This window comes from Hyperolius riggenbachi, chromosome 6, assembly GCF_040937935.1.
Source record: "Hyperolius riggenbachi isolate aHypRig1 chromosome 6, aHypRig1.pri, whole genome shotgun sequence".
In the NCBI taxonomy this organism is placed as follows: Eukaryota; Metazoa; Chordata; class Amphibia; order Anura; family Hyperoliidae; genus Hyperolius; species Hyperolius riggenbachi.
Window position 1 is genome coordinate 387,155,926 of NC_090651.1, and position 72,089 is coordinate 387,228,014.

Genomic DNA, 72,089 nt, shown 5'->3' on the forward strand with positions numbered 1-72,089 from the left:
CAATACCAATGAAATGACATTTTACCAATGATAATTCAATTTGTCTGTATTATGTACTTCCAATTTGTTTCTTACTTTGTACAACACCACGGAATATGTTGGTGCCCTATATATAATAATGATAATAATAACAATAATAATAATAAAAACAATAATTATAATCAATCATTCTCACAGGAAATTTGTTGAAAATTCATGTTCGAACTTCGTGAACTGAAAATTTGATGTTCAGGCCATCACTAGTCGTGAGTAGGAAAACCTGTGCAGTGATCATTTCAGGTGAACCAATCTTATCTCCTGATATGTAGTGACCCCCGAGGAGGCGGGTTCTCTCTACATCACTGCACATCTTGCCTAGTGATTTCACCCGCAGGGACCCCCGAGGAGGCGGGTTCTCTCCACATCACTGCACATCTTGCCTAGTGATTGCCCCCGCAGTGACCCCTGAGGAGGCGGGTTCTCTCTACATCACTGCACATCTTGCCTAGTGATTGCACCCGCAGTGACTCCCGAGGAGGCGGGTTCTCTCTACATCACTGCACATCTTGCCTAGTGATTGCACCCGCAGTGACCCCCGAGGAGGCGGGTTCTCTCCACATCACTGCACATCTTGCCTAGTGATTGCACCCGCAGTGACCCCCGAGGAGGCGGGTTCTCTCTACATCACTGCACATCTTGCCTAGTGATTGCACCCGCAGTGACCCCCGAGGAGGCGGGTTCTCTCTACATCACTGCACATCTTGCCTAGTGATTGCACCCGCAGTGTCCCCCGAGGAGGCGGGTTCTCTCTACATCACTGCACATCTTGCCTAGTGATTGCACCCGCAGTGACCCCCGAGGAGGCGGGTTCTCTCTACATCACTGCACATCTTGCCTAGTGATTGCCCCCGCAGTGACCCCCGAGGCAGCGGGTTCTCTCTACATCACTGCACATCTTGCCTAGTGATTGCACCCGCAGTGACCCTCGAGGAGGCGGGTTCTCTCTACATCACTGCACATCTTGCCTAGTGATTGCACCCGCAGTGACCCCCGAGGAGGCGGGTTCTCTACACATCACTGCACATCTTGCCTAGTGATTGCACCCGCAGTGACCCCCGAGGAGGCGGGTTCTCTCTACATCACTGCACATCTTGCCTAGTGATTGCACCCGCAGTGACCCCCGAGGAGGCGGGTTCTCTCTACATCACTGTGCATCTTGCCTAGTGATTGCACCCGCAGTGACCCCCGAGGAGGCGGGTTCTCTCTACATCACTGCACATCTTGCCTAGTGATTGCACCCATTGTGACCCCGAGGAGGCGGGTTCTCTCTACATCACTGCACATCTTGCCTAGTGATTGCACCCACAGAGACCCCCGAGGAGGTGAGTTCTCTCTACATCACTGCACATCTTGCCTAGTGATTGCACTCGCAGTGGAGGACTAAACCAAAATACATTGATCTGCAATCCTCTGGCTTCTAAATTCAAGCTTCAGGAATCCACCAGTGTAAAGTAACATGGCACGGGGTCCACGGGAATCTTACAAATAACCAATATTTAAAAAATGGCAAATTAAAGAGGGAATTTTATTATTATTGCTTGTAGATTTTAAGCCTTCGGGCAGGGTCCTCCTCCTTGTGTCTCCTACCTGTTCATGCACCTCCATTACTGTGCACCCATCCTATGGATCTGAGTGTCCCTAACTTGCCTAATCGCCATGCTCTCATCCAGTGACTGACTAAGCATTACCTTGTACTCATACTGTGCTGTGTGATCTCCATGCTCCCATCCAGTGACTGACTAAGCATTACCTTGTACTCATACTGTGCTGTGTGATCTCCATGCTCCATCCAGTGACTAAGCATTACCTTGTACTCATACTGGGCTGTGTGATCTCCATGCTCCATCCAGTGACTAAGCATTACCCTGTACTCATACTGTGCTGTGTGATCTCCATGCTCCATCCAGTGACTGAGCATTACCTGGTACTCATACTGTGCTGTGTGATCTCCATGCTCCATCCAGTGACTAAGCATTACCTTGTACTCATACTGTGCTGTGTGATCTCCATGCTCCATCCAGTGACTAAGCATTACCTTGTACTCATACTGTGCTGTGTGATCTCCATGCTCCATCCAGTGACTAAGCAATACCTTGTACTCATACTGTGCTGTGTGATCTCCATGCTCCCCTCCAGTGACTAAGCATTACCTTGTACTCATACTGTGCTGTGTGATCTCCATGCTCCATCCAGTGACTAAGCATTACCTTGTACTCATACTGTGCTATGTGATCTCCATGCTCCCTCCAGTGACTAAGCATTACCTTGTACTCATACTGTGCTGTGTGATCTCCATGCTCCATCCAGTGACTAAGCATTACCTTGTATTCATACTGTGCTGTGTGATCTCCATGCTCCATCCAGTGACTAAGCATTACCTTGTACTCATACTGTGCTGTGTGATCTCCATGCTCCCCTCCAGTGACTAAGCATTACCTTGTACTCATACTGTGCTGTGTGATCTTTATGCTCCATCCAGTGACTAAGCATTACCTTGTACTCATACTGTGCTGTGTGATCTCCATGCTCCATTCAGTGACTAAGCATTACCTTGTACTCATACTGTGCTGTGTGATCTGGTCTTTCTTGTATTCCTGTATTGTCATATTGCTGTATGTCATCCCTAAATATTGTCTGTAACCTAAACTAATGTCCAGCGCTGCATAATATGTTGGCGCTATATAGATACAATAAATAAATGAATTTGTAAAATAGGTGCTACTAAATTATACAAATTCTGCACACCAAATTATTTTACAGTGGATGCTTCATTGACATTGTGTGTCTAGGAATAAATATATATATATATATATATATTTAAATTTATGATCTGCTAACAATCTGTATAAATATTTTACCATGTAAAATTGTCTACTACAGTGAGAGAAGTACTTTTTTGCTTAGTGAACTGGTTGCTTGTTCCCCTGACTCAGTAGGCTGCAAAACCAAAACATTCTTACATACACGTATTTATGTGTAAATGTCTAAGTGTAGAAATATATCCACACTTGAAGCATTAACAATTACCCCTGTAAAATCTTGCTTTTGAGTAATGTAAAAACAACAAAAAACAAACAAAAAGAAAAACCTACATAAGATAAACCTACGTAAATCACCAGAAATACGGTTAAGAAAATGTAACACAAAAAAGTGGTACTAAAAATGTAAAGCTTGCATCTAAAGAAACAGTAAAAACCTTACCAGGTACTAAAATGTGTCCTGAGATATCTGAACATTTGTCATCGACTCCTGGACAGATTGATGTTACATCCGTCTCACAAGTGCCCAACGTGTTCGTTGCAAAGCAAGATGGACACCGAGGACCCAGGTGATCATTGATGTCAATTGGCACTGTAGAAATAGAACATATTAGTAGATGGAAGCGCAGATCTTTCATAAAGGGGTTTGGGGGAGATTTGATGGCGCAGCGAGCTGGGAACACAAAGTGAACACTCACGTCCTGCGAGCTCCAAAGGTCCAAGTCCTGCCAGACTTCTCTGCCTGCAGTGCCACTCTTGCTCTAGAACAGGGGTAGGGAACCTTGGCTCTCCAGCTGTTAAGGAACTACAAGTCCCACAATGCATTGCAGGAGTCTGTCAGTCACAGTCATGATTAGTGAAGACAAATGCATTCTGGGTTTTGTAGTTTTATCACAGCTGGAGAGCCAATGTTCCCTACCGCTGCTCTAGAATAGAGATGGCCCAAGCTGTTCGCTGGCGAATGGTTGCCAGCAAACTTCTGTGGTTCGCGATCGCGGAGAACCGCAAACTTTTGCGGAAGTTTGATTTGGCCCCATAGTGCATCATTAGGGTCAACTTTGACCCTCTACACCACAGTCAGCAGGCACATTGTAGCCAATCAGGCTACACTCCCTCCTAGAGCCCAACCCCCCTTATAAAAGGCATGCAGCGTCAGGCATTGGACTCACTCATGTGCCTGCAGTAATTAGGGAAGGGAGAGCTGCTGCAGAGAGAGACATAGGGAAAGCTTAGTTAGGCTCTTGTAGGCTTGTTAGCTTGCTCCTTGCTGATTCTTATTGCTAAAAAAGAGCACCCCTGCCTGTCCTAAGACTCAGTCGGTCCCCACACAGCATCTCTGCCTGCACGCCATGTGACTGCCTGCCCTAAGACTCAGTCGGTCCCCACACAGCATCTCTGCCCGCAGGCCGCTTGACTGCCTTCTCCGCCACCACCAACAGGGTCCAGGACTCCAGGCGGATTCCTGAATTTTTAAGGCCCCTGCTAGCAGCGGCCGCTATAATAATTTTTCTGGTGCGTGTACATGCCTGCCTAATTTTTCTGGCTGCACTAAAGCTGCAACAACAAAACAAAAGGCATGTGTCAATTCCCCTTCGTGATCACTACCTTGCCACGGTGAAGGGGCTTGCGTATCACAATGAAGCAATGACTGCCGGCTATATGAGTGTCTCGGGTGGGGGGGACACACCCAAGATAATAAGGTAGTGGACAGACCAAATTTGATCAGCTGGACAGTCACTGTTGTTCTATCATTGAGCTATCTCAGCCCGGCGACTATATGGGCTTGAACACCGCCACGGCCTACACTCTGGCCATAGTGCGCACCAGTCCAGCACGGCCATCACTACACAAACAGCTGTTTGCGGTGCGTTACACAGTGAGTTTGGTGTGTCAGTGTGAAGCAGTACTCTAATTACACTCCCTGATTGATGTATACACATGCAAGATGTTTTAAAGCACTTTAAGGCCTGCAATTTAGCATGCAATGTGATTTCTGCCCTTAAAACGCTGCCCCTGAATTGGATTGCTCAGAGGACCTATTTCCCTAGCCATTGATGCACCAGAGTGCCATTTGTGCATTCTTGGCATCAGAAAAGGGAGAGAAGCAAGGCAGACACTCTGATGCTGTACGTGATGATGACACAGAGGCACTAAGCTTAGACCTGCATGAGTTGTGTACTCCTTGTTATAGCCTGATGAAGTGGGATATGCCCACAAAATGCACTTGTCGTGTTGCACTTGTCTGGAGTATGTAAATAAATTGTTTTTTGTGGAAAAAACTCAACAGTATCTTGTGTCTACCTCGGGGTGGCAAGTCCACTGCTGCCTCCTTCATTTTAAAAGTTTTTAGCTCCTTCTATACTACTGGCGCCTCTGTACAACTGTACATTAATCGTATCCACCCCTGGTGGGCAGGATTTGGCCCCTTTCTTCCAATCTACAGAGAGGGACATCTTATTCTTGAATGGGGACAGGTCTAACACTCCCCACCTGCCTATATGGTGCTAAGGATCCTTTGAACTTCCTGGCAGTAAAACCTTAAACAAACTAGGAACAGTGACAGACAGGTTGAGATAAGTACTTCAGAAAATAGCATTGCTCTCTGAATAAATCAGGAGAAGAGCTCAGAGAAACTCTTTTACATAGATAACAACTGAAGATTCTTAACTCTTCCTGTATTGGAAACCATATGAGACTATATTCTTTGCTACCAATGTTCCATTTATTAGCTGTACTACACATACAAATCATTCTCTCATAAGTTTATTTCCCCTTCAGATCCCCTTTAAGGTCACAAGCTGGTGTGAATATTGTATGCAGGCCAAGAAATGTCTGGATCTAGCTGATGAGGATAATATAACAAGGAACACTCTTCCCAGAACTTACTGTTGTAGCCATCAGAGTTACACAGATCTCCTGTACAGCATTCCGTGAAAAGCGATACACGATTTTCATTTGTGGCAAATGCGTTAGAAGCTGCTTTGCAAGGCAAGTTCTCCGCACATCGCTTTAAAACCGAGTGAGTTTGTTGACCTGTAAAAACAAAAGTGATATCAAACAATAGTAGTAACAACAACTATAACAATAATAACAACTATTATTATTTTTATTTATATAGCGCCAACATCTTCCATGATGCTGCCCCATTCACGGTGTTAATAGCAAAGCCCGGCACATGCTAGAAACACCAAATTTGCAGGGAGGACAGTGGGGACAATAATTTTTTTTTTTCAAAAAGACCTTATAGTTTTTGAGAAAATCGATTTTTTTTTTTAAGTTGAGTGTGGGAAATATGGTAATAGTCGCTGAATTTAGCGTTTACGTGCTAGAAACACCAAATTTGCAGGGTTTGTTAAGGAGGAACGAGGGAACAAAACAAAAAATATCTAAAAGACCTTATAGGTTTGGAGAAAAACAATTTTAAAGTTACGATTGGAAAAAGTATACATTTAAATGCGTAAATAACAGATAATGTATAAGCCGAGCGGTAGTGTCAATTTACATATATCAAAAGAAAGAGCAGTGATTTTCCTGACGGGGCTTTCAGGGGGTCCGTAGGCAGTTGTGTACAGACTCCCTGGAAACCAGGAGCTATACCAGCCCTCATGGTCCATGCAAGCCTGCCCCTCTCCCCCAGAGCCATTGTCCAATCCATAGACAAGGGGCTCTTCCCCACCTCCAGTGCCCTAGGAGGAGGTGGGAGCCAACAATGCCTTGGGTGGTTCATGGTAGCATCTGGGAGTCCCCTTCAAGATGGAGATCCCCGTGCAAAATGAGTATAGGGGTAGAAAGTGGTCGGTCTCCATCTTAAAGGGGACCCCCAGATGCCACCATGACCCTCCGCCCCCAGAGCGTCATCGGCCTCTGCCTTCTCCTGGGCAACAGAGGTGGGGAAGAGCCCCTTGTTCATGGATTGGACAAGGGCTCCAGGGGAGAGGGAGAGGCTTGGTTGCCCCTCTCCCCCCCCGGAACCCCCCATACCATAGTCCATAGCTACATGGCTGGGGCTCCACATTCTGGCTATCCCAGCCTGCATGGGGGTCAAGGGGTTAAAGAGATTTGCAGCAGCCACAGCACTCACCTCCCTGGCATCCAGCGCTGCAGTTCTCCCTCCGTATTCCGGATGGCGCTGTAGCCTTATAGTGAGATCGCCACCTGGTGTCATGATGACAGCCGGCGATCTCACTAGGGGAATGCAGAGCCTCGGAGGACAGGAAGAAGAATGTGGATCCCCAGGGAGGTGAGTGAAAATGCCCGCTGCGCACCATTGCTCTGCATAGACCTTGTGTCGGTGACCACAAGTCTAGCTCGGGGCTACCGATCTGAGCTGCGGCTTTCAAACTCCAAGCCTGACTTGGGGTTAATGCCAGGGAGGTTAATTTAAAATGAGGATTAGACATACCGGAAATGATCAGTCGTTCAGAGACGGTCATACAGGCGCTGCCTTCTGGGCATAAAACTTCTTCACCTTCACAGTCGTCTGCATCCCGGGCGCGGCAAGCATGGCACTTGTATTGTACACCTAGCACTAAAAATACAACAAATGCACAGTTATATTACTACAATTACCTGATCGAATAGACTGGTGAAGAGAAAACACTATAAGGACACCTGAAGGGGGAGGAATATGGAGGCTGCCATATTAATTTACTGTTATTATTATTGTTATTAATGTATATAGCATCAGCATCTTCCTTGGCACTGTACAGCAGTATACAGGGTATAACAATACAAAATAGACAAAACAACAGTTAATACAATACAAAAGTGGATAACAGCTGATGCAGTGAACAAATTAACTACATATTTTGACACGGGTGGGAGGTATGTACACCCATTACACAACATTGTGAGACAAAGGTGGAGGCGAGCCCTGGCCAAAAGGCCTTACAGTCTAAAGGTTTAAGGTATAGGACAGTAGTTAAAGGGAAGCTGTGTATAAGGTGGTAGAATGGTGGTTAGTGGGCAGGGTGTACGAGGTAGGAGAGTATGCTTGCCTGAAGAGATGAGTTTTAAGATTGCGCCTAAAAAGAGTAAAGTGTGGGTGAGTGGCAGATGTGTTGAGGGAGAATGTTCCAGAAGAGGGGAGAGGATCAAGAGAAGTCTTGTAAGCGGGAGTGGGAAGAGGTGATCAGGGAAGGAGACAGAAGGATATTGTTAGTAGAGCGGCTGTTGGCTGAAGGTGTAATGGTTAAGGGCTCTGCCTCTGACACAGGAGACCAGGGTTCGAATCTCGGCTCTGCCTGTTCAGTAAGCCAGCACTAATTCAGTAGGAGACCTTTGGCAAGTCTCCCTTACACTGCTACTGCCAATAGAGCGCGCCCTAGTGGCTGCTGCTCTGCTCTGGCGCTTTGAGTCCGCAAGGAGAAAAGCGCAATATAAATGTTATTTGTCTTGTCTTGTCTTGTGTATCTCACTAATATTATAAATGCAAAAGTTTGGATGTTTGGAAGTTTGTTACTCGATCACGCAACAATGGCTGAACGGATTTGAGTGAAATTTGGCACACACATAGTACATTACCTGGAATAAAGTATAGGATACGTTTTAGCCCAATAACCACAAATTTCACTGTGAAAATGTAAACTGCAGCCATTCTTACACTGTTAATGGCAGGTTTCTCAAACTTTGCACAGTTGGTCCCTGGGTGATTTGGATTAATATTCAGAAAAGTGGGTGGAGCCTACAAAAGCCAATCAAAATTCACCTATTGATTTTCAAGTGGAATGTTTAATTGCTGCCATTCTTGCACTATTAATGGCACAAGCCTCAAAGCTGGTACAGTTGGTCATTGGGTGACAGGGGTTCAAATTCAGAAAAGGGGGTGGAGCCTCAAACAGCCAATCAGATTTGTTTCATTTAAATGCAAATTTTTGATGCCAAAGACAGCAAAGCTCCCAAACTTGGTCATTGAGTAATTGAGTGATTGTGTGTTAGGGTTAGAAAAAGTGGGCACAGCCAACACCAGCCAAATACATACCCAAGCAATGCCGGGTCATCAGCTAGTCTGGAAATAAGTTGATTTAGATAGGAAGGAGCTAGGTTGTAGGTAGCTTTGTAGGCAAGAGTAAGGATTGTAAATGGTATCCTTGGATTTTAAATTGTATCCTTTGTGTAACTGGCAGCCAGTGAAGGGAGTGACAGAGGGGGATAGGGCTGGAGAAGCAGAAGGAGAGGTGGATGAGGTGTGATTGGCAGCCAGTGAAGGGAGTGACAGAGGGGGATTGGGCTGGAGAAGCAGGAGGAGAGGTGGATGAGGTGTGACTGGCAGCCAGTAAAGGGAGTGACAGAGGGGGATAGGGCTGTAGAAGCAGGAGGAGAGGTGGATGAGGTGTGATTGGCAGCCAGTGAAGGGAGTGACAGAGGGGGATAGGGCTGGAGAAGTGGGAGGAGAGGTGGATGAGGTGTGATTGGCAGCCAGTGAAGGGAGTGACAGAGGGGGATAGGGCTGTAGAAGCAGGAGGAGAGGTGGATGAGGTGTGATTGGCAGCCAGTGAGGGGAGTGACAGAGGGGGATAGGGCTGGAGAAGCAGGAGGAGAGGTGGATGAGGTGTGATTGGCAGCCAGTGAAGGGAGTGACAGAGGGGATAGGGCTGGAGAAGTGGGAGGAGAGGTGGATGAGATGTGATTGGCAGCCATTGAAGGGAGTGACAGAGGGGGATAGGGCTGGAGAAGCAGGAGGAGAGGTGGATGAGGTGTGATTGGCAGCCAGTGAGGGGAGTGACAGAGGGGGATAGGGCTGTAGAAGCAGGAGGAGAGGTGGATGAGGTGTGACTGGCAGCCAGTGAGGGGAGTGACAGAGGGGGATAGGGCTGTAGAAGCAGGAGGAGAGGTGGATGAGGTGTGATTGGCAGCCAGTGAAGGGAGTGACAGAGGGGGATTGGGCTGGAGAAGCAGGAGGAGAGGTGGATGAGGTGTGACTGGCAGCCAGTGAAGGGAGTGACAGAGGGGGGTTGGGCTGGAGAAGTGGGAGGAGAGGTGGATGAGGTGTGATTGGCAGTCAGTGAAGGGAGTGACAGAGGGGGATAGGGCTGTAGAAGCAGGAGGAGAGGTGGATGAGGTGTGATTGGCAGCCAGTGAAGGGAGTGATAGAGGGGGATAGGGCTGGAGAAGTGGGAGGAGAGGTGGATGAGGTCTGATTGGCAGCCAGTGAAGGGAGTGACAGAGGGGGATTGGGCTGGAGAAGTGGGAGGAGAGGTGGATGAGGTGTGATTGGCAGCCAGTTAAGGGAGTGACAGAGGGGGATTGGGCTGTAGAAGCAGGAGGAGAGGTGGATGAGGTGTGATTGGCAGCCAGTGAGGGGAGTGACAGAGGGGGATTGGGCTGTAGAAGCAGGAGGAGAGGAGAATGAGGTGTGATTGGCAGCCAGTGAAGGGAGTGACAGAGGGGGATAGGGCTGTAGAAGCAGGAGGAGAGGTGGATGAGGTGTGATTGGCAGCCAGTGAGGGGAGTGACAGAGGGGGATTGGGCTGTAGAAGCAGGAGGAGAGGAGGATGAGGTGTGATTGGCAGCCAGTGAGGGGAGTGACAGAGGGGGATAGGGCTGTAGAAGCAGGAGGAGAGGTGGATGAGTCGTGCAGCAAAGTATATGATGGGCTGTAAGCAGTTGGCAGGGAGGCTGCAGAGCAGAGAGTTGCCATAGTCTAGTCGGGAAATAATCAGGGCATGCACCAGACGTTTGGTAGTGTCCTGTGTGAGAAAAGGTTGGATGCTGGGGATGTTTTTTAGGTGGAGGTAACAAGAGGAGGACAGTTTGTCCTGTTAAACAATACCAGTTGCCTGGCAGCCCTGCTGATCAATGTGGCTGCAGTAGAGTCTGAATCACACACCAGAAACAATCATACTGGTAAACAGTCACACTTCAATCAGAATCCTCTGATTTACATGCTAGTTCAGGGGCGATGGCTGAAAGTATTAGAGGCAGAGGATTAGCAGGACAGCCAGGCTTCCAATATTGATTAAAAGGGCATATTCCTTTCCCTTTAGGGGTCCTTTAAGAAATGGAAATGGTTCACTTATGCTCCATCCACTGAAAGTCCTTCATCTCTCCATTCAGTGACCCACCAGCTCTGTAATATTTTATATAAACAAATCAATTGCAACGATGTGTTGTGATGTGGCCAATCATACAATCCCTCTCTGCCTATATTCTGTATTGCTGTAGGAAATTCTCATAGTAATGCATTTACATGTAGTGGGAAAGATCAATGATTATCTAAAGCTAAACCATTTTTTTTACTTAGGGTTTGCTAACTCAATTTGAAATCACTTCACATCACAAAGTGTTACTGTGCGGAAAAAAAAGCAGTAACATATAGTAAAATGCAGTAAATTATTAAGGACTAGCGCTGGACGCCCGGCGTTGCCCGGGTATGTATTTGGCTAGTGTTGGCTCCGCCCACTTTTCCTAACCCTAACACACAATTACCTAATGACCAAGTATGTGAGCTTTGCGGTCTTTGGCATCAATACTTTGCAATGAAATAAAATTAATCTGATTGGATGTGGCTCCACCCCTTTTCTGAATTTGAAACCCAATCACCCAATGGCCAACTGTACCAGGTACAGGTGATTAACAGAGAAAGAATGGCAGCAATTAAATATTCCCCTTAAAAATCAATAGTTGGATTTTGATTGTCTTTTATAGGCTCCACCCACTTCTGAATATCAATCCCAGTCACCCAGTGACCAGCTGTGCAAAGTTTGAGATCCCTACCATTAACAGTGTAAGAATGGCTGCAGTTTACATTTGCGCAATTAAATTTGTATTTTTCTCCACCCACTTATTTCCTAACATTGTTCAGGTATGTATTTGGCTGGTGTTGGCTCCGCCTACTATTTCTAACCCTAACACACAATTACTCAATAACCAAGTTTGTGAGCTTTGCGGTCTTTGGCATCAATAATTTTGCATTGAGATTAAACAAATCTGATTGGCTGTTTGTGGCTCCACCCCTTTGTCTGAATTTGAACCCCAGTCACCCAATGACCAACTGTACCAGGTTTAAGGCTTGTGCCATTAACAGTGCAAGAATGGTAGCAATTACATATTCCCCTTGAAAATCAATAGGTGAATTTTGATTGGCTTTTGTAGGCTCCACCCACTTCTCTGAATATTAATCCCAGTCACCCAGTGACCAATTGTGCAAAGTTTGAGAACCCTACCATTAAAAGTGTAAGAATTGCTGCAGTTTACATCCTCTCAGTGAAATTTGCATTTGTCTCCGCCTACTGATGACCCGGCATTGCCCGATTATGTATTTTTCAGGTGCTGGCTGCGCCCACTTTTCCTCACCCTAACACACAATTAATCAATTACTCAATGACCAAGTTTGTGAGCTTTGCGGTCTTTGGCATCAATAACCTGCATTAAAATGAAACAAATCATATTGGCTGTGTGTGGCTCCACCCTGTTTTATGAATTTAAACCCCAGTCACCCAATGATCAACTGTACCAGGTTTGAGGCTTGTGCCATTAACAGTGCAAGAATGGCAGCAATAAAATATTCCCCTGAAAAATAAATAGGTAATTTTTGATTGCCTTTTGTAGGCTGCACCCACTTTTCTGAATAATAACCCCAGTCACCCAGTAACCAACTGTGCAAAGTTTGAGAACCCTGCCATTAACAGCGTAAGAATGGCTTCTGTTTAAATTTTCCCAGTAAAATTTGTATTTGTCTCCGCCCACTTATGACCCGTGTTGCCCGCTTATGTATTTGGCTGGTTTTTGCTGTGCCCACTTTTCTAACCCTAACGCACAATTAACCAATTACTCAATTACCAAATTTGTGAGCTTTGCAGTCTTTGGCATCAATAATTTGCATTGGAATGAAACAAATCTAATTGGTTGTTTGTGGCTCCACCCACTTTCTGATATTGAACCCTAGTCACCCAATGATCAACTGTACCAGGTTTGAGGCTTGTGCCATTAACAGTGCAAGAATGGCAGCAATGTAAATATTCCCCTCGAAAATCAATAGGTTAATTTTGATTGGCTTTTATAGACTCCACCCACTTTTCTGAGTATTAATCTCAGTCACCCAGTAACCAACTGTGCAAAGTTTGAGAACCCTACCATTAACAGTGAAAGAATGGCTGCAGTTTACATTTTCCCAGTAAAATTTGTATTTGTCTCCGCCCACTTATGACCCGGCGTTGCCCGCTTATGTATTTGGCTGTGTTGGCTGTGCCTACTTTTCTAACCCTAATACACAATTAATCAATTACCAAGTTTGTGATCTTTGCAGTGTTTGGCATCAATAATTTGCATTGAAATAAAACTAATCTAATTGGCTGTTTGTGGCTCCACCCCCTTTCTGAAATTGAACCCTAGTCACCCAATGATCAACTGTATCAGGTTTGAGGCTTGTGCCATTAACAGTGCAAGAATGGCAGCAATGTAAATATTCCCCTTGAAAATCAATAGGTTAATTTTGTTTGTTTTTTATAGACTCCACCCACCTTTCTGAATATTAATCTCAGTCACCCAGTGACCAAGTGCGCAAAGTTTGAGAACCCTGCCATTAACAGTGTGAAGGGCTGCAGTTTACATTTTCCCAGTGAAATTTGTATTTGTCTCCGCCCCCTTTTTGGTTATGGGAATAAAAAGTATACTATACTTTATTCCAGGTAGTGTACTATGTGTGTGCCAAATTTCATTCAAATCCGTTCAGCCATTGTTGCGTGATCGAGTAACAAACATCCAAACATCCAAACATCCGAACATCCGAACTTTCAAATTTATTATATTAGTAGGATTAGTAGGATACTCAATGCCATGGTCATTTTCCTGGGTTCAGCCTCATAAAAACTTCCTATCGTGAAATATTGCTGTATATTAAATCTAGCCCCTCCCTCCCAGTTATGATTAGCCTAGGTCGGCTGATTAGCTATGCAGAATCCCTCCAAAAACTATCTGGGAGATAAGGTATGTTTTGTACTGGCTTTGGAAATCTCAGTAACCAAACATTCCGTAGAGATGCCCCTGACAGAACAAAAGTTGTTGTCACCTGTGATAAATGTTAAAATCTAAATCAGGCAAACACTGATTAAATCATGTATCCTACTAATATAATAAATGGGAAAGTTTGGATGTTCGGATGTTTGGATATTTGGATGTTTGTTACTCGATCACGCAAAAACGGCTCAACGGATTTGAATGAAATTTGGCACACACATAGTACATTACCTGGAATAAAGTATAGGATACTTTTTATTCCCATATCCAAAAAGAGACAAATACAAATTTCACTGGAAAATGTAATGTAGTGTATTATTTCACTAGAACATGAAGACACAGCGAGGGATTGTAACATGTTCTATATTGTTTCTCTCACCTGCAGTGTGGACAATGCTGAGGATCAGGAAGGCAAGGATAGAATTCATGGCTGTGGATCTTAGATGTCGGCTTCAGTTGGTGGTTCAGATGATCGGCTGGTCTTCTTGCCTCAGTGTCCTGATCTGTGAGATAATTTATGGAAGCAAAGCTGGTATTTATACTTTTTAAAATGCCACGTCTGTACCAAGACATAATCTCTTACTTATATTTTGAGGAACAGATCACTCCAGGTCAGGACACGAGGATCTGTAAACAGAGAACGTCCTTGGGAAAAAGATCAATAGCATTTGGAAAATTCTTCTCATCTTAGAACATATAACACGTAAATAATCTCATCCTGGTTCACAATAACTGATCACATATTTTTCCATGACCTCTGTCAGTCCCCTATCTATAATACTAATCCATGGTTGTAAGTATGCACGGACCTGGAAGCTGAGAGATCACCATGACAGCAGTCATCTTTTAAATTACAAGGATTTTGACCAGTATTGAAGGTTGAGACAGCACCCATGTATAGGAGATGGTGAGCCCAGGCAGTCGGCTCTCCACACCACCAGAGCCGTCAATGTAGAAAACAAGTCGTGCAGGCACCACCGATGTAGATAAAGCTTATTTTAATGATCACATCAGATAAGGCAGAGGATACAACAACAGACCGCTGTTTCGAGCAATCTAGCTCATTATCAAGTTGTCAAAACACTGCATAAGCTCATCAAACATCACATACACTTATATAGTATCTATGGACCAATGAGAGTGCAGCACCAGAGCCCTCCAACCAGAGACCACCATGTCAGAGGTGGACCTGATGGAAGACTGAATAGAGAGGAAAAAAACCTCCCCTTTTGGTATTAAAAACATCAATACACCATATACATACATCCCATATATATCCCACTTATGAGGATCAATAGCGCCAATCATACCTCTACTCATGTTAATGTCGTTGTCAAAACCATCACTCGTAGCCAGCTAAAAAGCCAAAAGGAAGAGATTCAGCCAATCAGCAGGCAATACCTCCTAAAGTTCCGCCTCTCCGCTACGTAGTATACGGACGGGAACAGCACATAACTGCACCAAAGCCGCCGACCAATCAGCGGCAAGACGCCCCTTCGTGACGTATGCCGAACTATATCGGCATGAATATACGTCACGCGTACTGAGCCAATGGGAGTACCCGCCTATCGGCATTAGTTGAAACCCTGAGAGCGTGGCATATGCGGCATATACCGCAGAAACCTGATGTTAAGCCACTCAAAAGAGAGCTGGAAAGACTTAAGAAGCACAAGATTGACTTGGATCTTCATGCTCGCACTTTGATGGAATATTGTCGAAACAGAAGAATTCCTCGATCAATTAGGGCCCAGGTGGCCCCACAATTATTTACTAAGGACACTAACTTCTGTTCCGTATGGGAGCGTATATTCAACAAGGCTTCCTTCGATGCGATGCTACACACTATCAACAGGATCCACCATGAGCTTCCAGCTCTAGAGGTTAAGATTGTAGAGACTTTGAGACAACTGAGATCTCTTCTTCCCGATGATGAGTATATTAGTTACACTGATACCTTGGAGAATAAATTACAATTCTACACAAAATCAGTGGAAGAAATAAAAAGATCTAAATATAATCGTGATGTGTCCGATTATCAGTCTGGATATGTTTACTTGTGGCAGAGGATGGTTCCAGCAAATTCGAGACGACCTAGGGGGAGTCCAAGAGGCCCTAGGGGTGGCAGACCTGGCTCGGGAAGCTCAGGCCCCAATTCTTCTGAGAGCGATTTTTTATTTATTTCTACTTCAACATGTAGATAACAAAAGTTGAATTGCAATCAAAATGTTCCTTGATATAAAAAATAGTCCCCTTAGAGGGATGTCTAAAAACATCACCCCTAATAATATAACTACAGAGGTGGCAGCTCAGACATGGATATGTACCTTTCTTGCCCTCTCTCAGCTTACTCATAGAGGGCCTAGTATGGACCAACTTGTCCCGAATCGTTGGGGCTTTTTTGTATGAAAAAAGGGGAGGGTAGCGAAACTCTGGAAAGCGAGGGAAAGCTTCCTTCAGGAGATGCCAATGTTTACAAATAACTTTCTTTATCTTAGGACTGCATGTATTGAACATTGATACAAAAGGGAGACAAGGGCCTCCACTTTTGGATCTCCTTGGCCCTCTCGTCTCCCGTAAAGTATGTGCAGGATAACCTCAAATAGATTCAAATTTTTTTCTCATTCTACCCAATTGCTGATGCTGGCCCTGTTCGCCTGAAACAATTCTAGATACTCTTTTAAACTGACTTCCTGGTATGGAATCTTTTATTTGTTGTGGGTGAAAACTGGAGTAATGTAGTATCGAATTCCTGTCTGTCCACTTCGTATAAAGATCTGTACCTAACCGTTTGCCATCTCTGAACACTATGGTGTCCAGAAAGGAGACCCTGACTAAATCTACATGGGCCGTCAATCTGATCGTGGGAAAGCGATCCTTCAACACAGAGAGAAACTCATCAAGGATCGAACGCGGCCCCACCCACAAGCAAAAAACATCATCGATGTACCTCCACCAGCACTTAGCGTGCTGGCGGAAAAGCACATCGGAATAAATAAACGTTTCTTCAAACAGACCAATAAAAAGATTTGCATAGGACGGAGCCACGTTCGACCCCATTGCCGTTCCCCTCTGCTGTATATAGAAGTTCTCTTCAAATTTGAAATAGTTGAAATATAGTACAATTTTCAACAAATCCACAAGAAAACCACGTTGTTCTTTGGTAAGATCCAACTGTGTCATCACATACCAGGCCACAGCCTCTACACCTCCATCATGTGGGATGGAGGTGTAGAGGCTCTCCACATCCAACGTAACCAGCAAGGTGTTTTCATCAAGATCATCAATGTTATGTAATTTCTCTAGGAAACTGAACGTATTCTTAACATGAGAGTCCAGTTGGACTACCATGGGTTGGAGCATTTTATCCAGAAACTGTGCTATCGGGACGAAAATTGAGTCCACGCCGGATACTATAGGTCGACCCGGCAGGAACTCAAGATTCTTATGTATCTTGGGTAATGTGTAAAAGCTAGGGGTGACAGGGTGATCTTTAATCAAAAATTTGGACAATTTTTCGTCAATAATCGCACTCTCAAATGCTGCTTCAACCAGTGCTTTAATGCGAACCTGTATACCAGACAGTGGATCCCTCTCAACCCTTCTATACACATCACTCTGCCCCAATTGTCCAAGTATCTCATTTCGATAGTACTAGGCATCCAAAACAACAACCGCCCCGCCTTTATCTGCGGGACGGATCACTATATCAGTTCTGGACTGTAAATCATGTAATGCTCTCAATTCCCCTTTAGTAAGGTTATACCTGACTTTGTCCTGTATAGATTCCTGTTCGACGATCTTAATGTCCTCTTCCACCTTAGAGACAAACAGATCCACCAACGCATTGGTCGGGGGCATGAATGCACTTTTAGAGCGTAGTCCCGTAGAGGACAATGTCAACTTATCAGTACTGTCCGCCTGATCATTCGTGGGATTAGTAGGCAAGGTGCTGAAAAAGGCCTTCAATTTGATATTCCTAAAGAATCTATAGAGTTCCTGTTCCAGGAGAAAGAAATTTGGACAGTTTGTAGGGCTAAAGGACAATCCATAATTAAGGACCTTTTCCTCAAGACTTGATAAACTATGGCCCGATATATTAACCACTAGGGTTGGGACAGCTGATCCTTCCTCTGGCGTAAGCCAAGGTCATCTGGTTGCTCCGACTCTGATGACCTCTTTTGTTGGAGCCTCTGTTGCTGGCGGTGATATCGCTTCCCGCCTCTACGTTTCCTCCTCCTACTGGGGAGGGGTCCCTCGACTCTGATAAAAAATCGCTCTCAGAGGAATTGGGGCCTGAGTTTCCCGAGCCAGGTCTGCCACCCCTAGGGCCTCTTGGACGCCCCCTAGGTTGTCTCGAATTTGCTGGAACCATCCTCTGCCACGAGTAAACATATCCAGACTGATAATCGGACACATCATGATTATATTTCGATCTTTTTATTTCTTCCACTGATTTTGTGTAGAATTGTAATTTATTCTCCAAGGTATCAGTGTAACTAATATACTCATCATCGGGAAGAAGAGATCTCAGTTGTCTCAAAGTCTCTACAATCTTAACCTCTAGAGCTGGAAGCTCATGGTGGATCCTGTTGATAGTGTGTAGCATCGCATCGAAGGAAGCCTTGTTGAATATACGCTCCCATACGGAACAGAAGTTAGTGTCCTTAGTAAATAATTGTGGGGCCACCTGGGCCCTAATTGATCGAGGAATTCTTCTGTTTCGACAATATTCCATCAAAGTGCGAGCATGAAGATCCAAGTCAATCTTGTGCTTCTTAAGTCTTTCCAGCTCTCTTTTGAGTGGCTTAACATCAGGTTTCTGCGGTATATGCCGCATATGCCACGCTCTCAGGGTTTAAACTAATGCCGATAGGTGGGTACTCCCATTGGCTCAGTACGCGTGACGTATATTCATGCCGATATAGTTCCGCATACGTCACGAAGGGGCGTCTTGCCGCTGATTGGTCGGCGGCTTTGGTGCAGTTATGTGCTGTTCCCGTCCGTATACTACGTAGCGGAGAGGCGGAACTTTAGGAGGTATTGCCTGCTGATTGGCTGAATCTCTTCCTTTTGGCTTTTTAGCTGGCTACGAGTGATGGTTTTGACAACGACATTAACATGAGTAGAGGTATGATTGGCGCTATTGATCCTCATAAGTGGGATATATATGGGATGTATGTATATGGTGTATTGATGTTTTTAATACCAAAAGGGGAGGTTTTTTTCCTCTCTATTCAGTCTTCCATCAGGTCCACCTCTGACATGGTGGTCTCTGGTTGGAGGGCTCTGGTGCTGCACTCTCATTGGTCCATAGATACTATATAAGTGTATGTGATGTTTGATGAGCTTATGCAGTGTTTTGACAACTTGATAATGAGCTAGATTGCTCGAAACAGCGGTCTGTTGTTGTATCCTCTGCCTTATCTGATGTGATCAATAAAATAAGCTTTATCTACATCGGTGGTGCCTGCACGACTTGTTTTCTACATTGACGGCTCTGGTGGTGTGGAGAGCCGACTGCCTGGGCTCACCATCTCCTATACATGGGTGCTGTCTCAACCTTCAATACTGGTCAAAATCCTTGTAATTTAAAAGATGACCGCTGTCATGGTGATCTCTCAGCTTCCAGGTCCGTGCATACTTACAACCATGAATTAGTATTATAGATAGGGGACTGACAGAGGTCATGGAAAAATATGTGATCAGTTATTGTGAACCAGGATGAGATTATTTACGTGTTATATGTTCTAAGATGAGAAGAATTTTCCAAATGCTATTGATCTTTTTCCCAAGGACGTTCTCTGTTTACAGATCCTCGTGTCCTGACCTGGAGTGATCTGTTCCTCAAAATATAAGTAAGAGATTATGTCTTGGTACAGACGTGGCATTTTAAAAAGTATAAATACCAGCTTTGCTTCCATAAATTATCTCACAGATCAGGACACTGAGGCAAGAAGACCAGCCGATCATCTGAACCACCAACTGAAGCCGACATCTGAGATCCACAGCCATGAATTCTATCCTTGCCTTCCTGATCCTCAGCATTGTCCACACTGCAGGTGAGAGAAACAATATAGAAAATGTTACAATCCCTGGCTGTGTCTTCATGTTCTAGTGAAATAATACACTACATTACATTTTCCAGTGAAATTTGTATTTGTCTCTTTTTGGATATGGGAATAAAAAGTATCCTATACTTTATTCCAGGTAATGTACTATGTGTGTGCCAAATTTCATTCAAATCCGTTCAGCCGTTTTTGCGTGATCGAGTAACAAACATCCAAACATCCGAACATCCAAACTTTCCCATTTATTATATTAGTAGGATACATGATTTAATCAGTGTTTGCCTGATTTAGATTTTAACATTTATCACAGGTGACAACAACTTTTGTTCTGTCAGGGGCATCTCTACGGAATGTTTGGTTACTGAGATTTCCAAAGCCAGTACAAAACATACCTTATCTCTGTGAGGAATCGCGGAAGAGCCGCCGCCATGAGCCAGCGGCGGGCGGCTCTTTCCGCAGCACACGGAGAGGCAGCCGCCTCTTCACATCATGAGGCGGCTGCCTCCATGCAGCAGGTGGGGCAACGCGGCGAAACCGCCGCGTTGGACGCGGCGGTTCGCGCACATGTCCCCGCAGCAGAGACACCGCTGAGCGGGGCTGCGGTGGCTGGGACCCGTAGTCCCACAGAGTTTAGAGTGACGCGCGCGCGCGCGCACTCAAGCAGGCCTTATGTCACCCGGGAGAGAGTCAGCTGATCAGGCAGGTCAGCTGACTCTTTACTCCGCTCCCCATTGGTCCAGCAATCTGGGAGGTGCAGGGGATGCTTAGGTGCATATATACTGCCGGCTGTTCACTCTTGCTTCGTCTGGCGTTGCGATCACACATGTGGGAGCACCCAGCGGAGCAGTGCTTTTCAGCGCTGCTAGATTTGGGCGCAGCCGGCGCCTCCATAGACTTCAATAGGAATCATTCCTATTGAAGCGCTCAGTGAGTAACGTCGGCTCCGTCAGAAGACAGAGCCGAAGTTGCTTAAAAACATAATAATTCGGCCTCCAGCAATCGCTGGAAGCCGAATTATTTCATTCCCCCACTATCCATGTCGGCCTGGAGGGGGAATAGTAATTAAATCGGCCCGGACTTGTGCAGAAGCAGGATCAGCCATATACCGCTGTATCCTGCGCCCAAGTCTACCGGCGCCGATTTCAAATGTACGCGCACCCAGATCCGTAGTCAGATCCTCAAGTGTGCCGGGACCAGCAGGAGCTGTAATCCTACACTTAGATAGATTTTGATAGCTAAAGTACTAGTTTGATTGTGATTATTTGTTATGACTTTTGCCTGCCTCGACTATCCGCCTGAACTCTGACCTTGTACCTCGATATTTCTGATACTCTGTTGCCGAACCTCGGCTCGTTCCTAGACTCTGTTTCTGCCTCCTGATTTTGTACCCCGATATATCTGATACCCCGTTGCTGAACCCTGCCTGTACTTTGACTCCGCCTTTGCCTACTGTATTTGTACTTTATCTGTCCGTGTGTGTACGACCTGGCTTGTCCGACCTCGAGAACCGACCTCACGATTGGAGGCGGTTCCCAGTCCTGTTAGTGACACTTCTTCCTGAGTGTCACTCTCGGACTTTCCTTCCTACTGTCAGTCTGACTCCTCCCGTCTTGGAGAGCTCAGGTCTGCGGAAGGAATCCGTGCAGTTCTCCTTGCTGCACCCAGGCCTCGGCATTTTTGTGTTACTGTTACACCAAACACTACACTCTACTCAGGTGAACAGAGGTTAGCCAGTATATTGGATTATCGGTGATACTGCAGATCACATATAATCTGATATACGTCTGTATTCCCCGTGACGCTGCAGGTCACCGGTAATCAGACCTCTCTGTGCTTCACCGATCGTTACAATCTCCCAGATAGTTTTTGGAGGGATTCTGCATATCTAATCAGCCGACCTAGGCTAATCATAACTGGGAGGGAGGGGCTAGATTTAATATACAGCAATATTTAACGATAGGAAGTTTTTATGAGGCTGAACCCAGGAAAATGACCATGGCATTGAGTATCCTACTAATCCTACTAATATAATAAATTCGAAAGTTCGGATGTTCGGATGTTTGTTACTCGATCACACAACAATGGCTGAACGGATTTGAATGAAATTTGTCACACACATAGTACATTACCTGGAATAAAGTATAGTATACTTTTTATTCCCATAACCAAAAAGGGGGCGGAGACAAATACAAATTTCACTGGAAAATGTAAACTGCAGCCATTCACACTGTTAATGGTAGGGTTCTCAAACTTTGCGCACTTGGTCACTGGGTGACTGAGATTAATATTCAGAAAGGTGGGTGGAGTCTATAAAAAACAAACAAAATTAACCTATTGATTTTCAAGGGGAATATTTACATTGCTGCCATTCTTGCACTGTTAATGGCACAAGCCTCAAACCTGATACAGTTGATCATTGGGTGACTAGGGTTCAATTTCAGAAAGGGGGTGGAGCCACAAACAGCCAATTAGATTAGTTTTATTTCAATGCAAATTATTGATGCCAAACACTGCAAAGATCACAAACTTGGTAATTGATTAATTGTGTATTAGGGTTAGAAAAGTAGGCACAGCCAACACAGCCAAATACATAAGCGGGCAATGCCGGGTCATAAGTGGGCGGAGACAAATACAAATTTTACTGGGAAAATGTAAACTGCAGCCATTCTTTCACTGTTAATGGTAGGGTTCTCAAACTTTGCACAGTTGGTTACTGGGTGACTGAGATTAATACTCAGAAAAGTGGGTGGAGTCTATAAAAGCCAATCAAAATTAACCTATTGATTTTCGAGGGGAATATTTACATTGCTGCCATTCTTGCACTGTTAATGGCACAAGCCTCAAACCTGGTACAGTTGATCATTGGGTGACTAGGGTTCAATATCAGAAAGTGGGTGGAGCCACAAACAACCAATTAGATTTGTTTCATTCCAATGCAAATTATTGATGCCAAAGACTGCAAAGCTCACAAATTTGGTAATTGAGTAATTGGTTAATTGTGCGTTAGGGTTAGAAAAGTGGGCACAGCAAAAACCAGCCAAATACATAAGCGGGCAACACCGGGTCATAAGTTGGCGGAGACAAATACAAATTTTACTGGGAAAATTTAAACAGCAGCCATTCTTACACTGTTAATGGTAGGGTTCTCAAACTTTGCACAGTTGGTTACTGGGTGACTGGGGTTAATATTCAGAAAAGTGGGTGCAGCCTACAAAAGGCAATCAAAAATTACCTATTTATTTTTCAGGGGAATATTTTATTGCTGCCATTCTTGCACTGTTAATGGCACAAGCCTCAAACCTGGTACAGTTGATCATTGGGTGACTGGGGTTTAAATTCATAAAACAGGGTGGAGCCACACACAGCCAATATGATTTGTTTCATTTTAATGCAGGTTATTGATGCCAAAGACCGCAAAGCTCACAAACTTGGTCATTGAGTAATTGATTAATTGTGTGTTAGGGTGAGGAAAAGTGGGCGCAGCCAGCACCTGAAAAATACATAATCGGGCAATGCCGGGTCATCAGTAGGCGGAGACAAATGCAAATTTCACTGAGAGGATGTAAACTGCAGCAATTCTTACACTTTTAATGGTAGGGTTCTCAAACTTTGCACAATTGGTCACTGGGTGACTGGGATTAATATTCAGAGAAGTGGGTGGAGCCTACAAAAGCCAATCAAAATTCACCTATTGATTTTCAAGGGGAATATGTAATTGCTACCATTCTTGCACTGTTAATGGCACAAGCCTTAAACCTGGTACAGTTGGTCATTGGGTGACTGGGGTTCAAATTCAGACAAAGGGGTGGAGCCACAAACAGCCAATCAGATTTGTTTAATCTCCATGCAAAATTATTGATGCCAAAGACCGCAAAGCTCACAAACTTGGTTATTGAGTAATTGTGTGTTAGGGTTAGAAATAGTAGGCGGAGCCAACACCAGCCAAATACATACCTGAACAATGTTAGGAAATAAGTGGGTGGAGAAAAATACAAATTTCATTGCGCAAATGTAAACTGCAGCCATTCTTACACTGTTAATGGCAGGGATCTCAAACTTTGCACAGCTGGTCACTGGGTGACTGGGATTGATATTCAGAAGTGGGTGGAGCCTATAAAAGTCAATCAAAATCCACCTATTGATTTTTAAGGGGAATATTTAATTGCTGCCATTCTTTCACTGTTAATCACCTGTACCTGGTACAGTTGGCCATTGGGTGATTGGGTTTCAAATTCAGAAAAGGGGTGGAGCCACATCCAATCAGATTAATTTTATTTCATTGCAAAATATTGATGCCAAAGACTGCAAAGCTCACATACTTGGTCATTAAGTAATTGTGTGTTAGGGTTAGGAAAAGTGGGCAGAGCCAGCACCAGCCAAATACATACCCGGGCAACGCCGGGCGTCCAGCGGTAGTCCTTAATAATTTACTGCATTTTACTATATGTTACTGCTTTTTTTTTCGCACAGTAACACTTTGTGATGTGAAGTGATTTCAAATTGAGTTAGCAAACCCTAAGTAAAAAAAATGGTTTAGCTTTAGATAATCATTGATCTTTACCACTACATGTAAATGCATTACTATGAGAATTTCCTACAGCAATACAGAATATAGGCAGAGAGGGATTGTATGATTGGCCACATCACAACACATCGTTGCAATTGATTTGTTTATATAAAATATTACAGAGCTGGTGGGTCACTGAATGGAGAGATGAAGGACTTTCAGTGGATGGAGCATAAGTGAACCATTTCCATTTCTTAAAGGACCCCTAAAGGGAAAGGAATATGGAGGCTTCTATGAATATGTCCTTTTAATCAATATTGGAAGCCTGGCTGTCCTGCTAATCCTCTGCCTCTAATACTTTCAGCCATCGCCCCTGAACAAGCATGTAAATCAGAGGATTCTGATTGAAGTGTGACTGTTTACCAGCATGATAGTTTCTGGTGTGTGATTCAGACTCTACTGCAGCCAAATTGATCAGCAGGGCTGCCAGGCAACTGGTATTGTTTAACAGGACAAACTGTCATCCTCTTGTTACCTCCACCTAAAAAACATCCCCAGCATCCAACCTTTTCTCACACAGGACACTACCAAACGTCTGGTGCATGCCCTGATTATTTCCCGACTAGACTATTGCAACTCTCTGCTCTGCGGCCTCCCTGCGTACTGCATACAGACCATCATAAACTCTGCTGCACGACTCATCCACCTCTCCTCCTGCTTCTACAGCCCTATCCCCCTCTGTCACTCCCTTCACTGGCTGCCAATCACACCTCATCCACCTCTCCTCCTGCTTCTCCAGCCCTATCCCCCTCTGTCACTCCCTTCACTGGCTGTCAATCACACCTCATCCACCTCTCCTCCCACTTCTCCAGCCCAATCCCCCTCTGTCACTCCCTTCACTGGCTGCCAATCAGACCTCATCCACCTCTCCTCCCACTTCTCCAGCCCTATCCCCCTCTATCACTCCCTTCACTGGCTGCCAATCACACCTCATCCACCTCTCCTCTTGCTTCTACAGCCCTATCCCCCTCTGTCACTCCATTCACTGGCTGCCAATCACACCTCATCCACCTCTCCTCCTGCTTCTCCAGCCCTATCCCCTCTGTCACTCCCTTCACTGGCTGCCAGTTATACCTCATCCACCTCTCCTCCCACTTCTCCAGCCCTATCCCCCTCTGTCACTCCCTTCACTGGCTGCCAATCACACCTCATCCACCTCTCCTCTCACTTCTCCAGCCCTATCCCCCTCTGTCACTCCCTTCACTGGCTGCCAATCACACCTCATCCACCTCTCCTCTCACTTCTCCAGCCCTATCCCCCTCTGTCACTCCCTTCACTGGCTGCCAATCACACCTCATCCACCTCTCCTCTCACTTCTCCAGCCCTATCTCCCTCTGTCACTCCATTCACTGGCTGCCAGTCACACCTCATCCACCTCTCCTCCAGTTTCTCCAGCCCCATCCCCCTCTGTCACTCCCTTCACTGGCTGCCAGTCACACCTCATCCACCTCTCCTCCCACTTCTCCAGCCATATCCCCCTCTGTCACTCCCCTCATTGGCTGCCAGTCACATCTCATCCATCTCTCCACCCACTTCTCCAGCCCCAACCCCCTCTGTCACTCCCTTCACTGGCTGCCAGTCACACCTCATCCACCTCTCCTCCCGCTTCTCCAGCCCAATCCCCCTCTGTCACTCCCTTCACTGGCTGCCAGTCACACCTCATCCACCTCTCCTCCCGCTTCTCCAGCCCTATCCCCCTCTGTCACTCCCCTCATTGGCTGCCAGTCACATCTCATCCATCTCTCCACCCACTTCTCCAGCCCCATCCCCCTCTGTTACTCCCTTCACTGGCTGCCAGTCACACCTCATCCACCTCTCCTCCCGCTTCTCCAGCCCAATCCCCCTCTGTCACTCCCTTCACTGGCTGCCAGTCACACCTCATCCACCTCTCCTCCTGCTTCTCCAGCCCTATCCCTGTCTGTCATTCCCTTCACTGGCTGCCAGTCACACCTCATCCACCTCTCCTCCTGCTTCTCCAGCCCAATCCCCCTCTGTCAGTCCCTCCACTGGCTGTCAGTCACACCTCATCCACCTCTCCTCCTGCTTCTCCAGCCCTATCCCCCTCTGTCACTCCCTTCACTGACTGCCAGTCACACCTCATCCACCTCTCCTCCTGCTTCTCCAGCCCTATCCCCCTCTGTCACTCCCTTCACTGACTGTCAGTCACACCTCATCCACCTCTCCTCCCACTTCTCCAGCCCTATCCCCCTCTGTCACTCCCTTCACTGGCTGCCAATCACACCTCATCCACCTCTCCTCCTGCTTCTCCAGCCCTATCCCCTCTGTCACTCCCTTCACTGGCTGCCAGTTATACCTCATCCACCTCTCCTCCCACTTCTCCAGCCCTATCCCCCTCTGTCACTCCCTTCACTGGCTGCCAATCACACCTCATCCACCTCTCCTCTCACTTCTCCAGCCCTATCCCCCTCTGTCACTCCCTTCACTGGCTGCCAATCACACCTCATCCACCTCTCCTCTCACTTCTCCAGCCCTATCCCCCTCTGTCACTCCCTTCACTGGCTGCCAATCACACCTCATCCACCTCTCCTCTCACTTCTCCAGCCCTATCCCCCTCTGTCACTCCATTCACTGGCTGCCAGTCACACCTCATCCACCTCTCCTTCAGTTTCTCCAGCCCCATCCCCCTCTGTCACTCCCTTCACTGGCTGCCAGTCACACCTCATCCACCTCTCCTCCAGTTTCTCCAGCCCCATCCCCCTCTGTCACTCCCTTCACTGGCTGCCAGTCACACCTCATCCACCTCTCCTCCCGCTTCTCCAGCCTTATCCCCCTCTTTCACTCCCTTCAATGACTGCCAATCACACCTCATCCACCTCTCCTCACACTTCTCCAGCCCAATCCCCCTCTGTCACTCCCTTTACTGGCTGCCAATCACACCTCATCCACCTCTCCTCCCGCTTCTCCAGCCCTATCCCCCTCTGTCACTCCCTTCACTGGCTGCCAATCACATCTCATCCACCTCTCCTCCTGCTTCTCCAGCCCTATCCCCCTCTGTCACTCCCTTCACTGGCTGCCAATCACACCTCATCCACCTCTCCTCCCGCTTCTCCAGCCCTATCCCCCTCTGTCACTCCCTTCACTGGCTGCTAATCACACCTCATCCACCTCTCCTCCCACTTCTCCAGCCCAATCCCCCTCTGTCACTCCCTTCACTGGCTGCCAGTCACACCTCATCCACCTCTCCTCCTGCTTCTCCAGCCCTATCCCCGTCTGTCACTCCCTTCACTGGCTGCCAATCACACCTCATCCACCTCTCCTCCCGCTTCTCCAGCCCTATCCCCCTCTGTCACTCCCTTCACTGGCTGCTAATCACACCTCATCCACCTCTCCTCCCACTTCTCCAGCCCAATCCCCCTCTGTCACTCCCTTCACTGGCTGCCAGTCACACCTCATCCACCTCTCCTCCCGCTTCTCCAGCCCAATCCCCCTCTGTCACTCCCTTCACTGGCTGCTAATCACACCTCATCCACCTCTCCTCCAGCTTCTCCAGCCCTATCCCCCCATCAGTCTCTTCACTGGCTGCCAATCACACCTCATCAACCTCTCTTCCCACTTCTCCAGCCCTATCCCCCTCTGTCACTCCCTTCCCTGACTGCCAATCACACCTCATCCATCTCTCCACCCACTTCTCCAGCCCAATCCCCCTTTGTCACTCCCTTCACTGGCTGCCAATCACACCTCATCCATCTCTCCACCCACTTCTCCAGCCCTATCCCCCTCTGTCACTCCCTTCACTGGCTGCCAGTTACACAAAGGATACAATTTAAAATCTAAGGATACCATTTAAAATCCTACTCTTGCCTACAAAGCTCTCCACAACCTAGCTCCTTCCTATCTAAATCAACTATATCTAAATCAACTTATTTCTAGACTAGCTGATGACCCGGCATTGCTTGGGGATGTATTTGGCTGGTGTTGGCTGTGCCCACTTTTTCTAACCCTAACACACAATCACTCAATTACTCAATGACCAAGTTTGGGAGCTTTGCTGTCTTTGGCATCAAAAATTTGCATTTAAATGAAACAAATCTGATTGGCTGTTTGTGGCTCCACCCCCTTTTCTGAATTTGAACCCCAGTCACCCAATGACCAACTGTACCAGGTTTGAGGCTTGTGCCATTAACAGTGCAAGAATGGCAGCAATTAAACATTCCACTTGAAAATCAGTAGGTTTAATATGATTGGCTGTTGTAGGCTCCACCCACTTTTCTGAATATTAATCGCAGTCACCCAGGGACCAACTGTGCAAAGTTTGAGAACCCTGCCATTAACAGTGTAAGAATGGCTGCAGTTTACATTTTCACAGTGAAATTTGTGGTTATTGGGCTAAAAAGTATCCTTTATATTATTACAGGTAATGTACTATGTGTGTGCCAAATTTCATTCAAATCCGTTCAGCCGTTGTGGCGTGATCGAGTAACAAACATCCAAACATCCAAACTTTTGCATTTATAATATTAGTGAGATACCATCTTACATGCAATGTCCGCTCTACTAACCATATCCTTCTGTCTCCTTCCCTGATCACCTCTTCCCACTCCCACTTACAAGACTTCTCTTGATCCTCTCCCCTCTTCTGGAACATTCTCCCTCAACACATCTGCCACTCACCCACACTTTACTCTTTTTAGGCGCAATCTTAAAACTCATCTCTTCAGGCAAGCATACTCTCCTACCTCGTACACCCTGCCCACTAACCACCATTCTACCACCTTATACACAGCTTCCCTTTACCTACTGTCCTATACCTTAAACCTTTAGACTGTAAGGCCTTTTGGCCAGGGCTCGCCTCCCCTTTTGTCTCACAATGTTGTGTAATGGGTGTACATACCTCCCACCCGTGTCAAAATATGTAGTTAATTTGTTCACTGCATCAGCTGTTATCCACTCTTGTATTGTATTAACTGTTGTTTTGTCTATTTTGTATTGTTATACCCTGTATACTGCTGTACAGTGCCAAGAAAGATGCTGATGCTATATACATTAATAACAATAATAAGAGTAAATTAATATGGCAGCCTCCATATTCCTCCCCCTTCAGGTGTCCTTAAAGTGTTTTCTCTTCACCAGTCTATTCGATCAGGTAATTGTAGTAATATAAATGTGCATTTTGTTGTATTTTTAGTGCTGGGTGTACAATACAAGTGCCATGCTTGCCGCGCCCGGGATTCGGACGACTGTGAAGGTGAAGAAGTTTTATGCCCAGAAGGCAGCGCCTGTATGACCGTCTCTGAACGACTGATCATTTCCGGTATGTCTAATCCTCATTTTAAATTAACCTCCCTGGCGTTAACCCCAAGTCAGGCTTGGAGTTTGAAAGCCGCAGCTCAGATCGGTAGCCCCGAGCTAGACTCGTGGTCACCGACACAAGGTCTACGCAGAGCAATGGTGCGCAGCGGGCGTTTTCACTCACCTCCCTGGGGATCCACATTCTTCTTCCTGTCCTCCGAGGCTCTGAATTCCCCTAGTGAGATCGCCGGCTGTCATCATGACACCAGGTGGCGATCTCACTATAAGGCTACAGAGCTATCCAGAATACGGAGGGAGAACTGCAGCACTGGATGCCAGGGAGGTGAGTGCTGTGGCTGCTGCAAATCTCTTTAACCCCTTGTCCCCCATGCAGGCTGGGATAGCCAGAATGTGGAGCCCCAGCCATGTAGCTATGGACTATGGTATGGGGGGTTCCGGGGGGGAGAGGGGCAACCAAGCCTCTCCCTCTCCCCTGGAGCCCTTGTCCAATCCATGAACAAGGGGCTCTTCCCCACCTCTGTTGCCCAGGAGAAGGCAGAGGCCGATGACGCTCTGGGGGCAGAGGGTCATGGTGGCATCTGGGGGTCCCCTTTAAGATGGAGACCGACCACTTTCTACCCCTATACTCATTTTGCACGGGGATCTCCATCTTGAAGGGGACTCCCAGATGCTACCATGAACCACCCAGGGCATTGTTGGCTCCCACCTCCTCCTAGGGCACTGGAGGTGGGGAAGAGCCCCTTGTCTATGGATTGGACAATGGCTCTGGGGGAGAGGGGCAGGATTGCATGGACCATGAGGGCTGGTATAGCTCCTGGTTTCCAGGGAGTCTGTACACAACTGCCTACGGACCCCCTGAAAGCCCCGTCAGGAAAATCACTGCTCTTTCTTCTGATATATGTAAATTGACACTACCGCTCGGCTTATACATTATCTGTTATTTACGCATTTAAATGTATACTTTTTCCAATCGTAACTTTAAAATTGATTTTCTCCAAACCTATAAGGTCTTTTAGATATTTTTTTTTATGTCTTGCTCCCTCGTTCCTCCTTAACAAACCTTGCAAATTTGGTGTTTCTAGCACGTAAACGCTAAATTCAGCGACTATTACCATATTTCCCACACTCAACTTAAAAAGAAAATAAAAAAATCGATTTTCTCAAAAACTATAAGGTCTTTTTGAAAAAAAAAAATTGATTCTTGTTCCCACTGTCCTCCCTGCAAATTTGGTGTTTCTAGCATGTGCCGGCCTTTGCTATAGACTCCTAAAAAATGTAAATGCAAATTTTTTTCAAAAAAAAAGTGTTAAATGGGATTCCACAGATTTTGGTGACAGTACCGTGAATGGGGGCTGTTTTGCACTATGGACAGCATCATGGAAGATGTTGGCGCTATATAAATAAAAATAATAATAGTTGTTATTATTATTATAGTTGTTGTTACTACTATTGTTTGATATCACTTTTGTTTTTACAGGTCAACAAACTCACTCGGTTTTAAAGCGATGTGCGGAGAACTTGCCTTGCAAAGCTGCTTCTAACGCATTTGCCACAAATGAAAATCGTGTATCGCTTTTCACGGAATGCTGTACAGGAGATCTGTGTAACTCTGATGGCTACAACAGTAAGTTCTGGGAAGAGTGTTCCTTGTTATATTATCCTCATCAGCTAGATCCAGACATTTCTTGGCCTGCATATAATATTCACACCAGCTTGTGACCTTAAAGGGGATCTGAAGGGGAAATAAACGTATGAGAGAATGATTTGTATGTGTAGTACAGCTAATAAATGGAACATTGGTAGCAAAGAATATAGTCTCATATGGTTTCCAATACAGGAAAAGTTAAGAAACTTCAGTTGTTATCTATGGAAAAGAGTTTCTCTGAGCTCTTCTCCTGATTTAATCAGAGAGCAATGCTATTTTCTGAAGTACTTATCTCAACCTGTCTGTCACTGTTCCTAGTTTTTTTAAGGTTTTACTGCCAGGAAGTTCAAAGGATCCTTAGCACCATATAGGCAGGTGGGGAGTGATAGACCTGTCCCCATTCAGGAATAAGATGTTCCTCTCTGTAGATTGGAAGAAAGGGGCCAAATCCCCTCCAGCAGGGGTGGATACGATTAATGTACAGTTGTACAGAGGCGCCAGTAGTATAGAAGGAGCTAAAAACTTTTAAAATGAAGGAGGCAGCAGTGGACTTGCCACCCCGAGGTAGACACAAGATACTGTTGACTTTTTTCCACAAAAACAATTTATTTACATACTCCAGACAAGTGCAACACGACAAGTGCATTTTGCGGGCATATCCCACTTCATCAGGCTATAACAAGGAGTACACAACTCATGCAGGTCTAAGCTTAGTGCCTCTGTGTCATCATCACGTACAGCATCAGAGTGTCTGCCTTGCTTCTCTCCCTTTTCTGATGCCAAGAATGCACAAATGGCACTCTGGTGCATCAATGGCTAGGGAAATAGGTCCTCTGAGCAATCCAATTCAGGGGCAGCGTTTTAAGGGCAGAAATCACATTGCATGCTAAATTACAGGCCTTAAAGTGCTTTAAAACATCTTGCATGTGTATATATCAATCAGGGAGTGTAATTAGAGTACTGCTTCACACTGACACACTAAATTCACTGTGTAACGCACCACAAACAGCTGTTTAGTGATGGCCGTGCTGGACTGGTGCGCACTATGGCCAGAGTGTAGGCCGTGGCGGTGTTCAAGCCCATATGGTTGCCGGGCTGAGATAGCTCAATGATAGAACAACAGTGACTGTCCAGCTGATCAAATTTGGTCTGTCCACTACCTTATTATCTTGGGTGTGTCCCCCCCACCCGAGACACTCATATAGCCGGCGGTCATTGCTTCATTGTGATACGCAAGCCCCTTCACCGTGGCAAGGTAGTGATCACGAAGGGGAATTGACACATGCCTTTTGTTTTGTTGTTGCAGCTTTAGTGCAGCCAGAAAAATTAGGCAGGCATGTACACGCACCAGAAAAATTATTATAGCGGCCGCTGCTAGCAGGGGCCTTAAAAATTCAGGAATCCGCCTGGAGTCCTGGACCCTGTTGGTGGTGGCGGAGAAGGCAGTCAAGCGGCCTGCGGGCAGAGATGCTGTGTGGGGACCGACTGAGTCTTAGGACAGGCAGGGGTGCTTTTTTTAGCAATAGGAATCAGCAAGGAGCAAGCTAACAAGCCTACAAGAGCCTAACTAAGCTTTCCCTATAGCTCTCTCTGCAGCAGCTCTCCCTTCTCTAATTACTGCAGGCACACGAGTGAGTCCAATGCCTGATGCTGCCTGCCTTTTATAAGGGGGGTGGGGCTCTAGGAGGGAGTGTAGCCAGATTGGCTACAATGTGCCTGCTGACTGTGGTGTAGAGGGTCAAAGTTGACCCTAATGATGCACTATGGGGGCAAATCAAACTTCCGCAAAAGTTTGCGGTTCTCCGCGATCGCGAACCACAGAAGTTTGCTGGCAACCATTCGCCAGCGAACAGCTTGGGCCATCTCTATTCTAGAGCAGCGGTAGGGAACATTGGCTCTCCAGCTGTGATAAAACTACAAAACCCAGAATGCATTTGTCTTCACTAATCATGACTGTGGCTGACAGACTCCTGCAATGCATTGTGGGACTTGTAGTTCCTTAACAGCTAGAGAGCCAAGGTTCCCTACCCCTGCACTAGAGCATGAATGGCACTGCAGGCAGAGAAGTCCGGCAGGACTTGGACCTTTGGAGCTCGCAGGACGTGAGTGTTCACTTTGTGTTCCCAGCTCGCTGCGCCATCAAATCTCCCCCAAACCCCTTTATGAAAGATCTGCGCTTCCATCTACTAATATGTTCTATTTCTACAGTGCCAATTGACATCAATGATCACCTGGGTCCTCGGTGTCCATCTTGCTTTGCAACGAACACGTTGGGTACTTGTGAGACGGATGTAACATCAATCTGTCCAGGAGTCGATGACAAATGTTCAGATATCTCAGGACACATTTTAGTACCTGGTAAGGTTTTTACTGTTTCTTTAGATGCAAGCTTTACATTTTTAGTACCACTTTTTTGTGTTACATTTTCTTAACCGTATTTCTGGTGATTTACGTAGGTTTATCTTACGTAGGTTTTTCTTTTTGTTTTTTTGTTGTTGTTTTTTACATTACTCAAAAGCAAGATTTTACAGGGGTAATTGTTAATGCTCCAAGTGTGGATATATTTCTACACTTAGACATTTACACATAAATACGTGTATGTAAGAATGTTTTGATTTTGCAGCCTACTGAGTCAGGGGAACAAGCAACCAGTTCACTAAGCAAAAAAGTACTTCTCTCCCTGTAGTAGACAATTTTACATGGTATAATATTTATACAGATTGTTAGCAGATCATAAATATATATATATATATATATATATAATATTTATTTATTTATTCCTAGACACACAATGTCAATGAAGCATCCACTGTAAAATAATTTGGTGTGTAGAATTTGTATGATTTAGTAGCACCTATTCTACAAATTCATTTATTTATTGTATCTATATAGCGCCAACATATTATGCAGCGCTGGACATTAGTTTAAGTTACAGACAATATTTAGGGGTGGCACACAGCAATAAGACAATACAAGGATACAAGAAAGACCCAATCATGCAGCACAGTATGAGTACAAGGTAATGCTTAGTCACTGGATGGAGCATGGAGATCACACAGCACAGTATGAGTACAAGGTAATGCTAAGTCACTGGATGGAGCATGGAGATTACACAGCACAGTATGAGTACAAGGTAATGCTTAGTCACTGGATGGGAGCATGGAGATCACACAGCACAGTATGAGTACAAGGTAATGCTAAGTCACTGGATGGAGCATAGAGATCACACAGCACAGTATGAGTACCAGGTAATGCTTAGTCACTGGAGGGGAGCATGGAGATCACACAGCACAGTATGAGTACAAGGTAATGCTAAGTCACTGGATGGAGCATGGAGATTACACAGCACAGTATGAGTACAAGGTAATGCTTAGTCACTGGATGGAGCATGGAGATCACACAGCACAGTATGAGTACAAGGTAATGCTAAGTCACTGGATGGAGCATGGAGATTACACAGCACAGTATGAGTACAAGGTAATGCTTAGTCACTGGATGGGAGCATGGAGATCACACAGCACAGTATGAGTACAAGGTAATGCTTAGTCACTGGATGGAGCATGGAGATCACACAGCACAGTATGAGTACCAGGTAATGCTTAGTCACTGGAGGGGAGCATGGAGATCACACAGCACAGTATGAGTACAAGGTAATGCTTAGTCACTGGATGGAGCATGGAGATCACAAAGCACAGTATGAGTACAAGGTAATGCTTAGTCACTGGATGCAGCATGGAGATCACACAGCACAGTATGAGTACAAGGTAATGCTTAGTCACTGGATGGGGGCATGGAGATCACACAGCACTGTATGAGTACAAGGTAATGCTTAGTCACTGGATGGAGCATGGAGATCACACAGCACAGTGTGAGTACAAGGTAATGCTTAGTCACTGGATTGGAGCATGGAGATCACACAGCACAGTATGAGTACAAGGTAATGCTTAGTCACTGGATGGAGCATGGATGTCACACAGCACAGTATGAGTACAAGGTAATGCTTAGTCACTGGATGGGAGCATGGAGATCACACAGCACAGTATGAGTACAGGGTAATGCTTAGTCACTGGATGGGAACATGGAGATCACACAGCACAGTATGAGTACAAGGTAATGCTTAGTCACTGGAGGGGAGCATGGAGATCACACAGCACAGTATGAGTACAAGGTAATGCTTAGTCACTGGATGGAGCATGGAGATCACACAGCACAGTATGAGTACAAGATAATGCTTAGTCACTGGATGGAGCATGGAGATCACACAGCACAGTGTGAGTACAAGGTAAAGCTTAGTCACTGGATTGGAGCATGGGGATTACACAGCACAGTATGAGTACAAGGTAATGCTTAGTCACTGGATGGGAGCATGGAGATCACACAGCACAGTATGAGTACAGGGTAATGCTTAGTCACTGGATGGAGCATGGAGATCACACAGTACAGTATGAGCACAAGGTAATGCTTAGTCACTGGATGGGAGCATGGAGATCACACAGCACAGTATGAGTACAAGGTAATGCTTAGTCACTGGATGGAGCATGGAGATCACACAGCACAGTATGAGTACAAGGTAATGCTTAGTCACTGGATGGGAGCATGGAGATCACACAGCACAGTATGAGTACAAGGTAATGCTTAGTCACTGGATGGGGCATGGAGATCACACAGCACTGTATGAGTACAATGCAATGCTTAGTCATTGGATGGAGCATGAAGATCACACAGCACAGTATGAGTACAATGTAATGCTTAGTCACTGGATGGGGCATGGAGATCACACAGCACAGTATGAGTACAAGGTAATGCGTAGTCACTGGATGGGGGCATGGAGATCACACAGCTCAGTATGAGTACAAGGTAATGCTTAGTCACTGGAGGGGAGCATGGAGATCACACAGCACAGTATGAGTATAAGGTAATGCTTAGTCACTGGATGGAGCAAGGAGATCACACAGCACAGTATGAGTACAAGGTAATGCTTAGTCACTGGATGGAGCATGGAGATCACACAGCACATAATGAGTACCAGGTAATGCTTAGTCACTGGATGAAGCATGAAGATCACACAGCATAGTATGAGCACAAGGTAATGCTTAGTCACTGGATGGGAGCATGGAGATCACACAGCACAGTATGAGTACAAGGTCATGCTTAGTCACTGGATGGGGCATGGAGATCACACAGCACAGTATGAGTACAAGGTAATGCTTAGTCACTGGAGGGGAGGATGGAGATCACACAGCACAGTATGAGTACAAGGTAATGCTTAGTCACTGGATGGGGCATGGAGATCACACAGCACAGTATGAGTACAAGGTAATGCTTAGTCACTGGATGGAGCATGGAGATCACACAGCACAGTATGAGTACAAGGTGATGCTTAGTCAGTCACTGGATGGGAGCATGGAGATCACACAGCACAGTATGAGTACCAGGTAATGCTTAGTCACTGGATGGGAGCATGAAGATCACACAGCACAGTATGAGTACAAGGTAATGCTTTGTCACTGGATGGAGCATGGAGATCACACAGCACGGTATGAGTACAAGGTAATGCTTAGTCACTGGAGGGGAGGATGGAGATCACACAGCACAGTATGAGTACAAGGTAATGCTTAGTCACTGGATGGGGCATGGAGATCACACAGCACAGTATGAGCAGGCATGGTCGGAAGAGCCAATTTCCGATTCCGCGGTAATTCCGCATACCGCCACTACCGAAATTCCGCTTCCGCTACATTCCGGTGGAATTCCGCTACATTCCGCGGAATTCCGCGGTATTCCGCCACGTGCACTTTCCGTATTTTTAAACGGACTTCCGTAATTTTTAAACGGATTTCCGTAAATTTAGGAGGAAACACTCAATCGCTCATTTGAAATATCTATTGTTAATAAAGTTGATTTGTATTTTGTAAATTTGGATAAAAAAAATGTTGAAACCGTTATTTTAGCGCAGTAACTCTCCGCTGATTATGATTGGTCAACTCATTCCGCATCTCCTGATTGGTCAATTCATTCCGATTCCGATTTTGCCGGAATTCCGAATTCCGGATTGCAAATTCCGAATTCCGGATTGCAAATTCCGAATTCCGCGGAACCATGCGGAAACCCCAATTCCGGCGGAATTTCGGAATTTTAGCTTCCGCGGAATTCGGAAGCCCATGCCTGAGTATGAGTACAAGGTAATGCTTAGTCACTGGATGGAGCATGGAGATCACACAGCACAGTATGAGTACAAGGTGATGCTTAGTCAGTCACTGGATGGGAGCATGGACATCACACAGCACAGTATGAGTACCAGGTAATGCTTAGTCACTGGATGGGAGCATGGAGATCACACAGCACAGTATGAGTACAAGGTAATGCTTAGTCACTGGATGGAGCATGGAGATCACACAGCACAGTATGAGTACAAGGTAATGCTTAGTCACTGGATGGGGCATGGAGATCACACAGCACAGTATGAGTACAAGGTAATGGTTAGTCACTGGATGGAGCATGGAGGTCACACAGCACAGTATGAGTACAAGGTAATGCTTAGTCACTGGATGGGAGCATGGAGATCACACAGCACAGTATGAGTACAAGGTGATGCTTAGTTACTGGATGGGAGCATGGAGATCACACAGCACAGTATGAGTACAAGGTAATGCTTAGTCACTGGATGGAGCATGGAGATCACACAGCACAGTATGAGTACAAGGTAATGCTTAGTCACTGGATGGGAGCATGAAGATCACACAGCACATTATGAGTACAAGGTAATGCTTGGTCACTGGAGGGGAGCATGGAGATCACACAGCACAGTATGAGTACAAGGTAATTATTAGTCACTGGATGGAGCATGGAGATCACACAGCACAGTATGAGTACAAGGTAATGCTTAGTCACTGGATGGAGCATGGAGATCACACAGCACAGTATGAGTACAAGGTAATGCTTAGTCAGTCACTGGATGGGAGCATGGAGATCACACAGCACAGTATGAGTACCAGGTAATGCTTAGTCTGTCACTGGATGGGAACATGGAGATCACACAGCACAGTATGAGTACAGGGCAATGCTTAGTCACTGGATGGAGCATGGAGATCACACAGCACAGTATGAGTACAAGGTAATGCTTAGTCACTGGTGGGGAGCATGGAGATCACACAGCACAGTATGAGTACAAGGTAATGCTTAGTCTGTCACTGGATGGGAGAATGGAGATCACACAGCACAGTATGAGTACAAGGTAATGCTTAGTCACTGGATGGGAGCATGGAGATCACACAGCACAGTATGAGTACAAGGTAATGCTTAGTCACTGGATGGGAGCATGGAGATCACACAGCACAGTATGAGTACAAGGTAATTCTTAGGCACTGGATGGGAGCATGGAGATCACACAGCACAGTATGAGTACCAGGTAATGCTTAGTCACTGGATGGAGCATGGAGATCACACAGCACAGTATGAGTACAAGGTATTGCTTAGTCAGTCACTGGATGGGAGCATGGAGATCACACAGCACAGTATGAGTACCAGGTAATGCTTAGTCTGTCACTGGATGGGAACATGGAGATCACACAGCACAGTATGAGTACAGGGTAATGCTTAGTCACTGGATGGAGCATGGAGATCACCCAGCACAGTATGAGTACAAGGTAATGCTTAGTCACTGGTGGGGAGCATGGAGATCACACAGCACAGTATGAGTACCAGGTAATGCTTAGTCAGTCACTGGAGGGGAGCAAGGAGATCACACAGCACAGTATGAGTACAAGGTAATGCTTAGTCACTGGAGGGGAGCTTGGAGATTAGGCAAGTTAGGGTCACTCAGATCCATAGGATGGGTGCACAGTAATGGAGGTGCATGAACAGGTAGGAGACACAAGGGGGGGGACCCTGCCCGAAGGCTTACAATCTACAAATAATAATAATAAAATTCCCTCTTAAATTTGCCATTTTTTAAATATTGGTTATTTGTAAGATTCCCGTGGACCCCGTGTCATATTACTTTACACTGGTGGATTCCTGAAGCTTGAATTTAGAAGCCAGAGGATTGCAGATCATTGTATTTTGGTTTAGTCCTCCACTGCGAGTGCAATCACTAGGCAAGATGTGCAGTGATGTAGAGAGAACCCGCCTCCTCGGGGGTCACTGTGGGTGCAATCACTAGGCAAGATGTGCAGTGATGTAGAGAGAACCCGCCTCCTCGGGGGTCACTGCAAGTGCAATCACTAGGCAAGATGTGCAGTGATGTAGAGAGAACCCGCCTCCTCGGGGGTCACTGCGGGTGCAATCACTAGGCAAGATGTGCAGTGATGTAGAGAGAACCCGCCTCCTCGGGGGTCACTGCGGGTGCAATCACTAGGCAAGATGTGCAGTGATGTAGAGAGAACCCGCCTCCTCAGGGGTCACTGCGGGGGCAATCACTAGGCAAGATGTGCAGTGATGTAGAGAGAACCCGCCTCCTCGGGGGTCACTGCGGGTGCAATCACTAGGCAAGATGTGCAGTGATGTAGAGAGAACCCGCCTCCTCGGGGGTCACTGCGGGTGCAATCACTAGGCAAGATGTGCAGTGATGTAGAGAGAACCCGCCTCCTCGGGGGTCACTGCGGGTGCAATCACTAGGCAAGATGTGCAGTGATGTAGAGAGAACCCGCCTCCTTGGGGGTCACTGCAGGTGAAATCACTAGGCAAGATGTGCAGTGATGTAGAGAGAACCCGCCTCCTCAGGGGTCACTGTGGGTGCAATCACTAGGCAAGATGTGCAGTGATGTAGAGAGAACCCGCCTCCTTGGGGGTCACTGCGGGTGCAATCACTAGGCAAGATGTGCAGTAATGTAGAGAGTAACTTGTCTATATATCTTATCTAAAGTTTAGATCGTTTACACAGCAAATCTAGCTTCAAACAGCTTCAACAGTATATGATTATTTATTCCTGTAATACAATGAAGGCAGCAATTTTCTGTTTATCACATTACACACAGGCAAGCTGAAAGCATCTCCAGCCCTCAGTCTGTCACAGCCTGTGACAAATTCACTCCTCCCTCCTCCCCTCTGCATCTGAAATCTCTGGCTAGTAACCTCCTCCTCCTCCTGCTCAGACTGAGCTCCCATAAGCCCCTGCTACCTGGGACTGAGTGCCAAGGCTCTCTGAAAAACTGTGGGCAAGGCTTGTTTAGTTTATAGGGAATTGGAGTATTAAAACAAAACAAACTAAATATTTGGCTTGAGGAATGCCCTATAAACTATATGAAAGGAACACAATTATGCTATGAGTAAAAGTTTATCTCGGATCCACTTTAATCGCAGAGTTTTTAAACTTGGCACGCTTGGTCACCGGGATTCATTGTCAGGAAAATAGATGAAGCCTACAACATTCAATCAAAATTCACCTATTGATTTTCAAGGGGAATATTTAAACTGCTCCCATTCTTACGCCATTAATGGCAGAGGCCTCAAACCTGCTACAGTCAGTCATTGGGTGCCTGGGATTAAAAATCACTAAAGGGGCGGAGTCACAATCAGATCATCAGATTTCTTTGCTGGATAAACTGCTTCCATTCACACATTTTTGATGCCAGGAAACCAAAAGCTCACAAACTTGGTCACTGAGTGACTGTGTGTCCAGGTTACAAAAAGTGTGCAAAGCCAAAAATCCTGCATATTTCACTGGGAAAATGTAAACTGCAGCCCTTCTCACACTGTTAATTGCAGGGTTCTTAAACTTCACATAGTTGGTCACTGGGTGACTGAGATTAATATTCACTGGATGGAGCCTACAACAGCCAATCAAAATTCACCTATTGTTTTTCAAAGGGGAATATTTAAATTGCTGCCATTCTTACACTCTTAATAGCAGAAGCCTCAAACCTGGCACAGTCTGTGATTGGGAGACTGAGGTTCAAATTCAGAAAAGGGGGTGGAGCCACAAACAGCCAATCATATTTGTTTTATTTATCAGGGAAAATTTAAATTATTAAAACCAAGGACCCCAAAGCTCATAAACTTGGTCACTGAGTGGGCGGGGTCAATGACCAACTTTTTTTTACAAAGGAGGGTGGTTTAATTGTATAAATGGTCATATTACGCTGCCTGAATATATCCTAAAATACCTACAACCACCCAAGTAAATAGATAAAGGGGTCTAACATTTCTTACTCTGTAAGTATTTACATAAATTGTTCAACAATACCCCACATTGTACTTAAAGAATCATATTTGTAATCTTGGCACAAGAAAATGCTATCTGGATCAAAGAGCGGTCATTATAGGATAGTGATGCTCAAATACCCCTTTTTAAAATTCGAGTTTGGTCGAATTCGAATAGTAAATTATTCGAGGTCAGTCGAATATTCGAGTCGAATAATTTTTACTATTCGATTCGACCTCGGACTTCGAGCTCACTATTCGAGTCGGTATTCGAGCTCACTATTCGAGCTGACTATTCGAATTGGCCTTAAATAGCTTCCAACACTTGTTTTGAGGGTGAATGATGCAAGAAACATCTTTTTTTCCAAGTAACAACAGCAAGTGATTATGTGGGGATGTTCCTTTAAAAAAAAATGTGGAAAGAGAAGTTGTGTCCTAAATTTTGTTCAGTAGTGTTACTGTATATACTTGTTCTTCTTCTTCTTTATCGTTCTTCTTCTTCTTCTAGATCTTCTTCTTCTATATCTTCTTCTTCTTCTTCTTCATCTTCTTCTTCTTCTTCTTCATCATCTTCTTCTTCTTCTTCTTCATCATCTTCTTCTTCTTCTTCTTCATCATCTTCTTCTTCTTCTTCTTCATCATCTTCTTCTTCTTCTTCATCATCTTCTTCTTCTTCTTCATCATCTTCTTCTTCTTCTTCTTCTTCATCATCTTCTTCTTCATCTTCTTCATCTTCTTCTTCATCTTCATCTTCTTCTTCTTCTTCATCTTCATCTTCTTCATCTTCTTCTTCTTCATCTTCTTCTTCTTCTTCATCTTCTTCTTCTTCTTCTTCTTCATCTTCTTCTTCTTCTTCTTCATCTTCTTCTTCTTCTTCATCTTCTTCTTCTTCATCTTCTTCTTCTTCATCTTCTTCATCTTCTTCTTCTTCTTCTTCATCTTCTTCTTCTTCATCTTCTTCTTCTTCATCTTCTTCATCTTCTTCTTCATCTTCTTCTTCATCATCTTCTTCATCTTCTTCTTCATCTTCTTCTTCTTCATCTTCTTCATCTTCTTCTTCTTTATCTTCTTCTTCTTTTTCATCTTCTTCTTCATCATCTTCACGTATTTCTCTTTTCAATTTTTTTTTAAAGAAATGCAGCTATTTTTGAGCGTAACAAATAGCTGGTGGGCGCACGCATGTTGGAAGCGCCATTGTATGTGCTCCCTGGCAGTGGAAACACAAAGACAGCAGGAGGTAAATTCAGCAGCAGGAGGAGGAGGATGAGTGTGTGGCAGCAGGCAGTCAATGAGGCAGGCAGCTCGCCGTGACATAATAGCCCTGGTACCTAGCGGTGATACCAGGGCTGTAAATAAACACAACAGGAGGTCCCAGACAGCGGTCGTGCAGCCCACATTGTGTCCAATACACAACTGGGACAACACAGTTTTCAACCCGGGCACCTCAGAAAAATTAAACCTTTTTTTTTTTTTTTAATGGTTTGTTTGGTTTTGGTTTTGCAACCAATATAGCTATTGTTTGACGTAATAGCTGGTGGCAGAGTGGCAGCAGAAGGTAATTCTGTGTACCCTGGCAGTGGGAAACACAGACAGACAGCAACAGCAGCAGGAGGAATGGAGGAGTAATGTGAGCAGCTATTGTTTGACGTAATAGCTGGTGGCAGAGTGGCAGCAGAAGGTAAATCATCTGTGTAGTGTACCCTGGCAGTGGGAAACACAGACAGACAGCAGCAGCAGCAGCAGGAGGAGGTATGGAGGAGCAGTGTGAGTGTGGCAGCAGGTAGGCAGCGTGACATAATAGCCCTGGTACCTAGCGGTGATACCAGGGCTGTAAATAAACACAACAGGAGGTCCCAGACAGCGGTCGTGCAGCCCACATTGTGTCCAATACACAACTGGGACAACACAGTTTTCAACCCGGGCACCTCAGAAAAATTAAACCTTTTTTTTTTTTTTAATGGTTTTTTGGTTTTTGGTTTTACAACCAATATAGCTATTGTTTGACGTAATAGCTGGTGGCAGAGTGGCAGCAGAAGAAGGTAATTCTGTGTACCCTGGCAGTGGGAAACACAGACAGACAGCAGCAGCAGGAGGAGGAATGGAGGAGTAGGCGAGCAGCTATTGTTTGACGTAATAGCTGGTGGCAGAGTGGCAGCAGAAGGTAAATCATCTGTGTACCCTGGCAGTGGGAAACACAGACAGACAGCAGCAGCAGCAGCAGGAGGAGGTATGGAGGAGCAGTGTGAGTGTGGCAGCAGGTAGGCAGCGTGACATAATAGCCCTGGTACCTAGCGGTGATACCAGGGCTGTAAATAAACACAACAGGAGGTCCCAGACAGCGGTCGTGCAGCCCACATTGTGTCCAATACACAACTGGGACAACACAGTTTTCAACCCGGGCACCTCAGAAAAATTAAACCTTTTTTTTTTTTTTTAATGGTTTTTTGGTTTTTGGTTTTACAACCAATATAGCTATTGTTTGACGTAATAGCTGGTGGCAGAGTGGCAGCAGAAGAAGGTAATTCTGTGTACCCTGGCAGTGGGAAACACAGACAGACAGCAGCAGCAGGAGGAGGAATGGAGGAGTAGGCGAGCAGCTATTGTTTGACGTAATAGCTGGTGGCAGAGTGGCAGCAGAAGGTAAATCATCTGTGTACCCTGGCAGTGGGAAACACAGACAGACAGCAGCAGCAGCAGCAGGAGGAGGTATGGAGGAGCAGTGTGAGTGTGGCAGCAGGTAGGCAGCGTGACATAATAGCCCTGGTACCTAGCGGTGATACCAGGGCTGTAAATAAACACAACAGGAGGTCCCAGACAGCGGTCGTGCAGCCCACATTGTGTCCAATACACAACTGGGACAACACAGTTTTCAACCCGGGCACCTCAGAAAAATTAAACCTTTTTTTTTTTTTTTTATGGTTTTTTGGTTTTTGGTTTTACAACCAATATAGCTATTGTTTGACGTAATAGCTGGTGGCAGAGTGGCAGCAGAAGAAGGTAATTCTGTGTACCCTGGCAGTGGGAAACACAGACAGACAGCAGAAGGGCAGTACACAGCAGCCCACTGTAGGTGTAAAATGTGTGGCTGCAGGCGACGTAATAGTCAAAGTGAACCAGGCTGGCTTAGTGAGCAGGAGCCAGGAGGTGGTAAAGGGTGGTAAGGCACATTAACGATGGTTCTGGCAGCCAGTTCATGTCCCCCTCTCGCCGACAACAGGGGCCAGGAACTCGCCTTCCACCCACGCCTGGTTCATCTTGAGAAACGTCAGTCTGTCCACAGACTTGTGAGACAGACGTGAGCGTTTCTCGGTGACCACGCCACCAGCTGCACTGAAGCAGCGCTCGGACAGCACGCTGGAAGGGGGGCAGGACAGCACTTCCAGGGCGTACTGCGCCAGCTCGCTCCAGATCTCCATGCGCTTGACCCAATACTCCATGGGATCAACAGGGGCATCGCTGTCAAGCCCGCTGTACGACCCCATGTAGTCAGCCACCATGCGGGTCAGGCGCTGGCTGTGACCGGAGGAGGATGCTGCTGCATGCATCTCCTCTCTAGTCACTGCTGCCGGAGCCTCTACAGTCCTGTAGAGCTCGTGGCTGAGAGACAGCAGGTCTGTGGGGCGCTTGCTGCTGCTGGATGCAGGCACCTGCTGCTGCCTCTGTGCTGGCTGCTGGACAGTGGGGGTGGAAGGCTGGGGGAAGGCTTCCTCCAAGCGCTCAACAAGGGCCTGCTGCAAGCTCCTTATTTGTTGCGCTGGGTCTCCTCCTGCAGGCGGCAGGAACTGGCTCAACTTCCCCTTGAGGCGTGGGTCCAACATCATGCTGATCCAGATCTCCTCCCTCTGCTTCATCTGGATCACCCTGGGGTCCCTGCGCAGGCACGTCAGCATGTGCGCTGCCATTGGGAAGAGGCGGGCCACGTCTGCTGGCACATCGACGTCAGTGCTGTCCTCATCCTCCTCCTCTGCTGCCTCATCCTCTCTCCACCCCCGCACCAACTCAGCTGCGCTGTGCTGATCCCCCTCATCAGCAGCCAGGTCAGGGACCTCCACCAAGTCCTCCTCCTCCTCCCCCTCAGAGGTGGACTGCGCAGCTGGTTGCCGCTCCTGCTGGTCCAAGGCTGCCGCTCCCTGTTCCAGCAAAGCATCGAGGGCCCTGTTCAGCAGAGAAACCAGGGGCACCCACTCGCAGACCATAGCATGGTCCCTGCTCACCATGTTTGTGGCCTGCAGGAAGGGAGCCAGCACAAAGCACACCTGCTGCATGTGCCTCCAGTCATCATCGGGGACGATGGACGGGATGTTGCTGGTCTTGTCCCTTCTCTGAGCTGCGGAAACAGTGGCCAGGGCAAGGTACTGTTTGACAGCGTGCCTCTGTTCAACCAGACGCTCCAACATCGCCAGGGTGGAGTTCCAGCGAGTCGGAACGTCAAGGATCAGCCGATGGCGTGGCAGATCCAGCTCCTTTTGCACGTCTTCCAGGCTCGCACAGGCTGCAGCCGAGCGCCGGAAGTGACGCACAACATTCCTTGCCGTTTCCAGCAGTTCGCCCATCCCCTGGTAGGTGCGCAGGAACTTCTGCACCACCAGGTTCAGCACGTGGGCAAGACAGGGGATGTGGGTCAGGTTTCCCCTGTCTATTGCGGCAACCAGATTGGCCCCATTGTCGGCCACCACCTCTCCGACTCTGAGGCCTCTGGGGGTCAGCCAAATCCTCTCCTGCTCCTGGAGTTTGGCCAACACATGGGTTGCCGTCAGCTTGGTCTTCCCAAGGCTGACCAAGTGCAGCAGCGCTTGGCAGTGGTGGGCCTTCACGCTGCTGCTGAGGCGGGGGGTTTGGCCAGGTGTGCCGGAGGATGGCAGAGGATCGGAGGAACCTGCTGCAGTTCCCCTGACCCTGCGGGGTGGCACCACCCACTGTGTTGCTGCTGCTGCTGTGCCCGCTGCTGCTCTCCCATCCTCACCCCCTTCCACCAAGCTGACCCAGTGGACAGTGAAGGACAGGTAGCGGCCTGTCCCGAAGCGGCTGCTCCAGGAGTCCATGGTGACGTGGACCCTTTCACCAACCGCGTGCTCCAGCCCTCGCTCCACATTGGCCATCACAAAGCGGTGCAGTGCAGGAATGGCCTTGCGGGCAAAGAAGTGTCTGCTGGGGAGCTGCCAGTCTGGGGCTGCGCAAGCAAGCAGCGCACGAATGTCGCTCCCCTCCTGCACGAGCGTGTACGGCAGGAGTTGGGAGCACATGGCCCGTGCCAGCAAGCCGTTCAGCTGCCGCACGCGACGGCTGCTGGGAGGCAGAGCCCTAACCACCCCCTGGAAGGACTCGCTCAAAAGGCTCTGGCGTGGCCTTTTGCTGACACGGGAATCAGCAGACACAGCAGAGGAGGCCACTGAGGACTGGCTGCCAGAACAGGCCTCAGTGTCGGCGGCAGGAGTTGCAGAGGGGGGAGGAGCAGTGCGTTTCCGCACTCCTGCTGGTGCTGCTGGAGGAGCAGGAGGGCGGGTGGCTGCTGTTGCTGCTGCTGAAGGCTGTGCAGTGATGGGTGTGGTGCCACTGCCAGCACCAGATGCCTTCAGCCTCTGGAACTCCTCATGCTGGTGGAAATGTTTAGCCGCAAGGTGGTTGATGAGCGAGCTGGTGCAGAACTTTAAGGGGTCTGCACCTCTGCTCAACTTCCGCTGACAGTGGTTGCAAGTGGCGTACTTGCTGTACACAGTGGGCATGGTGAAATATCGCCAGATTGGTGACTTAAACATCCCCCTACGGCATGGAAGCGCTGCTGCCTGTCTCCCTGTGGTGGTTGGGGGGGGGGGCTTGGGGGGCTTGGGTGCGGCTGGTGGTGGTACTGGCAGATGCTGCTGCTGCTGCTGCTGAGCCTGAGACACCAGCAGGCTGTGGGACCTGCCTACTGCTGCTGCCAATGCTTGCAATGATGCGCCTCCTTGCAAGGCCCACAAGAGCATCCTCCTCCTCCTCCTCAGAGCTGCTGAGGACGACATCCCCTGGAGGTGGTGGCACCCAGTCTCTGTCTGTCACCGGGTCATCATCATCCTCCCCCTCCTGAAACATGTCCTGCTGGGATGAGGACCCCCCAAACTCCTCTCCTGATGCATGGATGGGCTGCTTGACTGTCGCCACAGTCTTGCTGTCCAATCCCTCATCCCCCAAAGTGCCCATCAGCATCTCCTCCTCAAGATCGCCAACAACAGCAGACAATTTACTCATGATGCCTGGGGTCAAAAGACTGCTGAATGACAGGTCGGCGAGTGACGGTGAACTGGCCTCCTCCCCAGACCCTGCTGGGCGGCTGCTGCGAACAGGGGTGGTGGTGGTGGTGGTGGTGAGGGTGGAGGCCTCGGATGCAGAGCTGATGGCGGGCTGCTCATCCTCCGTCATGAGTTGCACCACAGTGTCTGCATCCTTTTCCTCAATGGGACGTTTCCGACCCGGCTGGAGGAAAATGGGAGCAGGTGCTACACGCTGCTGCTGCTGTGTCTCTGCAGCGTGAGTTGCAGATGCTCCTGCTGGGCGGCGCCCAAGGCGTCCACGGCCAGTGGCTATGGGAGGAATGTTAGCCACTGACGCTGCTGCTGCTGCTGCGGAACTGTGCATGGTGGCGCGCCCGCGGCCGCGGCTTGCCACAATGCTGCTCCCTCTCCTCCTGATTCCCTTGCTGCCCTTTCCCTTGCCCAAACCGCGCTGGCTGCCACTTCCAGACATCTTCAATGTTTTGGGCGTATAGAGAAAAGATTTTTAAAAGGGCGGCTGAAAAGTGGGGTACTTTAATGGAGTGGGTTGGTTGGTGAGGTGACTGAGTGAGTGTCCCCTAGTACAGTAAGTAAGTAGTAACAGTCAGGAAGTACAACTAGCAGTTACAATAATCAGTAGTAATCACAAGTAAATTTAGTGTGTGTACACTCAGACAGTGAGTGCACGCACGCAGGAGCTAGTAGCCTATGGACAGTGACTGAGTGTCCTAGACTCCTAGTACAGTAAGAGTAAGTAGTAACAGTAAGTAGAACTAACTAATTACGATAATCAATCAGCGATCAGAAGGAAATAGAGTGTGTGTTGTGTGTGTACACTCAGACAGTGAGTGCACGCACGCAGGAGCTAGTAGCCTATGAACACAGTGACTGAGTGTCCTAGACTCCTAGTACAGTAAGAGTAAGTAGTAACAGTAAGTAGAACTAACTAATTACAATAATCAATCAGCGATCAGAAGGAAATAGAGTGTGGGTGGTGTGTGTACACTCAGACAGTGAGTGACCGCACGCAGGAGCTAGTAGCCTATGGACAGTGACTGAGTGTCCTAGACTCCTAGTACAGTAAGAGTAAGTATTAACAGTAAGTACAACTAACTAATTACGATAATCAATCAGCGATCAGAAGGAAATGGAGTGTGGGTGTGTGTACACTCAGACAGTGAGTGCACGCACGCAGGAGCTAGTAGCCTATGAACACAGTGACTGAGTGTCCTAGACTCCTAGTACAGTAAGAGTAAGTAGTAACAGTAAGTAGAACTAACTAATTACGATAATCAATCAGCGATCAGAAGGAAATGGAGTGTGGGTGTGTGTACACTCAGACAGTGAGTGCACGCACGCAGGAGCTAGTAGCCTATGAACAGTGACTGAGTGTCCTAGACTCCTAGTACAGTAAGAGTAAGTAGTAACAGTAAGTACAACTAACTAATTACGATAATCAGTCAGCGATCAGAAGGAAATAGAGTGTGTGTTGTGTGTGTACACTCAGACAGTGAGTGCAGTGCGCACACGCAGGAGCTAGTAGCCTATATGAACAGTGACAGTGAGTGTCCCTACGGGTACAGTAAGAGTAAGTAGTAAGTAAGTACAACTAAATAACAATAATCTATCAGTAATCAGAAGGAAATAGAGTGTGTGTACACACAGACAGTGAGTGAGTGCACACACGCAGGAGCTAGCTAGTAGCCTATAAACAGTGACAGTCAGTGAGTGTCCTACTCCTAGTACAGTATAACTACAATACTATTAGTAAAGGACAGCAGAAATACTGGTATAGATGAGAGAAATAAACAGAGGACAGCTGCCCACAGAGGCAAGGCCCCCCTGAGGCCTAAACCTGTAAGCTTGCAGCAGCTGCCTGTCTCTAATGTAACACACAAGCTACTAACTAAAATACAATGTCTATCTAACTAACAACAATATAGGTGTATATGGCAGGTGTAGGTGAGCAAAAACGCTAGGTAAATGATCACAATAGAGCACTTGCTAAGCCAAAGCACAAAGGAGCAACTCTCTCTCTGTACAAGTCTCAGGCAAGCATGGAGAAACGGAACATGGCGGCCGCTATTTATAGGGTAGGGGCTGGCCAGGGTCCCCCTCTGTGATTGGCTGCCGTCAGAGGGCCTGGGAGCCCTCTGATTGGCTCTAAGGACATCAATCTGGGCTATGACGCTATTCGAGCTCGGTACCGAGCTCGAATAGCGCCGGGTTGCTCGAATAGCTCGAATAGTGAATGGGCTATTCGAGTGTACTCGGATAGCCCATTCGAATAGCTCCAGCTATTCGGAGCTCGAATACCGAGCTCGAATAGCTGAAAAAGAGCTCGAATATTCGAGCTACTCGAATATTCGAGCTCTGCTGAGCACCACTATTATAGGAAACCAGAGACGTTTTATAATAAAAGTTTTACACCTACCTGGGACTTCCTCCAGCCCCATCCGCACGGATCGCTCCCACGCCGCCGTCCTCAGTCTTCTCTGTCGCCGGTATCGGGTCAGTGAGGGTCACACTGTAGTCACTTCCTGTCTGAGTCACGACTGAGTCAGCCACTTACATACCTGATATTTAACTCTTTCAGGCAGAGAAAGAAAAAAAGGAACACAGCTTACTTATTTGTGTGCTCGGCACTGTACATACACATGTCTATCTCATCATGTCACATGTCACTTCGGGTATCCTTTAAAGCAACTCAACAAATCGGAGAGATAACTAGCTAAGAAATGATGACCCTAAGAAAATATTATCAAATTAGAAACTCTACAGGCTATCTTAGTCCCACCCCTTATCCATTCTCTTTGATAGAAATATTTCCTTAAAACTTTAACTAGAAATAATGAAATCTCTCAATGCTTCCGCAAACTTCTAGTTTGCTCCAATTTTCTATTTTGCTCCAATTTGATCTATAAATCACCAAAACTAGCCAAAAAATAAATAAATACAATGCCAAAGCCCCTCCCCCAATGCGTACTCAGACCTACACTGTAAAACATTTGTAGATATTTTGTCCCCTGCTTTATTTACATTTAACAATATACTAGAGGGGAAACCTGTACTTCCTGCTAAGCTCATCTTAGCTCAAATCTCTGGAATTCCAAAACCTCCCAGAGATCCTTTATACCCTAAAAACGATTGCCGCATATCTCTACTTAATATATAAAAAAAATGTGTGATTGATGTTTTCTGGTATTTCTGTATACTGTTTATTTCAGTAATTGTGGCATTTGTGTTAATCTGTACACTTTTCTCATTCAGGTGGAGTTGATAGAGAATTCTCAGCAAAAGGATGCGTATCTTCCGATATCAGCCACTCTGATTACTCCACCCTTGCTGGTCTGGCAATTTTCAATTACACTCGACTGGTCTACGATACTCCACCTACTAATCTAGTGTAACTGAAGAATTCTGAAGGCATTTACAACGAGATCACATTACAATTATTAGTAATGCATAAAAGCTGATAAATTAATTATACTCATGATGAATTGAATGAATGATCTGAAAATCAAAAATATTGGCGAACGGATTTGATATGATTAATATGTTTTGTACTGTACAGAGAGGTTGTTACAGAGAGAGGTGGCAGCACATACCGGGACAGACAGACAGGGGGCCTTGACTGGAAAAAGTAGCAGGGTGAGGGAACATACACAGTGGTGGTTGTTTGGCAAAATAAAGGGGGAAGAACACAGGATGGAGATCACAGGCCTAGTATAAATATTATTCCTCTTTATGCTCTTTTTATGCACATTCTCTATCCTCCCCTTCTTGGTAGGTCAGCAGTTGAAAGCAGAAAGTCCATAAGTGTTTCCAATGATGTTTTGATGGTCACTCCATTTCCAGTGGCATTGCTAAGGAGCTGTGGGCCCCCGATGCAAGTTTTACATTGGGGCCCCCAAACACTCTGTACATAACAATTGATATGGCGCACCAAAACCTGCCAAGGACAGCCACAGTGTCACAGGTGCAAGAAGGGGATGGGGGACAGTTTGTTAATGATTACTACTATTCAAAGTATCTATAGAAGTTATTATTATGAGCACAAGACCAATAGAGAGATACTTCTGCAGTTGAGGAAGGGCCCTTCGGGGCCCCTCTGGCCCAAGGGCCCTGATGCGGTCGCAACCTCTGCAACCCCTATTGCTACACCCCTGGCCATTGCTGTAGTTTGGAAAAAAAAGACAAACATGATTCAGATAAAAATGATAACAAATGTTTTTGATTCTCTCATAGATAAGCCCAACTTTATAAATTCTTTGCATTTTAAGTGAATGCTTATTTTGCAATACAAATGTAATTGTAATCAGAAAATAAACTTAACTTTGGCTTTCCTCTATTTTGTTCTTGTGGTGTTCTGTTTTCTCTAATATCTATATATAAAATTGTGTGTGTGTGTAGTGTGTGTGTAGTGTGTGTGTAGTGTGTGTGTAGTGTGTGTGTGTGTGTGTGTGTGTGTGTGTGTGTGTGTGTGTGTGTGTGTGTGTGTGTGTAGTGTGTGTGTAGTGTGTGTGTGTGTGGTGTGGTGTGTGTGTGTGTGTGGTGTGGTGTGTGTGTGTGTATAGTGTGTGTGTGTGTGTGTTTGTGTGTGTGTGTGTGTGTGTGTGTGTGTGTGTGTGTGTGTGTGTGTGTGTGTGTGTGTGTGTGTGTGTGTGTGTGTGTGTGTGTGTGTGTGTGTGGTGGTGTGGTGTGTGTGTGTGTGGTGGTGTGGTGTGTGTGTGTGTGTGTGGTGGCTGGGGCTGTTAGTCATCACAATTTGAAGATTTGCACACAAGAAAGGTATGGCTTTGGGCTGGGGATGCCGTGAAACGGGCCTCTAGTTTGTGTTGTCCCCCCAGGCCAAAAGGTCCCAGTCCTCCCCTGCTGCACACATAATTCTGCATAGCAGTTAAACTAGACTGCAATTCCAAAATGGCAGAAAAACAGGTGAGAATGGTAGCAATACCTAGACGAGCCTCTAGGGTCACTGCAGGAGATTTTATGCAAGGCAATACTGACTCATCCAGAGTACAGGGTGGAGAGTCAGCACCAGCCTCTGAGCAAGAAAGGGACTCACAAATGTCAGTGCGATTGTACATCATGGTTTTATACATGGTACAGGGCAGGCTCACAGAGATCTTCTCTGGACAAGGCAAAGATTCCCCAGTATCAGATTCGCAAAACCAAAGCGCTGTCTCACCCTTAGACTCGGCTAACAATGTCGAATCCGAGGAGTCAGAACGCAAAATTTGCGAATCAAAGATCACTTTAGGTTCCGAAACTGACGCTTCCTTAGCGCAAACGTCCGCAATCTGTGGACCAGACTGCAAGGTGTTCAGAACAGAAACACTGTAGCAACTGTCATCAGACAACGGGCCTTTACAGGTGTGAACAGAGTGAGACATCGATTCATATGCAGAAGAAGTTGCGACAACAACAGGAGAAACTTTATTAGACACATTAATTTTACTTTTGATGCTGCATAGTTTAGGAATTTTCCCCATAGCAGGATCATAGATGGAAGGTCTTAAAGATCTGTTTTTAATTGACAAGGGATCCCACATATCTTTGACAAAACTGACACATTTATGTTGATCACAATCTGCAGAAACAGGAGAGAATCTTTCAGAATTCACACAGGTGTCCACCAGCGTAGTACACCCATTCATTTCAGATCGCACAGTGTCTAAACTCACTTGCTTTACCCCAGAATGACAGGAACAATCATCAGACCATGGTGTCGCTTTATTGGAGTCAATTGGTTGGTGTGTGTGCAATTCATCCAAAATCGTCTGCCACACACAAATCAGCGGATCCACAAAACATTCGTCACACTCATCAGAACCAATCAAAGCATACACCGAGTCAACACAAGCATTAAGAGTCACCTCGCTTTTTGCGATATAATAATCGCAAAAGGCCTTCCAATCAAACTCAAGCTCCTCAACCAAAGCCCCAATATCCCATGAAGCAAATGGGGGGTCAAACAAGCCTGTATCAGGGTAAGATTCATATGGATTGGGATCAGGAATATGTATAGATTTTATTACACCTTTAATATACCAAATAATTCTGCCTATCATAGGTTCCACATATGCTTTAGCCTGGGGCAACAAACCCTGAGACTGAGAAGTCTCTCTGAATTCATCACACCCAAAGGTTTTACACATTTCCGACTTGACAGAAATAATTTCGTTATCTGTAGTTGCTATGGGCAACGGATTTTTTGGCTGAAAAGCAGAATCAGCAGACTGGCCTGCAAGCACCAACTCATTAGCATATGGTAAAGACTGAGAGGTGTTGCATAAACCAATCTGATCAGCATCTTGCACTGCAGGAAAAAAACTCATAGAAATAGCATGGCATGGGAATTCCAAGCTTACGAAAGAACAAATGAGCAAGAAACCTGCGAGGGTTATGTCTCAGATTCTTGTGTCTGGCATACTCAGCAGCCCACAAAAACAGATCTCCGTTTTTGTTCAACTGTATATGATTGTTTTGCACTTAAGCACTTTGTTTTATGAATGAATTGTAATTTTCACTGAGCACTTTATATAGATACTGAACCCGGGTTCTACCACTGGCGGGCTCTCATTTGTAGCCCACCAAGTTGGCATATCTCCATAGGAATTATTCCGTTTATCTACATGTGTACATATATATAAGCATATGTTCAGAGTATATGAATTATTGCAGCTGGTGTTTTAGGTCCATGAACTACATAAAGTTTTTGAAATAAAATTGTTATATCTTGATTTGATTATGAGTGGTGCTGTGTATATGGGCTTTCTTTCTCTATAATTATTGCTCCCTTAGTTGGGCCCTTAGCACACTCTTATTTTTGCTAGTGTTGCGGACAAACTGCTTTGCATTTCCACTTGGAGTGTTCAGATTGCTTACAATCTTTTCCAAGGAGATCTGTTTTTGTGGGCTGCTGAGTATGCCAGACACAAGAATCTGAGACATAACCCTTGCAGGTTTCTTGCTCATTTCTTCTCTCGTAAGCTTGGAATTCCCATGCCATGCTATTTCTATGAGTTTTTTTCCTGCAGTGCAAGATGCTGATCAGATTGGTTTATGCAACACCTCTCAGTCTTTACCATATGCTAATGAGTTGGTGCTTGCAGGCCAGTCTGCTGATTCTGCTTTTCAGCCAAACAATCCATTGCCCATAGCAACTACAGATAAGGAAATTATTTCTGTCAAGTCTGAAATGTGTAAAACCTTTGGGTGTGATGAATTCAGAGAGACTTCTCAGTCTCAGGGTTTGTTGCCCCAGGCTAAAGCATATGTGGAACCTATGATAGGCAGAATTATTTGGTACTGGCTGGATGCCCGGCATTGCCCGGGTATGTATTTGGCTAGTGTTGGCTCTGCCCACTTTTCCTAACCCTAACACACAATTACTTAATGACCAAGTATGTGAGCTTTGCGGTCTTTGGCATCAATAATTTGCAATGAAATAAAATTAATCTGATTGGATGTGGCTCCACCCCTTTTCTGAATTTGAACCCCAATCACCCAATGGCCAACTGTACCAGGTACAGGTGATTAACAGTGCAAGAATGGCAGCAATTAAATATTCCCCTTAAAAATCAATAGGTGGATTTTGATTGGCTTTTATAGGCTCCACCCACTTTTCTGAATATTAATCCCAGTCACCCAGTGACCAACTGTGCAAAGTTTTAGAACCCTACCATTAACAGTGTAAGAATGGCTGCAGTATACATTTGTGCAATGAAATTTGTATTTTTCTCCACCCACTTATTTCCTAACATTGTTCAGGTATGTATTTGGCGGGTGTTGGCTCCACCTACTATTTCTAACCCTAACACACAATTACTCAATAACCAAGTTTGTGAGCATTGCGGTTTTTGGCATCAATAATTTGCATTGAGATTAAACAAATCTGATTGGCTGTTTGTGGCTCCACCCCTTTGTCTGAATTTAACCCCAGTCACCCAATGACCAACTGTACCAGGTTTAGGGCTTGTGCCATTAACAGTGCAAGAATGGTAGCAATTACATATTCCCTCTAGAAAATCAATAGGTGAATTTTGATTGGCTTTTGTAGGCTCCACCCACTTCTCTGAATATTAATCCCAGTCACCCAGTGACCAATTGTGCAAAGTTTGAGAACCCTACCATTAAAAGTGTAAGAATTGCTGCAGTTTACATTTTCTCAGTGAAATTTGCATTTGTCTCCGCCTACTGATGACCCGGCATTGCCCGATTATGTATTTTGCAGGTGCTGGCTGGGCCCACTTTTCCTAACCCTAACACACAATTAATAAATTACTCAATGACCAAGTTTGTGAGCTTTGCTGTCTTTGGCATCAATAACCTGCATTAAAATGAAACAACTCATATTTGCTGTTTGTAGGCTCCACCCACTTTTATAAATTTAAACCCCAGTCACCCAATGATCAACTGTGCCAGGTTTGAGGCTTGTGCTATTAACAGTGCAAGAATGGCAGCAATGACATTTTCCCCTGAAAAATCAATAGGTAATTTTTGATTGTTTTTTGTAGGCTCCACCCACTTTTCTGAATATTAACCCCAGTCACCCAGTAACCAACTGTGCAAAGTTTGAGAACCCTACCATTAACAGTGATAATTCAGGTTGGAGTGAGCTTGAGATGTCTCCCAGTGTATCACTGCTGAATATATGCAAATTAACCATTCTACCCTTAGAAGCTAAACACACCTCCAGTGTAACAGTGTAAGAATGGCTGCTGTTTACATTTTCCCAGTATAATTTGTATTTGTCTCCGCCCACTTATGACCCGGCGTTGCCCGCTTATGTATTTGGCTGGTGTTGGCTGTACCCGTTTTTCTAACCCTAACGCAAACTAATCAATTAGTCAATTACCAAGTTTGTGAGCTTTGCAGTGTTTGGCATCAATAATTTGCATTGGAACATAACTAATCTAATTGGCTGTTTGTGGCTCCACCCCCTTTCTGAAATTGAACCCTAGTCACCCAATGATCAACTGTACCAGGTTTGAGGCTTGTGCCATTAACAGTCCAAGAATGGCAGCAATGTAAATATTCCCCTTGAAAATCAATAGATTAATTTTGATTGGCTTTTATAGACTCCACCCACTTTTCTGAATATTAATCCCAGTTTTCCAGTAACCAACTGTGCAAAGTTTGAGAACCCTACCATTAACAGTGTAAGAATGGCTGCTGTTTACATTTTTCAGTAAAATTTGTATTTGTCTCCGCCCACTTATGACCCAGCGTTGCCCATTTATGTATTTGGCTGGTGTTGGCTGTGCCTACTTTTCTAACCCTAACACACAATTAACCAATTACCAAGTTTGTGATCTTTGCGGTGTTTGGCATCAATAATTTGCATTGAAATAAAACAAATATAATTGGCTATTTGTGGCTCCAACCCCTTTCTGAAATTGAACCCCAGTCACCCAATGATCAACTGTACCAGGTTTGAGGCTTGTGCCATTAACAGTGCAAGAATGGCAGCAATGTAAATATTACCCTTGAAAATCAATACGTTAATTTTGATTGGCTTTTATAGACTCCACCTACCTTTCAGAATATTAATCCCAGTCACCCAACGACCAACTGTGCAAAGTTTGAGAACCCTACCATTAACAGTGTAAGAATGGCTGTAGTTTACATTTTCCAGTGAAATTTGTATTTGTCTCCGCCCCCTTTTTGGTTATGGGAATAAAAAGTATCCTATACTTTATTCCAGGTAATGTACTATGGGTATCATTCATAAAGAGGCTGTCGGTAAGGGGAATCGATGCGGAAAAACACCGCTGGCGGTGTTTTAGACTTCTGGGTGGGCATTCATAAAGAAGTATCCATGTGCGGAAGCAGTGCGGAAATTCCCCGAACTAGGCTGGCGGTAGGCAGGCGGTAGGCTTGCGGAGACACGGAAGCTGCCGAGTTGATACATTTCTCCGTGTTCCGCTCTGCTGCAGCTGCCTGGGAGGTCTGTGTGTCTCCATTCACTTGCATTGGTATCGCCACATCAGAGGGAGCGGGACTTTCCGACGTTGCACCGCTGGCGGTATTCTTTATGAATTAACATTTTGCTACATTTGTTCCGATAATCACCGCACAAGGCGGTGATTTATCACTCTGCTCGGTAGTGTCATTTTTTCATGCGGAAAGAGCCTTTATGAATGCTGACTTTGCCGAGTGGTCGGTAAAGTCAGCTGTTTTTAGCATTTCCGCATGCGGAAATGCTTTATGAATGATAGCCTATGTGTGTGCCAAATTTCATTTAAATCCGTTCAGCCATTTTTGCGTGATCGAGTAACAAACATCCAAACATCCAAACATCCGAACTTTCCCATTTATTATATTAGTAAGATATTAAAAGTGTAAGAAAATCTATACATATTCCTGATCCCAATCCAAATGAATCTTACCCTGATACAGGCTTGTTTGACCCCCCATTTGCTTCATGGGATATTGGGGCTTTGGTTGAGGAGCTTGAGTTTGATTGGAAGGCCTTTTGCGATTATTATATCGCAAAAAGCGAGGTGACTCTTAATGCTTGTGTTGACTCGGTGTACGCTTTGATTGGTTCTGATGAGTGTGACGAATGTTTTGTGGATCCGCTGATTTGTGTGTGGCAGACGATTTTGGATGAATTGCACACACACCAACCAATTGACTCCAATAAAGCGACACCATGGTCTGATGATTGTTCCTGTCTTTCTGGTGTAAAGCAAGTGAGTTTAGACACTGTGCGATCTGAAATGAATGGGTGTACTACGCTGGTGGACACCTGTGTGAATTCTGAAAGATTCTCTCCTCTTTCTGCAGATTGTGATCAACATAAATGTGTCAGTTTTGTCAAAGATATGTGGGATCCCTTGTCAATTAAAAACAAATCTTTAAGACCTTCCATCTACTGTATGATCCTGCTATGGGGAAAATTCCTAAACTATGCAGCATCAAAAGTAAAATTAATGTGTCTAATAAAGTTTCTCCTGTTGTTGTCGCAACTTCTTCTGCATATGAATCGATGTCTCACTCTGTTCACACCTGTAAAGGCCCGTTGCCTGATGACAGTTGCTCCAGTGTTTCTGTCCTGAACACCTTGCACTCTGGTCCACAGATTGTGGACGTTTGCGCTAAGGAAGCATCAGTTTCACAACCTAAAGCGATCTTTGATTCACAAATTTTGCGTTCTGACTCCTCGGATTCGACATTGTTAGCCGAATCTGAGGGTGAGACAGCGCTTTGGTTTTGCGAATCTGATACTGGGGAATCTTTGCCTTGTCCAGAGAAGATCTCTGTGAGCCTGCTCTGTACCATGTATAAAACCATGATGTACAATCGCACTGACATTTGTGAGTCCCTTTCTTGCTCAGAGGCTGGTGCTGACTCTCCACCCTGTACTCTGGATGAGTCAGTATTGCCTTGCATAAAATCTCCTGCAGTGACCCTAGAGGCTCGTCTAGGTATTGCTACCATTCTCACCTGTTTTTCTGCCATTTTGGAATTGCAGTCTAGTTTAACTGCTATGCAGAATTCTGTGTGCAGCAGGGGAGGACTGGGACCTTTTGGCCTGGACACACACACACACACACACACACACACACACACACACACACATATACACACTCACACACACACATATACACACACACACGCACGCACGCACGCACGCACACACGTGCACACACACACACTACACACACACACACACACATACACACTCACACACACATATACACACACACACACACACACACACACACACTACACACACACACACACACACATACACACTCACACACACATATACACACACACACACACACACGCACTCGCACACACGCACACACACACACACACACACACACACACACACACACACACACACTACACACACTACACACACACACACACACATATACACACTCACACACACATATACACACACACACACACACACACACACACGATTTTATATATAGATATTGGAGGAAACAGAACACCACAAGAACAAAATAGAAGAAAGCCAAAGTTAAGTTTATTTTCTGATTACAATTACATTTGTATTGCAAAATAAGCATTCACTTAAAATGCAAAGAATTTATATTGTTGGGCTTATCTATGAGAGAATCAAAAACATTTGTGATCATTTTTATCTGAATTGTGGTTTTTTTTTTTCCCAAACTACAGCAATGGCCAGGGGTGTAGCAATAGGGGTTGCAGTGGTTGCGACCGCATCAGGGCCCTTGGGCCAGAGGGGCCCCGAAGGGCCCTTCCTCAACTGCAGAAGTATCTCTCTATTGGTCTTGTGCTCATAATAATAACTTCTATAGATACTTTGAATAGTAGTAATCATTAGCAAACTGTCCCCCATCCCCTTCTTGCACCTGTGACACTGTGGCTGTCCTTGGCAGGTTTTGGTGCGCCATATAGAGAATGGGCATAAAAAGAGCATAAAGAGGAATAATATTTATACTAGGCCTGTGATCTCCATCCTGTGTTCTTCCCCCTTTATTCTGCCAAACAACCACCACTGTGTATGTTCCCTCACCCTGCTACTTTGTCCAGTCAAGGCTCCCTGTCTGTCTGTCCCAGTATGTGCTGCCACCTCTCTCTGTAACAACCTCTCTGGACAGTACAAAACATATTCATCATATCACATGTCGCCTCAGCTACACTTTAATTGTTTGTTATTCACCCCATCCGATCCGTTCGCCAATATTTTTGATTTTCAGATCATTCATGCAAATCATCATGAGTATAATTAATTTATCAGCTTTTATGCATTACTAATAATTGTAATGTGATCTCGTTGTAAATGCCTTCAGAATTCTTCAGTTACACTAGATTAGTAGGTGGAGTATCGTAGACCAGTCGAGTGTAATTGAAAATTGCCAGACCAGCAAGGGTGGAGTAATCAGAGTGGCTGATATCGGAAGATACGCATCCTTTTGCTGAGAATTCTCTATCAACTCCACCTGAATGAGAAAAGTGTACAGATTAACACAAATGCCACAATTACTGAAATAAACAGTATACAGAAATACCAGAAAACATCAATCACACATTTTTTTTATATATTAAGTAGAGATATGCGGCAATCGTTTTTAGGGTATAAAGGATCTCTGGGAGGTTTTGAAATTCCAGAGATTTGAGCTAAGATGAGCTTAGAAGGAAGTACAGGTTTCCCCTCTAGTATATTGTTAAATGTAAATAAAGTAGGGGACAAAATATCAACAAATGTTTTACAGTATAGGTCTCAGTACGTATTGGGGGAGGGGCTTTGGCACTTTTTTTTGGGGGGGGGGGCTAGTTTCGGTGATTTATAGATCAAATTGTAGCAAAATAGAAAATTGTAGCAAAATAGAAGTTTGCAGAAGCATTGAGATATTTCATTATTTCTAGTTAAAGTTTTAAGGAAATATTTCTATCAAAGAGAATGGATAAGGGGTGGGACTAAGATAGCCTGTAGAGTTTCTAATTTGATAATATTTTCTTAGGGTCATCATTTCTTAGCTAGTTATCTCTCCGATTTGTTGAGTTGCTTTAAAGGATACCCGAAGTGACATGTGACATGATGAGATAGACATGTGTATGTACAGTGCCGAGCACACAAATAACTAGGCTGTGTTCCTTTTTTTCTTTCTCTGCCTGAAAGAGTTAAATATCAGGTATGTAAGTGGCTGACTCAGTCGTGACTCAGACAGGAAGTGACTACAGTGTGACCCTCACTGACCCGATACCGGCGACAGAGAAGACTGAGGACGGCGGCGTGGGAACGATCCATGCAGATGGGGCTGGAGGAAGTCCCAGGTAGGTATAAAACTTTTATTATAAAACGTCTCTGGTTTCCTATAATGACTGCTCTTTGATCCAGAGGGCATCTTCTTGTGCCAAGATTACAAATATGATTCTTTAAGTACAATGTGGGGTATTGTTGAACAATTTATGTAAATACTTACAGAGTAAGAAATGTTAGACCCCTTTATCTATTTACTTGGGTGGTTGTAGGTATTTTAGGATACATTCAGGCAGCGTAATATGACCATTTATACAATTAAACCACCCTCCTTTGTAAAAAAAAAGTTGGTCATTGACCCCGCTCACTCAGTGACCAAGTTTATGAGCTTTGGGGTCCTTGGTTTTAATAATTTACATTTTTCCTGATAAATAAAACAAATATGATTGGCTGTTTGTGGCTCCACCCCCTTTTCTGAATTTGAACCTCAGTCCCCTGCTATTAAGAGTGTAAGAATGGCAGCAATTTAAATATTCCCCTTTAAAAAACAATAGGTGAATTTTGATTGGCTGTTGTAGGCTCCATCCAGTGAATATTAATCTCAGTCACCCAGTGACCAACTATGTGAAGTTTAAGAACCCTGCAATTTACAGTGTGAGAATGGCTGCAGTTTACATTTTCCCAGGGAAATATGCAGGATTTTTGGCTTTGCACACTTTTTGTAACCTGGACACACAGTCACTCAGTGACCAAGTTTGTGAGCTTTTGGTTTCCTGGCATAAAAAATGTGTGACTGGAAGCAGTTTATCCAGCAAAGAAATCTGATGATCTGATTGTGACTCCGCCCCCTTTAGTGATTTTTAATCCCAGGCACCCAATGACTGACTGTAGCAGGTTTGAGGCCTCTGCCATTAATGGCGTAAGAATGGGAGCAGTTTAAATATTCCCCTTGAAAATCAATAGGTGAATTTTGATTGAATGTTGTAGGCTTCATCTATTTTCCTGACAATGAATCCCGGTGACCAAGTGTGCCAAGTTTAAAAACTCTGCGATTAAAGTGGATCCGAGATAAACTTTTACTCATAGCATAATTGTGTTCCTTTCATATAGTTTATAGGGCATTCCTCAAACCAAATAATTAGTTTGTTTTCTTTTAATACTCCAATTCCCTATAAACTAAACAAGCCTTGCCCACAGTTTTTCAGAGAGCCTTGGCACTCAGTCCCAGGTAGCAGGGGCTTATGGGAGCTCAGTCTGAGCAGGAGGAGGAGGAGGTTACTAGCCAGAGATTTCAGATGCAGAGGGGAGGAGGGAGGAGTGAATTTGTCACAGGCTGTGACAGACTGAGGGCTGGAGATGCTTTCAGCTTGCCTGTGTGTAATGTGACAAACAGAAAATTGCTGCCTTCATTGTATTACAGGAATAAATAATCATATACTGTTGAAGCTGTTTGCAGCTAGATTTGCTGTGTAAACGATCTAAACTTTAGATAAGATATATAGACAAGTTACTCATTATAGTTAGTTTTTCATCTCATATCCGCTTTAACAGTTGAAGAATGGCTGCAGTTTACATTTCACCATTAAAAATACCAATACCAATGAAATGACATTTTACCAATGATAATTCAATTTGTCTGTATTATGTACTTCCAATTTGTTTCTTACTTTGTACAACACCACGGAATATGTTGGTGCCCTATATATAATAATGATAATAATAACAATAATAATAATAAAAACAATAATTATAATCAATCATTCTCACAGGAAATTTGTTGAAAATTCATGTTCGAACTTCGTGAACTGAAAATTTGATGTTCAGGCCATCACTAGTCGTGAGTAGGGAAACCTGTGCAGTGATCATTTCAGGTGAACCAATCTTATCTCCTGATATGTAGTGACCCCCGAGGAGGCGGGTTCTCTCTACATCACTGCACATCTTGCCTAGTGATTTCACCCGCAGGGACCCCCGAGGAGGCGGGTTCTCTCCACATCACTGCACATCTTGCCTAGTGATTGCCCCCGCAGTGACCCCTGAGGAGGCGGGTTCTCTCTACATCACTGCACATCTTGCCTAGTGATTGCACCCGCAGTGACTCCCGAGGAGGCGGGTTCTCTCTACATCACTGCACATCTTGCCTAGTGATTGCACCCGCAGTGACCCCCGAGGAGGCGGGTTCTCTCCACATCACTGCACATCTTGCCTAGTGATTGCACCCGCAGTGACCCCCGAGGAGGCGGGTTCTCTCTACATCACTGCACATCTTGCCTAGTGATTGCACCCGCAGTGACCCCCGAGGAGGCGGGTTCTCTCTACATCACTGCACATCTTGCCTAGTGATTGCACCCGCAGTGTCCCCCGAGGAGGCGGGTTCTCTCTACATCACTGCACATCTTGCCTAGTGATTGCACCCGCAGTGACCCCCGAGGAGGCGGGTTCTCTCTACATCACTGCACATCTTGCCTAGTGATTGCCCCCGCAGTGACCCCCGAGGCGGCGGGTTCTCTCTACATCACTGCACATCTTGCCTAGTGATTGCACCCGCAGTGACCCTCGAGGAGGCGGGTTCTCTCTACATCACTGCACATCTTGCCTAGTGATTGCACCCGCAGTGACCCCCGAGGAGGCGGGTTCTCTACACATCACTGCACATCTTGCCTAGTGATTGCACCCGCAGTGACCCCCGAGGAGGCGGGTTCTCTCTACATCACTGCACATCTTGCCTAGTGATTGCACCCGCAGTGACCCCCGAGGAGGCGGGTTCTCTCTACATCACTGTGCATCTTGCCTAGTGATTGCACCCGCAGTGACCCCCGAGGAGGCGGGTTCTCTCTACATCACTGCACATCTTGCCTAGTGATTGCACCCATTGTGACCCCGAGGAGGCGGGTTCTCTCTACATCACTGCACATCTTGCCTAGTGATTGCACCCACAGAGACCCCCGAGGAGGTGAGTTCTCTCTACATCACTGCACATCTTGCCTAGTGATTGCACTCGCAGTGGAGGACTAAACCAAAATACATTGATCTGCAATCCTCTGGCTTCTAAATTCAAGCTTCAGGAATCCACCAGTGTAAAGTAACATGGCACGGGGTCCACGGGAATCTTACAAATAACCAATATTTAAAAAATGGCAAGATAAAGAGGGAATTTTATTATTATTGCTTGTAGATTTTAAGCCTTCGGGCAGGGTCCTCCTCCTTGTGTCTCCTACCTGTTCATGCACCTCCATTACTGTGCACCCATCCTATGGATCTGAGTGTCCCTAACTTGCCTAATCGCCATGCTCTCATCCAGTGACTGACTAAGCATTACCTTGTACTCATACTGTGCTGTGTGATCTCCATGCTCCCATCCAGTGACTGACTAAGCATTACCTTGTACTCATACTGTGCTGTGTGATCTCCATGCTCCATCCAGTGACTAAGCATTACCTTGTACTCATACTGGGCTGTGTGATCTCCATGCTCCATCCAGTGACTAAGCATTACCTTGTACTCATACTGTGCTGTGTGATCTCCATGCTCCATCCAGTGACTGAGCATTACCTGGTACTCATACTGTGCTGTGTGATCTCCATGCTCCATCCAGTGACTAAGCATTACCTTGTACTCATACTGTGCTGTGTGATCTCCATGCTCCATCCAGTGACTAAGCATTACCTTGTATTCATACTGTGCTGTGTGATCTCCATGCTCCATCCAGTGACTAAGCATTACCTTGTACTCATACTGTGCTGTGTGATCTTTATGCTCCATCCAGTGACTAAGCATTACCTTGTACTCATACTGTGCTGTGTGATCTCCATGCTCCATTCAGTGACTAAGCATTACCTTGTACTCATACTGTGCTGTGTGATCTGGTCTTTCTTGTATTCCTGTATTGTCATATTGCTGTATGTCATCCCTAAATATTGTCTGTAACCTAAACTAATGTCCAGCGCTGCATAATATGTTGGCGCTATATAGATACAATAAATAAATGAATTTGTAAAATAGGTGCTACTAAATTATACAAATTCTGCACACCAAATTATTTTACAGTGGATGCTTCATTGACATTGTGTGTCTAGGAATAAATATATATATATATATATATATTTAAATTTATGATCTGCTAACAATCTGTATAAATATTTTACCATGTAAAATTGTATACTACAGTGAGAGAAGTACTTTTTTGCTTAGTGAACTGGTTGCTTGTTCCCCTGACTCAGTAGGCTGCAAAACCAAAACATTCTTACATACACGTATTTATGTGTAAATGTCTAAGTGTAGAAATATATCCACACTTGAAGCATTAACAATTACCCCTGTAAAATCTTGCTTTTGAGTAATGTAAAAACAACACAAAAACAAAACAAAAAGAAAACCCTACATAAGATAAACCTACGTAAATCACCAGAAATACGGTTAAGAAAATGTAACACAAAAAAGTGGTACTAAAAATGTAAAGCTTGCATCTAAAGAAACAGTAAAAACCTTACCAGGTACTAAAATGTGTCCTGAGATATCTGAACATTTGTCATCGACTCCTGGACAGATTGATGTTACATCCGTCTCACAAGTACCCAACGTGTTAGTTGCAAAGCAAGATGGACACCGAGGACCCAGGTGATCATTGATGTCAATTGGCACTGTAGAAATAGAACATATTAGTAGATGGAAGCGCAGATCTTTCATAAAGGGGTTTGGGGGAGATTTGATGGCGCAGCGGGCTGGGAACACAAAGTGAACACTCACGTCCTGCGAGCTCCAAAGTTCCAAGTCCTGCCGGACTTCTCTGCCTGCAGTGCCACTCATGCTCTAGAACAGGGGTAGGGAACCTTGGCTCTCTAGCTGTTAAGGAACTACAAGTCCCACAATGCATTGCAGGAGTCTGTCAGCCACAGTCATGATTAGTGAAGACAAATGCATTCTGGGTTTTGTAGTTTTATCACAGCTGGAGAGCCAATGTTCCCTACCGCTGGTCTAGAATAGAGATGGCCCGAGCTGTTCGCTGGCGAATGGTTGCCAGCAAACTTCTGTGGTTCGCGATCGCGGAGAACCGCAAACTTTTGCGGAAGTTTGATTTGGCCCCATAGTGCATCATTAGGGTCAACTTTGACCCTCTACACCACAGTCAGCAGGCACATTGTAGCCAATCAGGCTACACTCCCTCCTAGAGCCCAACCCCCCTTATAAAAGGCATGCAGCGTCAGGCATTGGACTCACTCATGTGCCTGCAGTAATTAGGGAAGGGAGAGCTGCTGCAGAGAGAGACATAGGGAAAGCTTAGTTAGGCTCTTGTAGGCTTGTTAGCTTGCTCCTTGCTGATTCTTATTGCTAAAAAAGAGCACCCCTGCCTGTCCTAAGACTCAGTCGGTCCCCACACAGCATCTCTGCCTGCACGCCATGTGACTGCCTGCCCTAAGACTCAGTCGGTCCCCACACAGCATCTCTGCCCGCAGGCCGCTTGACTGCCTTCTCCGCCACCACCAACAGGGTCCAGGACTCCAGGCGGATTCCTGAATTTTTAAGGCCCCTGCTAGCAGCGGCCGCTATAATAATTTTTCTGGTGCGTGTACATGCCTGCCTAATTTTTCTGGCTGCACTAAAGCTGCAACAACAAAACAAAAGGCATGTGTCAATTCCCCTTCGTGATCACTACCTTGCCACGGTGAAGGGGCTTGCGTATCACAATGAAGCAATGACTGCCGGCTATATGAGTGTCTCGGGTGGGGGGGACACACCCAAGATAATAAGGTAGTGGACAGACCAAATTTGATCAGCTGGACAGTCACTGTTGTTCTATCATTGAGCTATCTCAGCCCGGCGACTATATGGGCTTGAACACCGCCACGGCCTACACTCTGGCCATAGTGCGCACCAGTCCAGCACGGCCATCACTACACAAACAGCTGTTTGCGGTGCGTTACACAGTGAGTTTGGTGTGTCAGTGTGAAGCAGTACTCTAATTACACTCCCTGATTGATGTATACACATGCAAGATGTTTTAAAGCACTTTAAGGCCTGCAATTTAGCATTCAATGTGATTTCTGCCCTTAAAACGCTGCCCCTGAATTGGATTGCTCAGAGGACCTATTTCCCTAGCCATTGATGCACCAGAGTGCCATTTGTGCATTCTTGGCATCAGAAAAGGGAGAGAAGCAAGGCAGACACTCTGATGCTGTACGTGATGATGACACAGAGGCACTAAGCTTAGACCTGCATGAGTTGTGTACTCCTTGTTATAGCCTGATGAAGTGGGATATGCCCGCAAAATGCACTTGTCGTGTTGCACTTGTCTGGAGTATGTAAATAAATTGTTTTTTGTGGAAAAAACTCAACAGTATCTTGTGTCTACCTCGGGGTGGCAAGTCCACTGCTGCCTCCTTCATTTTAAAAGTTTTTAGCTCCTTCTATACTACTGGCGCCTCTGTACAACTGTACATTAATCGTATCCACCCCTGGTGGGCAGGATTTGGCCCCTTTCTTCCAATCTACAGAGAGGGACATCTTATTCCTGAATGGGGACAGGTCTAACACTCCCCACCTGCCTATATGGTGCTAAGGATCCTTTGAACTTCCTGGCAGTAAAACCTTAAACAAACTAGGAACAGTGACAGACAGGTTGAGATAAGTACTTCAGAAAATAGCATTGCTCTCTGAATAAATCAGGAGAAGAGCTCAGAGAAACTCTTTTACATAGATAACAACTGAAGATTCTTAACTCTTCCTGTATTGGAAACCATATGAGACTATATTCTTTGCTACCAATGTTCCATTTATTAGCTGTACTACACATACAAATCATTCTCTCATAAGTTTATTTCCCCTTCAGATCCCCTTTAAGGTCACAAGCTGGTGTGAATATTGTATGCAGGCCAAGAAATGTCTGGATCTAGCTGATGAGGATAATATAACAAGGAACACTCTTCCCAGAACTTACTGTTGTAGCCATCAGAGTTACACAGATCTCCTGTACAGCATTCCGTGAAAAGCGATACACGATTTTCATTTGTGGCAAATGCGTTAGAAGCTGCTTTGCAAGGCAAGTTCTCCGCACATCGCTTTAAAACCGAGTGAGTTTGTTGACCTGTAAAAACAAAAGTGATATCAAACAATAGTAGTAACAACAACTATAACAATAATAACAACTATTATTATTTTTATTTATATAGCGCCAACATCTTCCATGATGCTGCCCCATTCACGGTGTTAATAGCAAAGCCCGGCACATGCTAGAAACACCAAATTTGCAGGGAGGACAGTGGGGACAATAATTTTTTTTTTTCAAAAAGACCTTATAGTTTTTGAGAAAATCGATTTTTTTTTTTAAGTTGAGTGTGGGAAATATGGTAATAGTCGCTGAATTTAGCGTTTACGTGCTAGAAACACCAAATTTGCAGGGTTTGTTAAGGAGGAACGAGGGAACAAAACAAAAAATATCTAAAAGACCTTATAGGTTTGGAGAAAAACAATTTTAAAGTTACGATTGGAAAAAGTATACATTTAAATGCGTAAATAACAGATAATGTATAAGCCGAGCGGTAGTGTCAATTTACATATATCAAAAGAAAGAGCAGTGATTTTCCTGACGGGGCTTTCAGGGGGTCCGTAGGCAGTTGTGTACAGACTCCCTGGAAACCAGGAGCTATACCAGCCCTCATGGTCCATGCAAGCCTGCCCCTCTCCCCCAGAGCCATTGTCCAATCCATAGACAAGGGGCTCTTCCCCACCTCCAGTGCCCTAGGAGGAGGTGGGAGCCAACAATGCCTTGGGTGGTTCATGGTAGCATCTGGGAGTCCCCTTCAAGATGGAGATCCCCGTGCAAAATGAGTATAGGGGTAGAAAGTGGTCGGTCTCCATCTTAAAGGGGACCCCCAGATGCCACCATGACCCTCCGCCCCCAGAGCGTCATCGGCCTCTGCCTTCTCCTGGGCAACAGAGGTGGGGAAGAGCCCCTTGTTCATGGATTGGACAAGGGCTCCAGGGGAGAGGGAGAGGCTTGGTTGCCCCTCTCCCCCCCCGGAACCCCCCATACCATAGTCCATAGCTACATGGCTGGGGCTCCACATTCTGGCTATCCCAGCCTGCATGGGGGACAAGGGGTTAAAGAGATTTGCAGCAGCCACAGCACTCACCTCCCTGGCATCCAGCACTGCAGTTCTCCCTCCGTATTCCGGATGGCGCTGTACCCTTATAGTGAGATCGCCACCTGGTGTCATGATGACAGCCGGCGATCTCACTAGGGGAATGCAGAGCCTCGGAGGACAGGAAGAAGAATGTGGATCCCCAGGGAGGTGAGTGAAAATGCCCGCTGCGCACCATTGCTCTGCATAGACCTTGTGTCGGTGACCACGAGTCTAGCTCGGGGCTACCGATCTGAGCTGCGGCTTTCAAACTCCAAGCCTGACTTGGGGTTAATGCCAGGGAGGTTAATTTAAAATGAGGATTAGACATACCGGAAATGATCAGTCGTTCAGAGACGGTCATACAGGCGCTGCCTTCTGGGCATAAAACTTCTTCACCTTCACAGTCGTCTGCATCCCGGGCGCGGCAAGCATGGCACTTGTATTGTACACCCAGCACTAAAAATACAACAAATGCACAGTTATATTACTACAATTACCTGATCGAATAGACTGGTGAAGAGAAAACACTATAAGGACACCTGAAGGGGGAGGAATATGGAGGCTGCCATATTAATTTACTGTTATTATTATTGTTATTAATGTATATAGCATCAGCATCTTCCTTGGCACTGTACAGCAGTATACAGGGTATAACAATACAAAATAGACAAAACAACAGTTAATACAATACAAAAGTGGATAACAGCTGATGCAGTGAACAAATTAACTACATATTTTGACACAGGGGTGGGAGGTATGTACACCCATTACACAACATTGTGAGACAAAGGTGGAGGCGAGCCCTGGCCAAAAGGCCTTACAGTCTAAAGGTTTAAGGTATAGGACAGTAGTTAAAGGGAAGCTGTGTATAAGGTGGTAGAATGGTGGTTAGTGGGCAGGGTGTACGAGGTAGGAGAGTATGCTTGCCTGAAGAGATGAGTTTTAAGATTGCGCCTAAAAAGAGTAAAGTGTGGGTGAGTGGCAGATGTGTTGAGGGAGAATGTTCCAGAAGAGGGGAGAGGATCAAGAGAAGTCTTGTAAGCGGGAGTGGGAAGAGGTGATCAGGGAAGGAGACAGAAGGATATTGTTAGTAGAGCGGCTGTTGGCTGATGGTGTAATGGTTAAGGGCTCTGCCTCTGACACAGGAGACCAGGGTTCGAATCTCGGCTCTGCCTGTTCAGTAAGCCAGCACTAATTCAGTAGGAGACCTTTGGCAAGTCTCCCTTACACTGCTACTGCCAATAGAGCGCGCCCTAGTGGCTGCTGCTCTGCTCTGGCGCTTTGAGTCCGCAAGGAGAAAAGCGCAATATAAATGTTATTTGTCTTGTCTTGTCTTGTGTATCTCACTAATATTATAAATGCAAAAGTTTGGATGTTTGGAAGTTTGTTACTCGATCACGCAACAATGGCTGAACGGATTTGAGTGAAATTTGGCACACACATAGTACATTACCTGGAATAAAGTATAGGATACGTTTTAGCCCAATAACCACAAATTTCACTGTGAAAATGTAAACTGCAGCCATTCTTACACTGTTAATGGCAGGTTTCTCAAACTTTGCACAGTTGGTCCCTGGGTGATTTGGATTAATATTCAGAAAAGTGGGTGGAGCCTACAAAAGCCAATCAAAATTCACCTATTGATTTTCAAGTGGAATGTTTAATTGCTGCCATTCTTGCACTATTAATGGCACAAGCCTCAAAGCTGGTACAGTTGGTCATTGGGTGACAGGGGTTCAAATTCAGAAAAGGGGGTGGAGCCTCAAACAGCCAATCAGATTTGTTTCATTTAAATGCAAATTTTTGATGCCAAAGACAGCAAAGCTCCCAAACTTGGTCATTGAGTAATTGAGTGATTGTGTGTTAGGGTTAGAAAAAGTGGGCACAGCCAACACCAGCCAAATACATACCCAAGCAATGCCGGGTCATCAGCTAGTCTGGAAATAAGTTGATTTAGATAGGAAGGAGCTAGGTTGTGGATAGCTTTGTAGGCAAGAGTAAGGATTGTAAATGGTATCCTTGGATTTTAAATTGTATCCTTTGTGTAACTGGCAGCCAGTGAAGGGAGTGACAGAGGGGGATAGGGCTGGAGAAGCAGAAGGAGAGGTGGATGAGGTGTGATTGGCAGCCAGTGAAGGGAGTGACAGAGGGGGATTGGGCTGGAGAAGCAGGAGGAGAGGTGGATGAGGTGTGACTGGCAGCCAGTAAAGGGAGTGACAGAGGGGGATAGGGCTGTAGAAGCAGGAGGAGAGGTGGATGAGGTGTGATTGGCAGCCAGTGAAGGGAGTGACAGAGGGGGATAGGGCTGGAGAAGTGGGAGGAGAGGTGGATGAGGTGTGATTGGCAGCCAGTGAAGGGAGTGACAGAGGGGGATAGGGCTGTAGAAGCAGGAGGAGAGGTGGATGAGGTGTGATTGGCAGCCAGTGAGGGGAGTGACAGAGGGGGATAGGGCTGGAGAAGCAGGAGGAGAGGTGGATGAGGTGTGATTGGCAGCCAGTGAAGGGAGTGACAGAGGGGATAGGGCTGGAGAAGTGGGAGGAGAGGTGGATGAGATGTGATTGG

General features: G+C 45.7%; 1 protein-coding gene and 1 long non-coding RNA gene across 2 annotated transcripts; one reads left to right on the top strand and one right to left on the bottom strand.

Annotated features, from left to right (window-relative positions):
- Window positions 1-19,546: 19,546 nt before the first annotated feature.
- LOC137523122 (uncharacterized) lies at window positions 19,547-51,234 on the top strand. Its single transcript, XM_068243354.1, has 6 exons — window positions 19,547-19,609; window positions 19,690-19,813; window positions 29,536-29,661; window positions 31,138-31,284; window positions 33,514-33,663; window positions 50,964-51,234. Exons 2-6 carry the CDS (start codon window positions 19,765-19,767, stop codon window positions 51,101-51,103), a joined length of 612 nt encoding a protein of 203 aa, XP_068099455.1. The 5' UTR covers window positions 19,547-19,609; window positions 19,690-19,764; the 3' UTR covers window positions 51,104-51,234.
- A 14,772-nt stretch (window positions 51,235-66,006) lies between these two features.
- On the bottom strand, window positions 66,007-69,929 carry LOC137523123 (uncharacterized). The gene is made up of 3 exons (XR_011022508.1): window positions 69,858-69,929; window positions 68,342-68,488; window positions 66,007-66,047 (listed from the first exon to the last, which is right to left on the bottom strand). It is a non-coding gene; the product is annotated as an uncharacterized lncRNA (long non-coding RNA).
- Between the last annotated feature and the right edge of the window lie 2,160 nt (window positions 69,930-72,089).

Excerpts from the sequence above, each read along its gene's own strand:
- LOC137523122 (XM_068243354.1), top strand. The coding sequence starts at position 19,765 with ATGAATTCTATCCTTGCCTTCCTGATCCTCAGCATTGTCCACACTGCA. Across the intron at positions 29,662-31,137 it reads TGAACGACTGATCATTTCCG|GTCAACAAACTCACTCGGTT; the intron begins GTATGTCTAATC and ends TTGTTTTTACAG. Across the intron at positions 31,285-33,513 it reads TAACTCTGATGGCTACAACA|TGCCAATTGACATCAATGAT; the intron begins GTAAGTTCTGGG and ends CTATTTCTACAG.